The sequence below is a fragment of the Lithobates pipiens genome, unplaced genomic scaffold (genome assembly GCF_037356315.1).
Source record: "Lithobates pipiens isolate NorthernLeopardFrog02 unplaced genomic scaffold, aLitPip1_a1.2 Scaffold_18, whole genome shotgun sequence".
NCBI classification, from domain to species: domain Eukaryota; kingdom Metazoa; phylum Chordata; class Amphibia; order Anura; family Ranidae; genus Lithobates; species Lithobates pipiens.
Genome location: NW_027507758.1, coordinates 571,226,774 through 571,298,862, shown reverse-complemented (window position 1 = coordinate 571,298,862; position 72,089 = coordinate 571,226,774). Strand labels below are relative to the sequence as shown.

General features: G+C 44.0%; 2 long non-coding RNA genes across 2 annotated transcripts; both read left to right on the top strand.

The window, feature by feature from the left end:
- Positions 1 to 27,248: 27,248 nt before the first annotated feature.
- Positions 27,249 to 27,758, top strand: LOC143989026 (uncharacterized). The gene is made up of 2 exons (XR_013276960.1): positions 27,249 to 27,469; positions 27,560 to 27,758. It is a non-coding gene; the product is annotated as an uncharacterized LOC143989026 (long non-coding RNA).
- A 22,896-nt stretch (positions 27,759 to 50,654) lies between these two features.
- LOC143989027 (uncharacterized) lies at positions 50,655 to 65,875 on the top strand. Its single transcript, XR_013276961.1, has 2 exons — positions 50,655 to 50,826; positions 65,639 to 65,875. It is a non-coding gene; the product is annotated as an uncharacterized LOC143989027 (long non-coding RNA).
- Positions 65,876 to 72,089: the final 6,214 nt, after the last annotated feature.

The window sequence follows — 72,089 nt, the reverse complement described above, 5'->3', positions numbered from 1 at the left end:
ATTGTATGTTAGTGCAAATAAAAAAAGTATCACGGACAGTACTCAATGAATTTACAAAGAATGAATTAGTTTCCTTCAGTATAAGTTGCTCATCAATGGTGACCCCCCCCCCCCCCCCCCGATTTGTTGACAGTGAAGGATATAGATATACGTGCCAGAATAATGAAAGTGACAAAGTGACATCCATCCTGAATCAATAATTTGGGATTCCACAAAGTTGTTTTGGATGATCCCCTCAGCTCTCCGTCTTGTCCCTCTTCCGTCATGGCGGCACCATCCAGTTCCAGCATGTCAGCCTTGAGACTCCATGTCTGGGGCCAGCTAGGAGGCCGATGGAAGGAACCCAGTCTCCCTGTCATACTGAGCACTGAAGGGGGTGAGAGGGACAAGAAAACAGGAAAGTTTCTCAGTGATAAGGAAGAGCAGGAACCACAAGGAACAATGAGGAAGTGTCCCTGGAAATCCTGGATTGGTAGACTTTGATAGTAGAGTGTGAGAGACAGGCGACTGCAATTGTTCTGACTGACAAAATAACATACCAAACTCATAAATCAAGGTTATAAGGGACTTCAATTCTACTGCTTATTTTATTGCACACTTACCATTAACTGCCATTCTGCGGCATTTACGAATAAAGGCTTGCTGAGGTGGATTCATCCTTATTTCAAAAGATATATTTATTTTTAAAACTCTTAAACTTCTAGTTGTTCTTCTTAAGAGCAGATGTTGCCTACTTATTCTTTTATGAGCAAAAAAAGCTACTTCTGTGCTTCTCTCTTCACGTTGAAGTGTGAAGTCAAGGGATGAGACCCCAGAAAGAAAACTCTATGCACTGTCACCCCATGCCCTTGCTGGTAACTGATTCCCATTGGACAGTAGGTTGGCCCTTGGCAGTCTTTTGCCATCATAATATGGAAAATCTGGCCTCAGGAATAAAGCAAAATGAAATCATATATGGCTCAGAACGAGTTTTTGATAGATGTTTTTAGGCACTGTGCCCTAGTGCATGAGGCTTTGACACATGGAACCTGTGAAAGTCTGTGAGAGGCTGACAGCTGTTGCAGCAGGAGGGGGCTGGACAGTGCACCAATCAGTATTAATGTATAGGGCTGTATGCCCCCTGGAGCGAGTGCCCAGAACACAGACTGCTTGCTTCACGGGCATTCGTTCCGGCACACCCTAAATGTAAGTACAGCACAGTGCAGCAGCTGTCAGCCACTCACAGGCTTTTACAGGCTGCCAGCAGCAGGTCTGGATGGTGCATCTGTACCTTCCACTCACACCTAATTGTAGGAAACTCATGTATCGGGGGTAAATTATGCATTGGGCCTTATATGGTAGAAACTGATGACCCAGTGTATCATGTCTTAATGTGAACTGGAATTATTTCAGGTTCAACATAGTGTACAGGTGTCAGGAGCATATAATGTTTAGCATAATATAAAAGGTGCAGTAATGTACAGCCTAGCACAGAGCAGCCTTTCACAAATGTTGTACCCCAGAGGAACCCTTGAAAAAAACATTTCAGCCCTAGGGGACCCCATGCTAAACATGGTTATACCTGCGGCTCATGGTACATTACATAGTTAGTCAGGTTGAAAAAAAAAACACAAGTCCATCTAGTGCAACCTATAAAAGGGAAAAAGAAAAAAATGATCATACCATCCCATATACACAATCCAATACCCACAGTTGATCCAGAGGAAGGCGAAAAAAAACAGCAAAGCATGATCCAGCAGGGGAACAAATTCCTTCCTGACCCCCCAAAGGGCAATCGAATATTCCCTGGATCAACTTTACCTATAAATGTTAGCATTCAGTTATATTACAGTATGTACATTTAGGAACAAATCCAGGCCTTTTTTTAAAACAATCTACTGAGCTGGCCAGAACCACCTCTGGAGGGAGTCTATTAAACATTTTCACACGGAACATCACTTTAAATTTGATGGTGATCATTTGTGGACTGCTGTCTTCAGGTCATTCTACAGATTTTCAAAGGGGTTTAAGTCTGGGCTCTGACTAAGCCATGCAAGGACATTCACCTTTTTCTCCTTCAACCACTGTGTAGTCATTTTTGCTGTGTGTTTTAAATGCTGATGGATAGCACAAAAACTGTGTTTGTCTTCATTTCAGGGTGCAAAGCAACAAAATATGATTATTTTAAAGGGGAGGGATTCTTTTCTATACACACTGTATATAAGCATACTATTAAACTCACAAAAGTGTTATATGGCACCAAACCTTTCATCCAACCTCTATATTGTTTTTTATTTTATTTTGAAAAGCCAGTATAAAGAAAAAGTTGTGGTAAAAAGCCCTTTTGGGTTCAACCAATACGTTTTTACATACATGTTCCTAATGGACTGCATAACTTCCACGGCATGTGTCCTTTGCCTACATACTTAGCAATAAAGGGGCATCTTTCTTTCTCATCTCAGAAATTTAGAAGTTATAGCTGAGCACACGACATGCTGGCACTCTGCCATTTTGGTGGAATGTGAAGGCTTGTTATCCAGCAGGAGATTGTGGTGGGGTTCCTCAGGAATTTATTTCTACCAAGCACGTAGGATTTTCTCAGTGGATGGACCCAGCACTATCTCAGTGCCTGAATGGGGTTATCAGGCCTGTTATTTCTGTCAGTAAGTGGTGCCTTCCCCATCCCAGTGCCAGACACTATGGAGGGAGGTCTCCCTCGTCATCAGTACCGGGGTCTCCTGGACCTGAGATAACCTAGACTGTGCTGGAGACAGAGCTGACCCCAAGGTCACACGCTGGTCATGGAGTCAGATCATTCACAAACTGCTGATAACATGGTAACATGACTGAGAGGAAGAGTGAGATTAGTTACATTGTTCTACTAGTCCCATACTGAGGTCTGTAATCACATTGCTAGAAATGCTGTGATAACCCAATACATTGTATATATCCAGAGGTAGACCTACAGCTGGGGCACATTGCATGTAGCAATGACCTCCACACCAAAAAAAACATCAAATATTCAGCCACACTCTCAGATGACAAATAGATTACCATTCGGTAACAAGTAGATAAACCATTAGGGGACTATTATTGGGCTTGTTTTGGGGCCCCATCATACATAGATATAGTTGTGATTCTCACCCAAAAATACGCTAAAAATTCAGCTATGCTTTTGGGTGACAATTAGATTACCATTAGATACTATAACTAGTAAAGAAACCATTATGGGGCCCCCCTAATGGTTTTTCTATATGGTCCCATGATACATAGATATAGTCCTGGCTCTCACCCAAAACAATAGAAATTCACCCATGCTTTCAAATTAGATTACCAATAGATAAGAATTAGATAAACCATTAAGGGGCCTCTCATTGGTTTTGTTTTTGGGCCACATCATACATAGATATAGTCCTAGCTCTCACATGAATAAGTTATTAATATTCATGGCTGGAAAACCCTTCATGAACGGGGCTATTAGGGATCACTCTTACTGTTAAAGTGGGTCTATCATTATTACAATAGAATCATGTAGGCTGCCAGCGCTAACCTCTCCTATTGAGAATGTTAGTTACTTGACTGTCATGGTCCAATGCTTCTTTCTGTTTTCTTTAGGCCCCATTCACACATTTGCCACTTGTCATGCGACTTTGCACCCCAAAGTCGCATGACAAGTCACACCCCATGTTTCCCAATGAGTAGGCTCTGTGGCTTACGCATGCATTTGCAAATGTGTGCAGACTAAACCCCTGCTTTTAATGCATATTGTTAGATAGGTCATTTAGTTGTCTGGAGGCTGGTTGTAAGTTAAGCTTGTTTTTTTTCCTCAATTTATCCTTGGGTGTGTTTGTATATATCTGCATGACTTTGGTCTGACTTTCATGCAGATTTAGGGCCATAGACTTTAAAAGAAACCCTCAAAATTTTCACCTGCATGATATACATGTGACTTCTGTGCAACTTTGTAAAGCACAAGCAATCACATAGTCTGCTTTTTGACCCCTGCCCCAGCCCATCCCTTCTGCAGAGAAGCCCCCCCCCCCCCCCCCCCCAGCACGTTGTCCATCTATTTCTGTTCCTGGTGTCCCTTCTGCAAAAGAAATGAGCTCTAACCCTAACCATATACCTAGTCATAATCCTAACCCTAACCTAACCCTAGCCTAACCCTAGGCATAACCCTAACCCTAGCCTAACCCTAGTCATAACCATAACCCAACCCTAGGCATAACCCTAACCTAACCCTAGGCATAACCCTAACCCTAGCCATAACCCTAACCCTAGCCATAACCCTAACCCTAGCCTAACCCTAGGCATAACCATAACCTTAGTCATAACCCTAACCCTAGCCATAACCCTAACCCTAGCCATAACCCTAACCCTAAAGAGGAACAGGAAATCACTGTGGCAGGAAAAGGAATTGTGTCACACCATGTATGTTTTTATTTGTCAAAGCCAAAGTCGCATCAAGTCACACTGTAAAGTCGCAATGGAAATCACACAATTTTGAAGTCCCACAAGTGTGAATGGAGTCTTAGAGGGTCATTTACTAAAGGCAAATAGATAGTGCACTTTGCAGTTGCTCCAGAGCTTAGCAAGTGAGGCAAAGCTTCACTTTGCAAACAATACCCAATCACGTGCAAGGAAAATTACAAAACAGCATTTTTCCTTGCACTTGATTGGATGAAGGAAGTCAGCAGAACTTCTGCTCATTTACTATGCTCTGGAGCAACTGCTCTTGAAGTGTGCAACTGCACTTTGCAAAGTGCACAGTCTATTTGCCTTTAGTATATCAACCCCTTAAATTCTATGTAATGGTGAAATTATATATTTTTTTAAACTTTAGAAAAGGGTTAGACCCTTCAGTTTGAATGCTGTCTGGGGTGATATTCACCTCTCTGTTTGCTCTGATGACCATCATCACCGCACAGAAAGTGATGAGAAATGTCAAAATATTGGGTTGTCACTAGAGCCAGAGGTGAGGGAGAATACACCAATGGGGATATAGGTCAGGGGAATTCTGTACACTTTGGGGAGATTTTCTCTTATTTCCTGTTGCATCTTTAGTAAAGGAAGTGAAGGGAAATCTCCTCAGCATGCCATAGATGGCAAAATTCAAAAGCTTCCCTACTTCATATAAAACGTAATACTGTTGGCTTTACATTCATATTTAACATTAAAAAAAAACATTGCTCTTGTTTGTGCAACTCTCTAAACATGTAGAATTGTAGTACAGAATGGGAGCACGCATGTTGTAGAGACTCACACAGGACTTCATAGTTTCCGGTGCCACAGGGGGCACAGAGACAACAAGAATATAGCACAGTGGCCAGAGGACAACAGAAATAAAGAAGGAAATCATTTAAAAAAAAAAAATCAAATGCATATGAGCTATGTTATTTTTATCTGATTTAGGAAAAAAAATATCTGCATCTAAGCACCACAAACCAAAAACACGAATTAACTAATTATTAATACTTAAAGCGAACTCACCCATCCATCCATCCACGTCTTCATGCTTTATTTTGCTGAGAAATCACTTTGAAAAATACATTTCTGGCTGCAGCCATCTTGAGTAAGGGCAGATGACTCATGTAGCATTTACTTCCTGAAATCCATTTGCTCTTAGCTCAGACATGTAGGCCGGTGTTGTGTCAAATACTGTCCCCCGTCGGATAGTGTCTGCCCTGTACTGCGCTTGTGCAGTACGGAGGACAAGGTCTCCGAAGATGAACGGCGCCTGCGCACTGAGTCCAGGCTCAAGCCTCACCATCCAAGTAGACATAAAGTTAGAATAAAAAATTGTCGAGCGAAGCGAGGCCGCGCCCGAAGCATGGCGAGTGAAGTGAGCCCACGAGGGGCCCTGTTACTAAGTGCTACCGTATGTCCACTTGCATGGTGGGGCTTGAACCTGGACTCGGGGCAGAAGGTACTAGCAAATGCGCAGGCACCATTCATCTTCGGAGACTTTTGGAGTCTCCTTGTCCTCCGTACTGCGCAAGCGCTGCGGCTACGCAGTACGGGGCGGACACTATCCGATGGATGGACAGTTTTTGGTAGAACACTGGAAAGGTGTGCTTAGCTGAGAAAACATCTCCTTCTTTCCTGAAGACTCCTGGAATGTATGACATTATGATTATTTGCCTAGGCCTGGAAACTAGGAAGTAACTGAAGAAATGTAAAAAAAAAGTTTAAAACAAGTAAATATGATATAGTTTCCTATCTATTTACCCTACCTCCCAACTGTCCCTGATTTCGAGGGACTGTCCCTGATTTGGAGCAATGTCACTCTGTCCTTCTTCCCCCCGTATTTGTCCCTCATTTTGGCCTGATCTATATAGATGTATATAAAATGCACTTTTTATCTTTCAAAAAGTGTTTCCCAGTGCTAAACCTTCCATCCAATTTCTAAATTGGTAGATTTGTAAATTTTAAAAGCCAATATAAAGGAATAGTAGTGGTATAAATAAAAAAATAAAAAAACGTTGTAATCCTCTGTCCATTGGCTCCCACTGCTGTCAATCAAATCCAATGACGTGGCGACGAGTCCTGCATTCTGTGTGAATGAACACAGATGCGGGACTCAGTAACACGCACGCACTGGGGTCCACCAAGGAGCGCTTCTCCAACGTGGACACGTGATGTATGATATGTTTGTTATTTACAAAAAAAAAAAACAAAGGTTTACAACTCCTTTAAGAATTAAAAATAGTCAAAGTTCATTTAGAAAGTGTAGTTTAATTCTCAGCTTTAATATTGTTATGTTGTCAACTGTTGGTAGATAATTATAGTGTGTGGTTCTAAAATGTTCTTATTTTAGTTATTATTAGTGAAAGTTCACTGCTTTTATTTCAAATTCCATTTCCCTTTTATCATTTCCTATTATTGTACGAACATTGGCTTTTTTTTTTCTCCTCGTTATAATCTAAATGGATTCAATGGGCTCATAGCGCCACATTCTGGACCTGTGTGGTAGTACATTTTTAATATCTTTTTCAACAGAAATATACTTATCGCACTCTCTGAACATTTAAAGTTATCCTAAATTGGCTTAAAACTGAAAGAAAATATGTGATTGTTACACCAGCCAGTTTACAGTTGAATTTATAAAAAAAAAAAAAAAAACAATTTCTGCAACATTTATAACGTAATAAAAAGAATAAAAATATATAAATATAATTTAAATCTCAGCCTATAGCCAACTATAATTTTCCAAAATTGTTAAAACAATTGATGTTTTCTTTTTTTTAAAGTTTTCTTTGCGGTTTACTACCAATTTTTTTATGCTATTGCGATTAGGCATAGTTTTTCACACAGTTTCTCTAGTATTTTAGAGCTAGGAAATTTAATGAAATAATGATGTCTGCTTTAGTATTACTTTGGTAAAGCCCCCGTTTTGGCATGATGGACCATTTAAGATAAGGTATGCACGGCTGAAGAATCGTACTGTACTTTTTTTTCTGTAGGATCTGTGGAAATTCAACATCGCCCCACAATTCCAAGTCTGACCCCATTAACGCACGCAGTATAGCTAGATCTCACTCCTTTTCTTATAGCCCCGGTGCTGTGTTTAGAGTCCAGGGCCAGCAATGTGGAGCGGTTACACCAGACAGATAACATATAATGGAAGATGATGTTCAGGACATGATGATGAAGAGTCTGGCTGAATTCTACTTATGTAATCGGGTCAGACTGTGTCCTTATCATCTGGTACTGAGTGGAAGTGTCAGCCCCCAGGCCTCATTAATCTCTCCACAAGGTTTCAGCCCTCGCTTTGTGTGTCTGTCCAGAACAAAGTGCAGGTATTAACCAGTGACACCACTCATGTCACACTTAATAACTCACTCTGGAGTCTCCTCCGAATACAATACAACTTTATTTGTCTAATTACATGTCCTGATAGTGCCGAGGTCAGCTCTGATTGCTGACCCAACCTGGGGAAATTTTGCCAAAATTTTCTCAGTTGAAAAAGATAAAAATTACAGGACAGGTGTAAAATGAGCTGCACAGGCATACATTTTCTATGTGATACGAGGTTGGAATGAATGTTTTCATAGAACCGGTAGCATGTATGTAAATCTAGTCGCTTCAGTGGTTTTTGAAATTTTATTGCTAATAAAACTGGCCATGCACTATGCAAATTTCGTCCCATTCCAGATGAACCTGTCCAATTTGTTACATGAGTGACCCTGTGAGCCCCCTGCCACCCGAATTTTAAACTGGTAATCTGGTATTGTATGAGCAGTTACAATTAAGGTCTATGACTCTATAAGAGCTGTCACTTACTCTTTTATCTGCTTAGTTGAAATCTTCAATTACATCAGCTAATCAAATGACTAAGGTAAGCCAGATGTTCACCCCTTACGAACTATTATTTACCCATCACATTACACCATCTACCCAATAATAAGACTGACACCAATATGGAGAAAGCTTGGCCGCAATGGCCATTTATTAACAATAACAAAACAATTTAACATTCCTTTAAAGCAGAAAAAATAAGATTCATCATCAAGTAACCATAATTTATAAGGTAAATGGCGCTCCAGATGACATCTGAATGACGAAACGCGTAGAGCGTGGCCAAGCGACGTACACCTTTAGCATAGACGGCGAGGAAGCCGAACGGGACGCTTACAAGCTGCTTTAAAGCTACAGCAATAATTTAACAAACCGCTACCATTCTTACCTATATTTGTAAGTAGTTTTAATCTTTTTTAAATAAATCTGTTTCTTAAACGTTATCACACTATGGATGGTCCTCTCTTTTAACATACACATCGTGGTACACTTCACCCACGGGAAAACGAGGGATCCCCAGTATTACACCAGAAGCAAGCCAGAGAGCGACACAATAGCTAATATTGTGAAGGCTGATCCACCCCGGACGGGGTCTTTTTTCCGGTGAGAGCATAACTTAGAAGTGACCACTGTGCATGGAGAACAAAATTTGAAATCATCACTCCCCCTCCCCCACTCACGGGACAACTTTGTTATCCATCAGAGACTATCTATATATATATATATTTTTTTTTTCTATTTTTCTATTTTTGTTTTTATCTATTTATCATATTTTTCTATTTTTTCATTTTTTCATTTTTTCATTTTTTCATTTTTTCATTTTTCACGTCCTCACTTGATGTATTGGCATTGCGTTATTTATCACCTATTTATTGTGTTACCATACTTTTCGCATGAAATTTGTACAAACTTCACAGTCACTTTAATTCACTGGCAGTTTGAAGATAGCACAGCCTGCCTCATTTCATGTTTACACCTATCTGTTACTAAATATTAGCACATGTAGTTGCACCAGCACTTTACTAATAAGAGTAATTGCCACAATCCTTTTGGATTAACAGTTTTCACTATCTTTCACTTGATAGCCAGCACGCTGGAAATTATTTACTGTTTCAGTATATGCAATTTTTATCTCATTAATTTCCATCCTAATTGCCAGTATGTTGTACATTTTATATAATTGACCTGGATTAATAGTTTTCACCTTATGGTTTTTATTTTCTATGTAATAGCCAGCAAGCTGGAAATTATATATAATAAGTTTATATTGTTTCCATTGGTATAGCTAACCTCATTTCACCAACTAATTGCCAGTATGCTGAACATTTCATATAAATGAGCCCCTAGCGACACATTCTTTAGCAGAAAAAGGTATAGCGCCAGATCTATTCATTGTACCCCCCCTTTTAACCATAATTTATAGGCTACCGCTCTTGGGAGGCGACACAAATTAATCTGGTTTGTATCTGCATGACTAGTACAACTTCCCCAGCTGTACAACACCGGCTCGGGGACAACTCACCTTTCGCAGATATTCACTATTTACCACTTCCCAGTTATCCCATCATTAACTGATATACCACAGAGGACTCCATACCTTAGATGGGTCCCATACAATTAATTATGACTGATTGCCTCCTCTACTGATCCCCACCCAGTATACCCCCCACAGCTCTCCTACTCTCTTGAAACTGGCCAATCTTGCTGAGTTAACCCTATCCTATGTTGTACCACTGTCCCCTTGACATGCAGCCCTTCACTTATTTATTTTTTGCTTCGGGGTTCTCTTTCCAGATACATCAAAAACAAAGCATTTCCCAAGACCGGAAAAGACACTCAAACTTGGCTGAATTACCATCTCATCTTCTTACTAAACATAGATGTGAAAATACTGACCAAGAAGACTGACCACCAGATTAAATCACCTACTCGACCCTAAACCACAAAGACCAGGTCGGTTTTGTTTTCAGACTGCAAGCTTTGGATAATGTGCAACACACCATCCTCCTAAATTTCTATTCATTCCCACTTCGTATCACATAGAAAAATTATGCCTGTGCAGCTTATTTGAAACCTGTCCTGTAATTTTTATCTTTCTCAACTGAGAACATCTTGGCTGAATTTCCCCAGGGGGGTCAGGAATCAGAGGAAAGCCATGTCCCCGTGTACTTGGGCTAATAATACTGCCCCCGAAAAACCTGATCTGAAACCACAAAAACTGGGCCCCCAACAACTTAGTTGTTGAGAAAAGTGTTAACTCTATGTGCAAGCTGTAGTGTGTTAGACAAAGCATGAGCCGTGGGTTTCCAACCAGCCTTGCTGCATATAACTTCACGTAGGCCCCCAGCATGGGAATGGGTTTATCATCTGCTGCTAAGGGGCACTAATTTCAGTGACACTTTTCTTCACTTAATTGTGAGGAAAGGTTTTAACCTCATGTGTTGGCTGTGGAGTATGATCCAGAGCATGGGCTGTGTTTTTTCAACCAGTTATGCTGCAAATTACTTAAAGAGGAACTGCAGTTTGCTCACATAATTTGAAATAAAATCATTTTTGCCATTCTGAAGCTTCCCTCCAACCACTTTGCATATTATTTTATATATACTGTGAGTCTATACTTGCCAAATATGCTGCAGAAATCTGCCTCCACTGTGTCCAGCTGCAGCCATTTTAACTGTGGGCAGCTGAAGCTGCTGCCTGTTCACTTCCTAGATTTACACAGAAACACCTCTAACTCTGCAACCCTGCAGCTCTCATTGGCCCTCTTATGACTCACCCCCCCCCCTTCCTGGCAAACTCTCAGGAGTGTGAGAGAGAGCTGTGCATAATGTCATAAGCCTAGGCTTTTTACCAGACAAAAAACAGGAAGTGGGCTGTATAAGGTATTTACTGGCAGAAAAAAAAATGTTTTACTATGTTTACTTAAAACAACAAGGGCAGGAGATTTAATAGATGGAAGGCTGGAAAAATGACTGAAGAACCGCTTTAAAGCGGAGTTCCAACTAAAGAAAACAAAAATTTTAAGTCAGCTGCTACAAATACTTTAGCTGCTGACTTTTAATAATCGGTCACTTACCTGTCCCAGGGTCCAGTGATGCAGGGGAACAAAGCCCCGCTCGTCTCCCCCTCCTCTCTGCGGCACTGGCATTGTGGGCACCCGGCTATGGCTTCACAGCCGCTCATGCACTGCACATGTGCGAGCCGAGCTGTGCGCTGTGACTGGCCGGGCAATCATTTTGGACCTGTGATGTGTCGCAGATTATTGCCGAGAGGGAGGGGGGAGAGGTGAACTTACTTCCGGCGCTGTCCTGAAAGGAAGTGGGAGCTGGAACCCTCTAAAAAGAGGGTTTCCGCGCCCCTAAAAAAAAATGACATACCAAATGTGGCATGACAGGTGGTCACCTCCCCTTAAAGCGGAAGTTCCATTTTTGAGTGGAACTCCACTTTAATGTAAGCCCATAGTATGGGAGTGGGCTTATCAACTGCCACTAAGGGGCACTAATAGCGGTGACAGAATCACTATACAGGGCTAAAAAGGGTAACACAATGCTCACCTGCTTCCATGTTTTACTCCTTCACTGGCTGGAGGAGCATTATTAACATTCTGCAGCATTTTTGTCAATGAGGGAGTTATGTTTCACTCATCGAACCCGTGAGGGAGTGCCACGTGAAAGCCCTCTGTAGGGATTATTTTGCTAGCGAGTCATTGTCGCAGCAGGACTGCTAATTTGGCCTTTAGGAAAGTCCCCTGTTTAAAAGATGAGCAGCCTGTGGACAATAGGTCAACTGGACCTTGATAAAGCTCACAAGGTCCCAAAGGGGTGGTCTTTGCCCTCTACTCTCTATTCCCACTTACTACACACTAAGCAGGGTAGAGCCCCACATGCGGTTAAGGTTTAATAACTAATTGAAATACAGCCCTAAAATCCTTGACTTGGTAACCCTGTGAAGACACCATGTTTCCTTCTCTTGGAGGGGTTAATATTTGAAGTGATTGCTCATTATACAAAAACAAGGTCTTGCTCTTTATCTTCATCCGCATGATTGAAGTAGAGTATTTTTAGAGGCTATGATGAAATGTAGAGATGGCATGCACCATGAACTGTCCAGCATACTTGTACTGATAAGACTGACTCTCCTGTCAGCTCGGAGAGCCATGCAGAGTCATCTAGTCTCTTCCTCACTGTCTGTGGAGGAATGAAGAGGATATGGCAGATAAACACAACTGTCTGAACTCTTTATATCACTGCACCTGACAAAAGTACATGTCAGCATCATTTCTCTTCCAAGGTGTAAGTCATATAGAGATATTTAAGGTGAATCAGGTCTTATCCAGTTTTGTACTATACAATGCGCTTTTTTTTTTTGCGCCCAATGTGGCTGAGTGACATCACTGATTGCAAGGGAATTTGGAAAATCCTTCGGGACTTAGGTACTAGATTTTCTTATGCCCCGTATACACGATCGGACTTTCCGACAACAAAACCGTGGAATTTTGTTCGAAGGTTGTTGGTTCCAACTTGTCTTGCATACACACGGTCACACAAATGTTGGCCAGCAATTACAAACGTGGGGACGTGGTGACGTACGACGAGCCGAGAAAAATGAAGTTCAATAGCCAGTACAGCTCCTTCTGCTTGATTCCAAGCATGCGTGAACTTTTGTGCGTCGTACTTGTGTACACACGATCGGAAATTCCAACGACAACGTTTTGTTGCCGGAAAATTTGAGAACCTGCTAGCTAACATTTGTTGGAAAGTCCGACAACAAATGTTCAGTGGAGCATACACACATGGTCAGACTTTCAGCCAACAAGTTCACATCCAATATTTGTTGTCAGAAAATCCGATCTTGTGTACGCGACATTGGAATATCATTAAACTTAAAATTAATTTGTCTAATGCAGGCCATACATGGTCGAATTTCGAACGAATTTTCTTTTCAAAATCAGAAAATTCGTTTTTTTTGTGATCTGATGGGGCCACCATTGATTTTCAAAATTCGGCCGACCAAGCCTTTAATTTCACCTCATGTTGCTACAGAAAAAAAAATTTCTTGGCCGGGAATCTTCTTTTCTCTCCGTAAATTTTCTTTTATCTCAGTAAATTTTCTTTTCTTATTACATTTCTCGCACGATTCTCCCATCATTGATTAGAAAATCATTTGTTTTTCAAAAAAATTCCAACATGTCCGATTCCTCAAATTTTATTTCCACACGAAAATTGTCTGTTGCTGCAGCCCACTAATGGTGCGAAATTCATACGAAAATTCTTAGATACGATTTTCGAAAAGAAAATTCTTTCGAAATTCGAACCGTGTATGGCCGGCATAAGGCCTCGTTTACACGGGGCGGACTACAGCATACATTTGTGTGAGGCCCGTGTTTACCCATCGGGGGATGCACAAATGTCCCATGCATCCCCATGCAGACAGTCCCATTGATGTCATTTGGGACACAGCAGCCGAACAAACAGTCACTGCTTCCAATTTGACATGTGTGCGGGTGCAGGCGCACGGCACCATACGCACACCCACATGGATGTCAAATTGGGAGCAGCAGCTGCTGCATCCCAATCGACACGAATGGGACTGCCTGCACAGGGATGCAGTCTTAGCCCTTGTACACACGGTCGGACATTCCGACAACAAAATCCGTCGGATTTTGTCCGACGGATTTTGTCCGAAACTTGTGTTGCAAATCCGGTCGTAGGTAACGTGATGACGTTATTTCGTTACGACGGGACTACGTTCAGGCTAGTAGCCAATAGCTTTGGTCTAGGAATTTGATCTGAGCATGCGTGGCACTTTGTCTGATCGGAATTCTCTACACACAATCGGACAAAGTCTGATCGGATCATGTTGTCGGAAAGTTTTATAGCCCAGCTCTAAAACTTTGTCCGTCAATTATTCCGACGGAAACAGTCCGATGGAGCCCACACACAGTTGGATTATCCGACAACACGGTCTGACCGTGTGTACAAGGGCTAACATGTGTCTAACACATGTGCATCCTCGATCGGGAAAACACTGGCCTCACACGGGCATATGCTGTAGTATGCCCCAAGGGAATGAGGCCTATTGTGTCTTTTTCTTTTTTCTTATTATATGCTTGCTGTTCAATTACAAATGCGCCAAATGTTTTAGTATCACAAATCCTTATATACAGTATATAAACATAGCTCCCAACTATCTCTCTTTGGGAACAAAATCCTTCTGTCTTGCTTTCCTCTTCAGATATCCCTTTTATGGTCTGAAGTATATGCAAACAAATAATAACTACTTTTTGCGATTCGGCACTGCGCCGCTTTAACTGCCAATTGCGCAGTCGTGCAACGTTGCACGCAAACAAAATTGACGTCTTTTTTCCCCACAAATAGAGCTTTTCTTTTGGTGGTATTTGATTGCCTCTGTGTTTTTATTTTTTTTGCGCTATAAACGAAAAAAGCGACAATTTTGAAAAAAACACAATATTTTGTACTTTTTAAAAAAAGCAAATTTTTTCTCAGTTTAGGCCAATATATATTCGACATATTTTTGGTATAAAAAAAAAATCACAATAAGCGTATATTGATTGGTTTGCACAAAAGTTATAGCATCTACAAAATAGCGGATAGATTTATAGCATTTTTATTATTATTATTATTATTATTTTTACTAGTAATGGCAGCGATCTGCGATTTTTATCGTGACTGTGACATTATGGCAGACACATCGGACAATTTTTACAAATTTTTGGGACCATTGGCATTAATGCAGCGATCAGTGCTATAAAAATGCATTGATTACTATAAAAATTTCACTGGCACTGACGGGGTTAACACTAGGGGCGATCTAGGGGTTAACTGTGTTCCCTGGGAGGTGACTCTAACTGAAGGGAGAGGTGACTAGAGGAAGTGACAGATCGTGTGTTCCTATTGGCTAGGATCAAGGCTAGGCTCAATCCTGTCAGAACAGGACAGGGAAGTTTGTGTTTAAACACACACTCGTCCCTGTTTTGTGTCTCCTGCTCACGATCGCTCATGGTCGGTGGTCATTGTGACCGTCGACCACGAGCATCAGCACCCCCGTTGTGCAGCAATGTGCGCGCCTGCTATCCCGACCCCGCGAGCCGACAGAAGCGGTTAAAGTGCATCTACATTGCCTTGAAAAAGTATTCATACCCCATTTTCCCCAATTTGTCATGTTACAACCAAAAACGTAAGTGTATTTTATTGGGATTTTATGTGATAAACCAACACAAGCTGGCACATAATTGGGAAGTGGAATGAAAATGATAAATGGTTTTCCAAATTTTTTACAAATAAATATCTGAAAAGTGTGGCGTGCATTTGTATTCAGGCCCCTTTACTCTGATACCCCTAACTAAAATCTAGTGGAACCAATTGCTTTCAGGAGTCACATAATTAGTAAATAGAGTCCACCTGTGTGTAATTTAATCTCAGTATAAATACAGGCATTCTGTGAAGCCTTCATAGGTTTGTTAGAGAACCTTAATGAACAAACGGCATTATGAAGGCCAAGAAATACACCAGACAAGTCAGGGATAAAGTTGTGGAGAAGTTTAAAGCAGGGTTAGGTTATATAAACTATCCCAAGCTTTGAACATCTCACGGAGCACTGTTCAATCCATCATCCAAAAATTGAAAGAGTATGGCACAACTGAAAACCTATGAAGAAATGACTATCCACCTAAACTGACAGGCTGGACAAGGAGAGCATTAATCAGACAAGCAGCCAAGAGGCCCATGGTAACACTGGAGGAGCTGCAGAGATCCACAGCTCAGGTGGGAGAATCTGTCCACAGCACAACTATCAGTTGTGCACTCCACAAATCTGGTCTTTATGGAAGAGTGGCCAGAAGAAAGCCATTGTTGAAAGAAAGCCATAATAAGTCCTGTCTGCAGTTTGCAAGAAGCCATGTGGGGGACACAGCAAACATGTGGAAGAAGGTTTGGCCTAAAAGCAAAATGCTATTTGTGGTTGAAAACAAATACAGTACTGCACATCACCCTGAACACACCATACCCACCGTGAAACATGGTGATGACAGCATCAAGTTGTGGGGATGCTTTTCTTCAGCAGGGACAGGAAAGCCGATCAGAGTTGAAAGGAAGATGGATGGAGGACAGGAGGGGGTCAGAGACTGTGCGGACATGGTACAGGAGGGGGTCAGAGGGTGTGCGGACATGGTACAGGAGGGGGTCAGAGACTGTGCGGACATGGTACATGAGGGGGCCAGAGGCTGTGCAGACATGGTACAGGGGGTCAGAGACTGTGCGGACATGGTACAGGAGGAGGTCTGTCTGTGGATGGCTCTGCTCCTGCTTAGTCACTCTATCTATCTGTCCTCCCTCCTCCATACTTTGCTCAGTATAGGTAGGTCAGCACAATACACATCTGAGGTCTGACTGACCTGGATGGATGGTCAGTCAGTGCTCCATTCCAGAATCCTATCCTATCCAGGCCAGGCACAGTCGTCATCAACCTTCCGAACCCCTGCTGTGGCGAGGTGCTGCCGAGAACGAGAGGCAGACATTCAAATATGGCACCAGGCAGTGACATTACATCACTGCGCATGTGCCCGCCCATGGCGCCCGACCGAGCGTGTATGAGTTCTCCCGAGCCTGGCAGGCTCAGCAACGGCGCATGCACCGTTGCGCTGTTGGCCTGCAGCCATCTTTTTTATGGGCACCACTGCCTGTAACGGACATTTACGGGCAACCCGAAAATGGAGTGAAATTTGTGGCTGCCAGTAAATTAACGGGCCTCTATAAGAGGTATGTTTGGTTCCGCTCCGCTTCCCCAGCGATTTGGGGGCAATCCAGTCCAATGCAGAGGGTTTCTCAACCAGGTTGAAATATAAATTGAGATGCTGCCCCAGGCATATCTCACAGACAGAAGCAAAGTAGGTTTTGTGATATCTTTGCTTTCTGAGAGAGCCTTGGCCTGGGCAAACCCTCTATGGGAGACGCAAAAACCTGTTGTCTTGAGTTACCCTGAGTTTGTAGCTTCTTTTAAAAGGGTATTTGACGTTCCCACGTGCTCCGCTTCTGCTGCCAAGTGCCTCATGTCCATCAAACAGAGTACGAGAACTGTTGCCAATTACGCCATTGAATTCCATACTCTGGCAGCAGAGGTTGCTTGGAACAATGCTTTTTCTCATGGGCTCTCGGATACCATCAAGGATGAGATAGCAGCCCGAGATATACCCACTGAGCTGGAGAAGTTGATCACGTTTGCCATCCTCATTGACTCCAGACTCAGAGAAAGATTCTTTTAAGGAGTGCTTGCGGAAGCCTCCTGTACATTTGTTTCCAAGCTTTGCAGTCCCACCCATGCCTCCCTCACCTCCCATGCCTCCTGGTTCCTAGTTGGTCAGTGAAGGTGAACCCATGCACTTGGGCTCTCTGCGGATGAGAGAACCCTTAAGAGGAGGGAGAGATTGTGCCTTTATTGTGGCCAGGCAGGTTACTTTTTAAAGTCTTGTCCTACCCGTCCAGGGAACGCCCGAACCTTGAGGTCCTGTCATGGATTGCGTTGTTTAGTCCCCAGTTATCCAGAAGGATAAGCCCCTGGTTTCAGTTACCCTTTCTTGGGTTGAGTCATCCATCGAGATACAGGCTGTAATCAACTTTGGGGCTGCAGGCCTGTTCATTGATGCTGCATGACACTCCACTTGCCATTGAGGCTCTTGACGGGAGACCTCTACAGCCTGCCCATGTGACTCATGAGACTGTTCCGTTGTCCATGGGCGTAGGGGCTCTTCACCATGAGATAATCCAATTCCAAGTTATTTTCTCACCTGTTTCCGATGGTTATTGGTTATTCTTGGTTACAGAGGCACAACCCCTCTTTTGATTGACTCTGTGCTGAGGTTCTCTCCTGGTAGCCACAATGCAGTGAGACATGCTTCCAGAAGGTAGCCAAGGTCCTGTGCACCTTTTCATTCTCCTCCCCGCCGGAGGAGTACCACGATTTTAGCCATGTCTTTGATAAAGGTCAAGCCGATAGTTTGCCTCCACACCAGTCATATGATTGTGCAATTGACCTTCAACCTGGTGCCATACCCCCTCATTTTCAAGAATGTACAGCTATTCAGCACGTCACAGCAGAACCTTTCCCAGCTACCTAGATCGTGCGAGGAGCCTGTGTAACGCAGTAGCTATTTTTAGCTCTGATCGCTGTATAAATGTCAGTAGTCTCAAAATAGTGTCAAAAGTCTGATCTGTCCACCGCAATGTTGTAGTCCTGATAAAAATTGCAGATCCCGCCATTACTAGTAAAAAAAAAATATAATAATAAAAATGACATCTATCTATCCCCTATTTTGTAAATGCTATAACGTTTGCACAAGCCAATCAATATACGCTTATTGCAATTTTTTTACCAAAAATATGTAGAATACATATTGGCCTAAACTGATGAAGAAATTAGTATTTTTTTTTTTCATTTCTTTTTTGGATCTTTATTATAGCAAAAAGTACAAAATATTGTGTTTTTTTCAAATTTGCGCTCTTTTTATTTATAGCACAAAAAAATAAAAAACGCAGAGGTGATCAAATACCACCAAAAAAAGCCTCTATTTGTGGGGGAAAAATGAACATACATTTTGTTTTGGGTACAACGTCGCACGATTGCGCAATTGTCGGTGAAAGAGACGCAGTGCTGTATCACAAAAAATGGCCTGGTCAGGAAGGGGGCAAATCCTTCCAGGGCTGAAGTGGTTAAAACCTTAGATGTTCCTAGAAAATCATAACAAAGGTATTTATGGGGAGGATCGCTGCCTTTTTGGCAGCCATTTTGTTTTATCTATTGCTTTGGAGTCATATACAGTTTCTTGCTGTATAAAAGGAGAGAATTATGGATATTGGTGAGATAATGTAAAGCCCTGACCCTGGATGTCCTATCAGTATCAATGCACAGAGCTATAGAGAGCTGCTGCCTCCACCTCACCTATCTCCCAGAATGCTCTGCTTCACCGCGCTCCGTGAGTACATGGAAAATGACCTCATGGTTGCCTTGTATCCAACGTGTGGGAAGCTCTGATAACAGATCTGCTAGAGGAAGAGTCTGCCATATACATTCCGGCTTAAACTACTCTTTATATAAAATACTTTCGCTACTGAACAGAGTGCAGGCATGTCACTCCAAGCCGTTCAGTTTGCTAAGTGTTAATTTTTTCATCAGAAATGATATTTTTAGGCACAAGGTTTACATTTCACCAATGGTGTTGTTTTATTATATTAAAGCTGAACTCCAGGCACAAAAGCTTTCATTTAATTATATACCTCAATCGCCAAAAGGAATTTAAATCAACTTTGCCTGCACCAAATGCCTTTGCAAACTCAGATATTAATTTGTAAAGTAGCAGTGACATAATCACTGTCAAAAAAAATCAAAAAATATATTGCGCGATAAGTTGAACGAAAGCAGAAACTCCACCATGAGAAACACAGTAATGTCGCGAACACACGACCGGACTTTTCAACAGTAAAGGTCCAACCAAACAAATCCATCAGACAATTTGATCGTGTGTGGGCTCCATCGGACCTTTGCTGTCCAAAAATCTGACGGACTTTAGAAATAGAAAATTTTTCAAATTTTTCAGCCGAAACACCGCTGGACCCAGTTCCTATCGAGAAATCCATTTGTGTGTATGCTAGTCCGACGGACAAAAACCGACGCTAGGGCAGCTATTGGCTACTGGCTATGAACTTCCTTATTCTAGTCCGGTCGTACGTCATCACGTTCAAATCCGTCGGACTTTGGTGTGATTGTGTGTGGCCAAGTCCGTTCATTTGGAAAGTCCGTCGGAACTCCACGGAAAGTCCGTCAAAAAGTCGTGTGTACGCGGCATTAGACTTCAATTGCACCAAAAGGAATCACGCTGCAAGAAAGTGCCAAGTGACGTACAATATATACAGTGTATATATAATACAAACAAAAATAAAATATTTTTAGTGACAAAAAATACAAAAAAAGTTCTCTTTTCATGTATTCATATATTCTTATACATGTATTAAGCATCCATCACCCATAAAAGAAATGTTGAATCATGAAGCTACCACCCCTTATGGGAAGAGTACACACTTATCGACTAAATATGACCCCCTAATTATAGAGAAGTCAACAGAGCTTGCAATCGAGCACCCAGCTTTAGATCACCATAGAGCGACTCCTCAGTCTCTCCCCGCTGACGGATGATTATAAGTTGGTTCTCAATCGAGCATCACCCCATTAAGTTTATCTCACAAGAATATATAAAAAGAAATGTTCCGATAATGTAAAACCTTTTAGGTACATTTATTGAAAATTTAAAAAACACTTTCATTAAAAATGAGATCATAGCGCTATATTCACATCCTTGCTTGCCACATACAAAAAGCGCCCGCACGACGCAGAACATGCGATGATGTCAGCACTTCCCTCTGCCCACGGAGCCCATGGCTAGAATAATGATCGGTCATTACACATACAGAAAAAATGGATCCCTATAATGGAATCACATAAATCGTCGAGTGACCTGTAATCCTTTAATTAGAGGGACTACAGGTCCTTTATTGGGACTTAACATGTAAACACGTCAGTGGCGTGACATTGTACATAGCTCAGATAGAATAGGATTGGAAATTGTGCAATACAATTTTTTAAAGTTTACTATGCCAGGATTACTAGAGGTAAAAACAATCATGTGATATCATATTCCCATCTTGTGGTAATAAATTGTTACTTCTATAAAGCATCAACTCCTCTGCTTTGACCTCTCCCCTGCTCTCCCCTCCATCCTTTCCTCTCTTCTCATCTCTACACTCCTCTCCTTTCTCTCTTTTCCCCTCTCATTTCTTTTTCTCTCCTCTCTCCTACTCTTATACATTGTAAATGCTGTGTAAACTGTTGGTGCTATATAAATCATGTATAATAATAATAATACTCTCTTTTCATCTATACCGGTGATCAGCAACCAGTAGATCACAGACAGGTGACTGGTAGATCATGGTCTGTGCTTGTTGACCGCCATCCCAGACCATCAGAGTGCAATGCAGGGACTACTTGTAAAGTTGGAGGTGTCATAGGGATCAAGAGCCACATAAGCCGATGCCTCCTCTGTAGTGCCGACTCCTGTCCCAATGCGGATTGATACCAACCTCCCTCCACCTCCTATCCCAGCTATCGGTCTCCAGGGTGGTACCAGTAGCAGGAAAGAAGAGATCTTCAGGTCAGTGTGATGCAATACACTGGTCACAAAACATTAGAATAACACTCCTAAGGCCACATCCGTATGGGGTTAAATTTAGAGAAAAAATGGAGAGCCAAACGGCTCTAAATTGGACTTTCCAGGCAAAATGGACGAGAGTATAATAAAATTTATATTTTATTCAAAAAATCATTACAGACAAGTCAAGTAGAAAAAAAGATTTTTTTGGGAGTTAAGGGAGTAGACAATAAGCTAGTTGGGGGAGGGGGGTAAGGTAAAAATAAAAAAGGAGAAATCACATGAAATAAAAGCATAAATTAAAAGTATTATAAGTTATAATTATGTAGTATGCATTGAGAAGATACCATAAGATTGTAATGAATTACATTGTGAAATCTATGAAGAAAATAAAGGATTTATAAAAAAAAAAAGTAGAAAAAAGTTTTAAAAACATACAATTCACACATAATAATCTTTAAAATATGGCGCGAACAAGAGGTTGACACTAAATAGACAGCAGTGAGCCCCTGTGCGTCAACGCGTTTTGCTGTTTTGTTTCCTCAGGACACACTCGGGGGTTGTTGAAAAGAACAGGTCTCACTATCGACAATAAAATACATTAATCAGACATTGTGTAACAGTAATGCCGCATACACACGATCGGATTTTCCGACGGGAAATGTTGGATGTGAGCTTGTTGACTGAAAGTCCGACCGTGTGTATGCTCCATCGAACATTTGTTGGCGGACTTTCCGCCAACAAATGTTGGCTAGCAGGTTCTCAAATTTTCCACCAACAAAACTTTGTTGTCGGACTTTCCGATCGCGTGTACACAAGTCCGTTGCACAAAAGTTCACGCATGCTCGGAATCAAGTACAACCCGGAAGCGATCGGTCTTTTAAAGCTAGCGTTCGTAATGGAGATATCACATGACTATTGAACTTCCCTTTTATTGGCTTGCCGTACGTCTTGTACGTCACTACGTTCATAATTGTGGGCCAATTGTGGGCCAACATTTGTGTGACCGTGTTTATGCAAGACAAGTTGGAGCCAACAAAATTCCATGGTTTTGTTGTTGAAATGTCTGATCGTGTGCACAGGGCATAACAAATAATAAAAGCTTCAGCCGCTGCCATATCCAGAAGACATACATACAGCACACACAACTACCATGTCAGTATAAAGTTATCCCCACAAAGAAGCAATACACTGGTCATAATAGTACAGGGGTGCTGTCACACTGATGTACAGCGGCAGTGCGAATTCAGTGCAAATTTAAAAAGAGTCCTGTGCGTTTCCTGAGCACTGCGGTATGGGTTCATTGCCTCCTATGGGAATGCATCTGATTTGCACATCGGATCAGAATTGAACACAAATTTGATTTTGGGTCTGGTATGGATTTTGAGGGGAAACCCCACGCCCAAGTTTTTTTTTTTAAATGCCGTGGGGTCCCTCCCAAAATCCATACTAGACCCTCACCCAAAGGTCCAGGCCGGGAAAGAGGGATGATCAAAAGGCCCCCCCCCCCCGAACCATACAAGGCCAGGCACAAGCCCTTTACATGGGTGGTTGCTTTGGGGCAGGGGGGCACCTTGTCCCCATGTGGATGGAAACAAGGGCTTCTTGCCCACAACCCTTTCCAGTGCAGGTAGCTTATCAGAATCTGGAAGCCCCCTTTAACAAGGGGGGGCCCCCAGTTCCTGCCTCCCTCATGTGAATAATTATGGGGAACATTGTACCCCTACTTTTTTACCAAAAAAAGTGCCAAAAGGAAATAAAAACACAGACACAGTTGACAGTTTTGACAATTCCTTTATTGAAAAAACAAAAACAATGCCCCCCGGTGGAGATCCACTCCCCCTTGTGACGTAACCTACCCAACATGCACCCAAAATGTCCTGGTATTGATTGGGGGGGACCCCCACACCGCTTTTTCACAAATTTGTTCATTGCCGGCAATGTTATTGTTTACATTCAGTTGTCAGAGGTGAACCCCACCAACAGTTGATGAGTCATCTGTTGTTAAGGACGCAGTGGCCTGCTTCCTGGCTCCAAAAATTTGCATCTGAACCACATCAAATTCACAGCTGAACCGCTGAACAGCCGATTAGGAAATTTGCAGTGAAAACGGAGGGGAAATTCACACCGGACATGTGTGAACCTAGCCTAAGGGCTGTGCTCAGCTATTCATATGCGACTAGCTTTGTAGACAATACTGTCCTGGGGACTGGCCGCTTCTCTTCCTGTCCCGTTCAGCTCCATACAAGCTGGCAATAGGAGAGAGAGTCTGAAAACAAACAACTCCTGTTGCGCTCTCTCTATAAAAAAATCTATAATGTTTTGTAACACCAGCATATAAAATGTTTCAATGTTTTCTTTTTTTCTATAACTAGTAAAAATGTAATCTAAAACAAAAGTTTTAAAACAATATAATGTAAATAAATACAATAAAAACAATCTTTCTGCCACAGTTTTCCTTTAAAGAGCTACTGTTGTGTGTAGGAGACAGGTCACACTCTGTTTCCATAATTCTTACACAGCGTCACTGTCATTCTGCTACGTGTAGCCACGTCTGTGCCACAGATAAGGTTCAGGGCGGCCTACACGTAAAAGACGTGCCCTGACAATGGCGCCAGAATGGGCATGGCAGCCTGTCCACACCACGCTTCGAGCTTTGTCCTCATCAGCACTGAAAACAGATGACATCATGGGTGACCTCAGCTTCCTGCTGGAACAGTGAGAGGCGAAGGGAAGAACCTGGTTATTTTGGCATCAACACAAACTCCTGCAGAACTTCACAGAGTGGACATCAAACATGCACAAAGTGGAGGCACATTCTACTGTCTGGACTTATCAGTGACAGCTGCCTCTGGACTGACATAGTGAAGCCTTTGTGGCTGGCAGCATGGCTGACCTCTGGCTAACTTTGCTCTGCTCCTGTGTAACTATAATACTATGATTAACCTTCTCTGAACACAGCCCATCTCTAGAGAGCATTTCTTAGTAAAATAAAAGACTCCGAGCAAGGGTTCTGTTAAGAAAATGTATTTAAGCAACAGGCCAAGACAAATGTACCAATATGATTTAGCTTATTTTTCATTGTAGAGTCAGAATCCTTATACTGATCACTAGGGATGAGCTCGATGTTTGAGGCGAGCATAAGTTTTACTGGAACATCGGGTGTTTGCCCCTTGGCCGAATACCAAACATTATGGGGCGCTCGCAGGAAATTTGAGCGCCCACGTAACGCCCCATAATGAATGGCGAGACCGTTAATGCACTGTTGATTGGCCAAAGCATGCACCTGACCTGCATGCTTTGGCCAATCACAGCACTCTCTGTTGTGAGAGCCATAATTCGCCAAAGGCAGGGTGCTTGTGATGTTACGTGACGTCACATGACGTCAAAAGGGGGCAGAGTTAACCATTTACTGTCTACTGTCATTTTTACCATTTTGACACTTTTTCTGGTGAATGTGTAGGGGTACAATGTACCGATACCCATTCACATGGGGGGGCAGGATCTGGAGGCCCCCCACCCACAGACCCCCACAAAAACCAGGCAAGGGTTGAGGGGAAGAGCCCTTGTTCCCATCAACATGGGGGCAAGGTGCTACAGAAAAAATTTGGCAGAATACACGAACACCTTTAAAGTCTATGGGACACGAACATGAATAATCAAAAGTGCTAATTTTAAAGGCTTATATGCAAATTATTGCCATAAAAAGTGTTTGGGGACCCAGGTCCTGCCCCAGGAGACATGTATCAATGCAATTTTTTCTTTTTTAAAACTGCCATTTTCAGGAGCAGTGATTTTTTTAATGCTTAAAGTGAAACAAAAAAAATGAAATATTCCTTTAAATATCGTGTCTTGGGGTGTCTATAGTATGCCTGTACATTGGCACATTTTTCCTGTGTTTAGAACAGTACCACAGCAAAATGATATTACTAAAGGAAAAATTGTCATTTAAAACTGATCGCGGCTGTAATGAATTGTCGGCTCTCGGCAATATAGATAAAATTCATTGAAAAAAAGAGCATGGGATCCCCCCAGTCTATTACCAGGCCCTTTGGGAATGGTATGAATATTAAGGGGAACCCCGAACCAATTTTTTTTTTTTTAAAGTGCGTGGCAGTCCCCGTAACATCCATACCAGGCCCTTCAGGTCTGATATGGAAATTAAGGGGAACCCTGCACCAAATGTAAAAAAAAATGGCTTAGGGGTCCCCCCAAAATCCATACCAGACCCTTATCCAAGCACGCAACCTGGCAGGTCACAGGAAAAAGAGGGTGGATAAGAGAGCGCCCCTCCCCCTTAATTTCCATATCAGACCTGAAGGGCCTGGTATGGATTTTAGTGGGACCCCCACGCAATTTTTTTTAAATTTTGGTTCGGTGTTCCCCTTAATACTCATGCCAGACCCAAAGGGTCTGGTAATGGACTGGGGGGGGGGGGGGGGATCCTATGCTTTTTTTTTCAATGAGTTTTATCTATATTGCCAAGATCCGACAATTCATTACAGACGCGATCCATTTTAAATGACAATTTTTCCTTTCGAAATGTCATTTTGCTGTAGTACTGTTCTAAACACGAGAAAAATGCGCCAATTTACAGGCATACTATAGACACCCCCAGTCAGATATTTAAAGGAATATTTCATTTTTATTGTTTCACGTTAAGCCTTCAAAAAAATCACTGCTCCCAAAAAAACTTCAGTTTTTAAAAAATTATTTTCCATTGATGCATGTCCCCTGGGGCAGGACCCGGGTCCCCAAACACTTTTTATAACAATAACTTGCCATATAAGTCCCATAGATTTTAACAGTGTTCCAGCGGCTTTCGAATTTGCCCCAAACACCGCATATTGTACACATCCGGCGAACGGGCAAACACCAGATGTTCAAGTCAAACTTACATTCGACTCGAACATCATGCTCAGCCCTAATGGTGACAAATGAAACAAGAGATGTAATCACAGACTGCGTGGAATAAAACAAGAGATGTAATCACAGACTGCGTGGAATACTAAGTGCAAATTATTATAGCCATGCCCCTTAGTAGTACTTTTGGAGATATCAGATATGTTATGCAGACAATTTTCTGGCAGTTGAAGCTCTTCTAAGAAAACAATATAACCTATCCTGTGTTGGTCAGGCTTACTATTGAAAATGTGAGACTGGTGAGGATAGATCGCCATCTTGTGGTGTTTGCTAAATCTACAAAGAATATATCTTGCTAATTTTCCTTTTCTTTGTTTTTTTTTTGTTCTATTCAATTACCTTTTTCCACAATCATGTGAGTATATTATACATTTAATATGCTGTTTCCTAAGAGAGCACTTTTATAGGTCTTTGTCACACTCGTTTGTGCATTAAAGCACTGTAGTAGCCTCTAGGTAGGTGCTAGAGGTAGGAGATTTGTTAGGACAGGTACATTTAGGCAGGCCTGTTTGTTTTGATCTGGGCCTACGGGGGTACGCTACAGCACATTAAAGGCATAGTCCACCTTTTTTTTAAATATTATTCATATTTAAAAAAAAAAAAATTGCACTGAAATCTGGTGAGTTGCACAGGCTCCTGTATTGTTTATGAAGGTGAGGATTTGATTTTTTGTTATATGGCTTAAAGCAAGACTACAAATACAGTGTAGTGTTGCTTTTTATCCACTTAAAATGGCTTGGCGCTTAGGTAGGTCCTTTTTGACGCAGTTCCCTTCTTCCTCTATTGATATACTAGCTTTATTAGCTAGTCTATTTAATGATGTGTCTTTAGTTTCAGGTCTCTTATATTGTGGACACACAGGCGCTGTACCTGGGCTCAGAATACAGCACTTTTTTCAACATTATTTTTGGAATATCTGCCTTTTGGCGTTCCTTCCGCTGGCCCGGGAAACTCTAAGCAGACCCTTGAGTGGACGTACGTGGGAAGCCAGGCAAGAAGTTGCATAAAACTTATTTTTAACCTTGTGGATACTAATGTAGTGTCAATCAACTATAAGTAAGTGAACTACATCTGTGGTCATTTTGAAGGTTTGCTATGGTGGTGATATTAATTACTAACCTTTTTTTGCATTCTGTAATTTATCAGATGTAATTTTCTCTGTACGAACTTTGATGAAGGAAAGAACTTCTAAAACGCGCCGGATCAGGGAAAGCTTACCACATTTCATTTTAACTGTATTCATAATTGTCTATCTTGTACAAGCATTGTATGTATTTATATATATATATATATATTCTTTTGATATGCCAGTCTTTCTGCAATAAAATTATATATTTTTTTCATATACATTTTCTATTTTATTGTAGTAGTGCCTTAAAAGTCCCACTTTAGGGGTATCCCCCTTCTCTCTTAAAATGGCTATAATCACCACTGTGCATAAAGCGAGACACGCTCCCCTCTTGTCACTGCACTCATCACATTATATTGCCTCTCCTTTTACAGATCAGATACAGATTTTACAGATTTGTAAACTCACAAATCCCTGTTCTTTTCTCAGAGGAGATGCAGATTGTTTAGTTCCTAATAGCTAGGAACCACGATCTCTCATCTCCTATAGTCAGTGCCCTCCCCCTACAGTTAGAACACACAGTCAGGTAACACAGTTAACCCCCTTGATCGCCCCTAGTGTTATCCCCTTCCCTACCTACCCTTTTTATTGTACTGATCGCTGTATAATTGTCAAACGTCCCAAAAGTGTCCGATGTGTCCGCCATGTCGCTGTTATGATAAAAAAACAGATCGCCGCCATTACAAGTAAAAAAATAATAACAATAAAAATGCCATAAATCTTTGTAGACGCTATAACTTTTGTGCAAACCAATTAACATACACTTATTGCAATTTTTAATACCAAAAATATGTAGAAGAACACATATTGGCCTAAACTGAGAAAAAAATTGGCTTTTTTAAAAAAAAATTGGGGATATTTATTCTAGCAAAAAGTACAAAATATTGTGTTTATTTCAAAATTGGTGCTCTTTTTTTTCTTTATAGCGCAAAAAATAAAAAACGCAAAGATGATCAAATACCATGAAAAGAAAGCTCTATTGTGGGAACAAAAAGGACCTCAATTTTGTTTGGGTATAGCATAGCACAACCGCGCAATTTTCAGTTAAAGCAACGCAATGCTGTATCGCAAAAAATGCTCTGGTCATTGAACAGCCAAATCCTCCGGGGCTGAAGTGGTTAAAAAGTACCTGTCATATGCCCAATGAAATCATCTAGCATTTCAATAATGCTTTTTGATAGCAGTAAACTTAGAGTGGATTACCACCCAAAAGTGGAACATCTGCTTATACGCATCCCCGCACCCACCCCACGGTGACACATTTGGTTTTGTAAAGCCTAGCTGAAAAAGTCCACCCCCCCTTTATGAAAATATCAATTAAATGTATTAAAATACACTAAACTTATTATTAGTGGACAAAAATAAAACAATTTTAAAATCTAAAACTGTATTAACCACTTCAGCCCCGGAAGAATTTACCCCCTTCCTGACCAGAGCACTTTTTGCAATATAGCACTGCGCCACTTTAACTGACAATTGCGCGGGCGTGCGAAGTTGCACCCAAACACAATTTACCTCCTTTTTTTCCTACAAATAGAGCTTTCTTTTGGTGGTATTTGATCACCTGTGTGGTTTTTATTTTTTGAAAAAAAAAATATAGCGACAATTTTGAAAAAAAAGCTATATTTTTTACATTTTGTTATAATAAATATACACAAAAAAAAAATATAAAAAATAAAAATGTTCTCAGTTTAGGCCGATATGTATTCTTCTACATATTTTTGGTAAAAAAAATTGCAACAAGCATATATTGATTGGTTTTGCGCAAAAGTTATAGTGTCTACAAAATAGAGGATAGATTTATGTCATTTTTATTCTTAATTTTTTTTTTATTAGTAATGGTGGTGATCTGCGATTTTTATTGTGACTGCGACATTATGACGGACACATCGGACACTTTTGACACTATTTTGGGACCATTGTCATTTATAGTGATCAGTGCTATAAAAATGCACTCTATACTGTGTAAATTACACTGGCAGGGAAGGGGTTAAACACTAGGGGGCGATCAAGGGGTTAAGTGTGTCCTAGGAAGTGATTCTAACTGTGGGAGGGGGGGTGGGCTACCTGATGACAGGTAGGAATCTACCCGTTCTGCCACTCCGTGACACGATCGCGGGACACCGTCAGACATCGAGACCGTGGGTTCCGCAGGCACGGTCACGGAGCACGCGGCGGGCGTGTGCCACACCAGCAGCGCGCGTACCCAAAATACAGCTTCTTAAAGGGGACATACCTGTATGCCCATTTGCGCAGCCGTGCCATTGTACCAACGTATATCGTTGTGCGCTGGTCGGCAAGCGGTTGAGTTAATAAAGCTCTGTGTGGAGAAGGTCTTGGGGCTCATTCACAAGGGTGCTGTGGCCTGTACAGTGTGAACCAGTGGTTTCTTTATGTGACTGGAGTTGGGTACAGATACTGCCACATAAAGAAACATGAAGCTTCGCAGCAATGGAAGAAATTATAAACCCATCGAACAAGACCCATTCTAGTGAATAGAGCTGCTTTGCAAGTGCCCCACAGCCACTTGTGTCACAGGCAGATCCCCAGGATCGCAGCTCATCACTGTTTCATAAACGGACACCATAGCCATCTTCCGAAATTCAAATTTAAAATAGAATGAATTCCAATTTCAAACAGAATGAATTCTAATTGGAATAGAAAAGATTATAATAGAATTTAAAAGAATAGAATAGAAAATAAGAGAATAAAATAGAAAAGAATACAATAGAAAAGAATAGAATAAAATATCATATTCAAAATTCGAATTTCGGAAGATAATTATATATGTATTATATTTAGTGATGGACGAACTTCCGACGGGACGTTTCGCAAAGTGGCCAAAAGTTCGCGAATCTTGCGGTTCGCGGCGGACCCCATTCACTTTAATGGCAGGCGAACCTTAAAAACCTCCAGGTCATATTTTCAGCCACAAAATACTTACTAGCTGTGCACACATAGTCCCACAACATAGACACTGACATAACAAAAGTATTAAGTGAATCTGGGATCCACAACGGCAAGCATTCTTTTTTTATCTGTGAAATTTTGACAATTCAGGAGCGCATGAAGGCCATGGAGGAGAGGCAAGGTCAGGCCAGGCTATGAAGGGGGTGCAGGAGATGATCAGTGCCACAGTCAGGGCAGCGCAGACCTGTGCCAGTTTCCCAGTGTGCCAACCTGTGCTTGAGCCCCTCCCTCTGCCTGGCCCTTACCTCCACCTATGCAGGGCTCCACTGCGGTGGTCCGGAGGTGCCAGTCCAGTGCTGATCATCAGCCATTGTGTTGGCACTGCCTGCTGATTGGCTTCTCCACTGCTATCTCCCTCACTGTCTGAAACCAGCACCGCGATAGAGACTGAGCACTGACACCAGCACCGTGATAGAGAGCACTGACACCAGCACCGAGATAGAGAGCACTGACACCACACCAGCACCGAGATAGAGAGCACTGATACCACATCAGCACCGAGATAGAGAGAGAGAACTGACACCAGCACCGAGATAGAGAGAGAGCACTGACACCAGCACCGTGATAGAGAGCACTGACACCAGCACCGAGATAGAGAGCACTGACACCAGCACCATGATAGAGAGCACTGACACCAGCACCGAGATAGAGAGCACTGACACCACACCAGCACCGAGATAGAGAGAGAGCACTGACACCAGCACCGTGATAGAGAGCACTGACACCAGCACCAAGATAGAGAGCACTGACACCAGCACCGAGATAGAGAGCACTGACACCAGCACCGAGATAGAGAGCACTGACACCAGCACCATGATAGAGAGCACTGACACCAGCATAATTAGATATCTCGGAGTAGGCAGGAACAGCGGGGACCAACCTCCTTGGGCTGATCTGGTTACTGTCATCAGACTGCTGGCGGCTGTTGCTACCTCCTCTTCCTGATCCAATGCCAAGAATGGCTGCGCATTGGCAATGTCTTGTGATGGATCGGAAAATAATTCCTGTCACTCAAGCAGAGGGTATATGGTGGTGGTGGTGTTGGTGGTAGTGTCTTTGGGGGTGCACACAGCAGAGATTGAAGAGGGTGCAGATCAAGAGGATGAGGAGGGTGCAGAAGAGTAAGGCTGAGTGAGCCACTCAACCAAGTCTGGTGCGTCCTTTGACATAATCGAACACACCTTCTGCAATTTGCCACTTTGGCTCAAGCCTGTTGCTCCTTCCCTACCCCTACCACCCCTGCAGAAGGGCCTGCTTCTTCCTCTGCCTGTCATTTTTTTAATGACCCTGTGACAAAAGTCTCTAGAGAAGTGCAGTATATGTGGAAGAAGGTATATAACACCCCGCTTCAATCTGTTGTTTTGGGGGGCCACTGGTCTATCACACCAGTTATAATACTTTTTTCTATTTGCGTTTGTCACTCTTTGTAGTATCGCTGCAGAACGGCTCAGCAGTCACAATGCTGCACAGTGTAAATGCACTATACTATGCTTTCTATATTTGAAAGTATTTCATACGTGTATTACACCCTTATATACTGCACACCAAATAGTACACCTATACCAGTCCTTAAAAGGACCTTTGTGGACCTAATAGTAGCTAGCTAGTAGCTAGTGAATTGCAGACTGTCCCTGCTCCAAACACCAAACAGCCCCTACACTGAGAAACGTCAGCTGCAGAATCGGTCAGCAGCACTGCATGCAGTGCACTATAATGTGCTTTCTATATTTGAAAGAAAGTATATTATATGTGTATTACAACCCTATATACTGTACACCTATACCAGTCCTTAAAGGGACCTTTGTGGACCTAGTAGCTAGTGAATTGCAGACTGTCCCTGCTCCAAACACCAAACTGTCCCTCCCTACACTGAGAAACGACAGATGCAGAATCGGTCAGCACTCAGCAGCACTGCAGTGCACTATAATATGCTTTCTATATTTGAAAGAAAGTATATTATAAGTGTATTACAACCCTATATACTGTACACCTATACCAGTCCTTAAAAGGACTTTTGTGGACCTAATAGTAACAGCTAGTGATTAGACTAAATGTCCCTGCTCCACACAGCTTCCTTTCCCTACACTGACAAAAGACAGAATGTAAAATGGCCGCCAGATCAGGTCTATTTATAAGGTAGGGGGTATGTCCATGTGCTGAAATGTCTCAATTGGCTGTCCTGTACCCCATGATGGATGTGTCATGGGTCAAAGTTCTTCACAATGTAAACGACTATGTCCTCTGCGAACAGCGCTAGAAGTCCGACAGTTTGGTGAATCGCAAATGAGCGAAGTTCGCCGCAAACCGGCCGCCGGGCGAACCGCAAGGCCATCTCTAATTATATGCTTTCTATTTTATTGTATTGTTTTTCTATTCTATTATTTTCTATTCTATTGTATTCTCATATTTTAAATTCTTTTCTATTCTATTTTCATCTTTTCTATTAGAATTCAAATTCATTCTATTCGAAATTCTAATTTTAGAAGATGATTATATATTTTTTATATTTTTATTCTTTTCTGTTCTATTGTTTTTCTATTTTATTATTTTCTATTATATTCTTTTCTATTTTTTTCTGTTCAAATTCGAATACATTCTATTTGAAATTCGAATTTTGGAAGACAGTCATATTCTTTCTATTCTATTCTATTCTAATGCTTTTCTATTCTATTATCTATCTATCTTTTCTACTATTTTGGTTTTCATTGTTTTGGATTTTATTCCAATGTATCCAATTCAAATTAGAATTTTGGAAGACGGTCATATTCTATTTTATTTTATTATATTCTATTAAATCCTATTCTATTATTTACTATTCTTTTATTTTTATTCTATTGATTGCTTTATTATTTTACAATCTATTTTATTGTATTCTTTTCATGAAAATCGATTTCTATTTTTTTCTAATTCGATTTACATTTTTAACCCGAATCAAATTGTTTTCGAATTCCGTTCAGCTTGATTAAGAATTAGATGCAAATTTGTTTTTTGAATTTGATTCAAATTTTGTTTTGTTTTTTCCTGATTTGAATCGTTATTTCGAATCCGTTTAAATTAGTTTTGTAATGAAAAATTTGTCCGAATTTCTATTTGGAGCGGAACGAACTGCACATGTCTTACCTTCACCTTTTTCTATGAATCGTTTGGGAGCACTATCAACAGGGCCGTCTTTAGCGCAGGGCAAACGGGGCACCTGCCCTGGGCCCAATGTTTGTAGGGGGGCCCGCATTGCTACCCGCGAATTGGGGCCCCAATGAAGGTTTTGCAGAGTGCGCAGAGGACACGGGACGGGAGGCTGTATTCCCATGCTAGCCAGCTGAGAGGGGCGGGGCCGGGAGCTCCACTGACGCTCTGACCCCGCCTCCGTGCAGCCTGTATGCTCTGAACAGAGCGGCTGAAGTGAGAGCCAGTGATCGGAGTGGGAGCGTCAGTGGAGCTCCCGGCCCCGCCCCCGGACCTCTGTATTCCCCAGCCAGTATAGAGGGGGCGGGGCCGGGAGCTCCACTGATGCTCCCACTCCGATCACTAGCTCTCACTACAGCCGCTCTGTTCCGAGCATACAGGCTGCACGGGGGCAGGGTCAGAGCGTCAGAGGAGCTCCTGGCCCCGCCCCCTCTCAGCTGGCTTGCGCGGGAATACAGCCTCCCGTGTCCACTGTGCACTCTGCAAAACCTTCATTTGGGGGCCCAATTCATGGGTAATGGGGCCCCCCTACAAAGCATCAGTGGAGCTCCCGGCTGTTGTAGTGAGATCAGAGAATGGAAGCCCCGCCCACACACCTCTAAATGTATGTAGTGAGTTTGGCTGCTCAGGTATGTTCTTACACCCATAAAAATGCCTGACTGCTTAAACCCTGAGCTGTGTTATTCAACTGTCAAGCTGTGCGTTGCTAAAAGTTCTCTGATCATCACCTGCAGTATGTCCGCAGTCTCTGATTGTCTCCTGCAGTATGTCCGCAGTCTCTGATTGTCTCCTGCAGTATGTCCGCAGTCTCTGATTGTCTCCTGCAGTATGTCCCCAGTCTCTGATTGTCTCCTGCAGTATGTCCGCAGTCTCTGATTGTATCCTGCAGTATGTCCGCAGTCTTTGATTGTCTCCTGCAGTATGTCTGCAGTCTCTGATTGTCTCCTGCAGTATGTCCGCAGTCTCTGATTGTCTCCTGCAGTATGTCCGCAGTCTCTGATTGTCTCCTGCAGTATGTTTGCAGTCTCTGATTGTCTCCTGCAGTATGTTCGCAGTCTCTGATTGTCTCCTGCAGTATGTTCGCAGTCTCTGATTGTCTCCTGTAGTATGTCCCCAGTCTCTGTCTCCTGCAGTATGTCGCCAGTCTCTGATTGTCTCCTGCAGTATGTCCGCAGTCTTTAATTGTATCCTGCAGTATGTCCGCAGTCTCGGATTGTCTCCTGCAGTATGTCTGCAGTCTCAGATTGTCTCCTGCAGTATGTCCGCAGTCTCGGATTGTCTCCTGCAGTATGTTCGCAGTCTCTGATTGTCTCCTGCAGTATGTCCGCAGTCTCTGATTGTCTCCTGCAGTATGTGCGCAGTCTCTGATTGTCTTCTGCAGTATGTTCGCAGTCTCTGTCTCCTGCAGTATGTTCGCAGTCTCTGATTGTCTCCTGTAATATGTCCCCAGTCTCTGTCTCCTGCAGTATGTCGCCAGTCTCTGATTGTCTCCTGCAGTATGTCGCCAGTCTCTGATTGTCTCCTGCCATATGTCCGCAGTCTCTGATTGTCTCCTGCCGTATGTCCGCAGTCTCTGATTGTCTCCTGCCGTATGTCCGCAGTCTCTGATTGTCTCCTGCAGTATGTCTGCAGTCTCTGAACCTCTCCTGTAGTATGTCCCCAGTTTCTGTCTCCTGCAGTATGTCGCCAGTCTCTGATTGTCTCCTGCAGTATGTCCGCAGTCTTTAATTGTGTCCTGCAGTATGTCCGCAGTCTCGGATTGTCTCCTGCAGTAGGTCCGCTGTCTCAGATTGTCTCCTGCAGTATGTCCGCAGTCTCGAATTGCCTCCTGCAGTATGTTCGCAGTCTCTGATTGTCTCCTGCAGTATGTCCGCAGTCTCTGATTGTCTCCTGCAGTATGTGCGCAGTCTCTGATTGTCTTCTGCAGTATGTTCGCAGTCTCTGTCTCCTGCAGTATGTTCGCAGTCTGATTGTCTCCTGTAATATGTCCCCAGTCTCTGTCTCCTGCAGTATGTCGCCAGTCTCTGATTGTCTCCTGCAGTATGTCGCCAGTCTCTGATTGTCTCCTGCCATATGTCCGCAGTCTCTGATTGTCTCCTGCCGTATGTCCGCAGTCTCTGATTGTCTCCTGCCGTATGTCCGCAGTCTCTGATTGTCTCCTGCCGTATGTCCGCAATCTCTGATTGTCTCCTGCAGTATGTCTGCAGTCTCTGAACCTCTCCTGTAGTATGTCTGCACTCTCTGACACTCTCCTGTAGTATGTGTATTAATGTGCCCCTTTACTTGCTCAATTATTTAGGATTGCTCCACTGCTCAGTGAGAGGTAATGATGTGTATTAGCCTGTAGCAACCAATCAGCGAACAGTAGTGATCTGCTTTAATCTCTAGCAGCCAATCAGTAAGTGGTAATGATGTGCATTAACCTTTAGCAACCAATCAGCAAGCAGAAATTATGTGTTGTAACCTCTAGCAACCAGCCAGCGAGCAGTAAGGATAGGCTGTAACCTCTGGCAAACAATTGCAATTACTGTGTGATCTGCTGCAGTAAACTGATTTTGAGTCTACCTGCTATTTTTTGTATGTCTCAGAATGGAGGGGGGGCCCCAAGAAAATGTTTGCCCAGGGCCCAATCAAAATTAAAGACGACCCTGACTATCAACATTTGTTCACTATTGTATGACATTTCTACAAAGAGCACGGTTATATCTGAATGAGGAGATCATCTAATTCATTATCACTGCACTTTACTTGCACTTATTTATCTATTTATTTATTTATTAAGGTCACTGACAGTTTTTTATTCACTATGAATTAATATATTGGTCCATTGCCCCAATTTTTCAAACAGGGAGCCAATACCTGCAACTATCGGTCTCCCCTGTACAGGAGTAACATTCTTATGTAGTTTGGGCATGTGGTGAAAAATGGGAATCTTGGGAAAGTCAACCATCAGAAACTCTGCTACCTTGGTGTTTAACACTCCCATCTTCACACCCGTGTCAAGCAGGTGGGATAACTGTTGCTTGAAAAAAAAGGTGTGGGATCGGCATCAAGGACCCGATATGTGGTGTTATCCTGCAGTTGACGGCATCAAGGACGTGATATGTGGTGTTAGCCTGCAGTTGATGGCATCAAGGACGCGATATATGGTGTTATCCTGAAGTTGACAGGCCAGAATCAAGGACGCGATATATGGTGTTATCCTGCAGTTGATGGGCCGGCATCAAGGACGCGATATATGGTGTTATCCTGCAGTTGACAGGCCAGCATCAAGGACGCGATATATGGTGTTATCCTGCAGTTGACGGGCCGGCATCAAGGATGCGATATGTGGTGTTATCCTGCAGTTGACGGCATCAAGGACGCGATATATGGTGTTATCCTGCAGTTGACGAGCCGGCATCAAGGATGCGATATGTGGTGTTATCCTGCAGTTGACGGCATCAAGGACGCGATATATGGTGTTATCCTGCAGTTGACAGGCCAGCATCAAGGACGCGATATATGGTGTTATCCTGCAGTTGACGGGCCGGCATCAAGGATGCGATATGTGATGTTATCCTGCAGTTGACGGCATCAAGGACGCGATATATGGTGTTATCCTGCAGTTGACGGGCCGGCATCAAGGATGCGATATGTGGTGTTATCCTGCAGTTGACGGCATCAAGGACGCGATATATGGTGTTATCCTGCAGTTGACGGCATCAAGGACGCGATATATGGTGTTATCCTGCAGTTGACGGCATCAAGGATGCGATATGTGGTGTTATCCTGCAGTTGACGTATTGCCTCTGCTCTATAGTCACTGACATTCTGAACCACGACCGAGCCACCCTTGTCAGCTGCCCATATAGTCAAATCAGTACATGATTTAAGACTATCAATGGCAGATCTTTCTAAAGGAGTTAAATTATCTCTGCTGCCAGTTGATGTGGTCGTGGTTCCATCTGCAAGTTTAACCAGCTCTTGCTCCACTAAAGCCTTAAACGTTTCTATGGCTGAGTTTCTGCTGTTAACTGGATAAAAATGACTATCTCCTCTACAGAGTCTTTCACTATTCCTTACATACTCCCTGTGGATTCAGATTGAAGCCTCCCTAGATCAGATCTACCAATATGATCTTGAAAGTTAAATGTAACATTTGACATCTCCTGTGGTGCGTCTTCCTGAAAGGCTACAAGTGAATCCACAGGGAAAGAAAAATGTTTTCTCAAAGTTACATTCCGTATAAATCTATTCACATCCAGTAAGGTACTAAAAATGTCAAAATGAGTCTGCAGAGCAAAAGATAAACCCTTAGAGAGTAGAGAAATGTCTGCAGATGTTAAAGACACATGTGAAACATTAATAACATTGGTAACAGAGTCTGTTGTATTAATCACCTGTCTCAGTCTCTTTTGCTTCTCGTTTGTCAGGAGTAGGTTGTGTTTTGTGGAGACATGTCTTCCCCTTATGCCGCGTACACACAACCGGACTTAGGTCCGATAGACTTTCGACGGAGTTCTGACAGAGTTCTGACAGAGTTCTGATGGACTTTCCGAATGAACGGACTTGGCCAAACACAATCACACCAAAGTCCGACGGATTCGAACGTGATGACGTACGACCGGACTAGAATAAGGAAGTTCATAGCCAGTAGCCAATAGCTGCCCTAGCGGCAGTTTTTGTCCGTCGGACTAGCATACACACGAGCGGATTTCTCGGTAGGAACTGGGTCCGGCGGAGTTCTGGCAGAAAAATTTGAAACATGTTCCATTTCTAAAGTCTGTCAGACTTTTGCAAATCAAAAGTCCGCTGCAGCCCACACACGATCGAATGGTCTGCCGGAATTGTTCCGTCGGACCTTTGATGTTGAAAAGTCCGGTCGTGTGTACGGGGCATTAGAGTTTCCACAAAAACATCAAGCCAAACCTGAACGCTTTTGTGGAGGCGTGCCTCCCCCTCCTTGTTTTTCTTTTCCCTTTTGGTTTTGTTTGTTTTGTTTTGTTGTTTTTTTGATCCCTGGAGTACCTGTTTTTTTTTTTTTATGATTCTTTAGCAAAAACGGATGACACAGAGGTCCTAGAATCAAATGAAAGACCATCTCCCATGGTGTCCGAGTGCTCTGATTGGGAATCTGACAGCTCCGGTGAATGGAAGCTAACATGCCTCGGGTCCCTTCGCTGATGTTTCCTTCGAATTTGAGGATAGAATTGTCAGGGCTAGACTCAGCCCTTCCTTCTCTAAGCTGGCCGCTCAGCTGTTAGCTAATTGCCAACTCCCATCTCTCTCCATAATTACTCAGCTGTTGATAATCCTGCTCGTCGGTCCTGCTACTTAAGCCGTCCAGTCAAGAGGATCTCTGCCTTCATCTTGGTCAACATCACAATAAACATCTCCTGCGTTCCTGTTTAAAGATTGGCTTTGCTGACATCCCTTCTGGCTCCTGATCCTGCTTGCTGTTCCACTACATTAATCCCTGACTTCTGGCTTGGCTGACTATCTGTTATGGTTACTGAACTTTGGCTATGTTTTGACTACGTTTGTTCTTTTTATTTTTATTATTAAGCAAGTGTGATTTAACTGTACTTCTGTCTCAGTCTCATTTCGATGGTTTCTGACAAGAATGTGGTCTGTCAGCCCTACTACGAACATACACATTGCCTGTTTAAAGTGGTTGTAAACCCTTACAACCAACTTTGACCTACATGTAAGCCTAGATTAAGGCTTACCTGTATGTCCAAGAAATATCTCCTAAACCTACACGGTTTAGGAGATATTTGCCGAAAGACAGGCACCGCTGTCTACAGCGCATGTGCATGCGCATGTGATGCATAGTAGTCCATTATGCTTTACCTTTGCAGGGAATGAAAGAGGAAGTAAACCCATCAGGGTTTACTTCCTCTTTAATAGTCCTGTAGATCTCTCGAGTACTTTTGTCTTTTTTTATGCATAATCTCCTGCTCCAAAGTGTTTACAGTTGTACAGAGATCTTCATTGAGAGAGAGATAAATTGTCAGTGACTGGGAGTGTATTAAATCTTTAATGAGTTTCAATCTCTTCACTAATTGCACACAGCAGATTTTCTTCATGAGCTTCTAAGGAGCATTTGGATAACATGTTGTTCCAATCGACCATAAATTCCTCTGTGTATGTGGTGCAGTGGAATTTCTTGATTCTTAATCCTTGTGGGATCATCTTTTCCCCTATGTACTGTTTCAAGCCAGTCGCCTCCCACCACAGTCGAATTTCCTTCATAGGAGCCATTTTTTGGCTGTTAACCACTTCAGCCCCGGACCATTTGGCTGCCCAAAGACCAGAGCACTTTTTTGCGATTTGGCACTGCGTCGCTTTAACTGACAATTGCGTTGTGCGACATGGCTCCCAGACAAAATTGACGTCCTTTTTTTCCCACAAATAGAGCTTTCTTTTGGTGGTATTTGATCACCTCTGTGTTTTTTTATTTGTTGCGCTATAAACAAAAAAGCGTCAATTTTGAAAAAAAGCTATATTTTTTACTTTTTCTATAATAAATATACCCCAAAAATATATATAAAAAAAGTTTTTTTTCCTCAGTTTAGGCTGATATGTATTCTTCTACATATTTATGGTAAAAAAATTGCAAAAAGCCTATGTTGATTGGTTTGCGCAAAAGTTATAGCAACTACAAAATAGGGGATAGTTTTATGGCTTTTTTTAACATTATTATTATTTTTTTTTTAGCAATAGCGCCGATCTGCAATTTTTATCAGGACTGCGACATTATTGTTGAAGTGTCTGACAATTTTGACACATTTTTGGGACCATTGTAATTTTTACAGCAATCAGTGCTATAAAATTGCATTGATTACTGTAAAAATGTCACTGGCAGTGAAGGGGTTAACCATTAGGGGGCAGTGAAGGGGTTAAGTGTGTCCTATTGTGTGTTCTAGGGTGGATGGGACTGTGCAGGGGAGATGACAGATCGCTTGTTCATACTCTGTATGAACAGACGATCTGTCTGTTCTCCCCTCAGAGAACTGGAAACTGTGTGTTTACACACACAGATCCCAATTTTCCGTGTGCCCTGAGCGATCGCGGGAGCCCGGCGTTGATCTTGGGCACTTGCATGGGCTCTGTGGGCAAGCAGGGGGCACGTGCGCCTCCTAGTGCCTGTCTATGGTACCGATGTACCATGACAGCGATTCGCACAGCCAAGCCATGTTGCCACAGTATAACTGCAGTGGCTGGTCGACATGCGGTTAAACAGAGTAGTACATACAGTGTCTTCTGATATAAGAATGTGATCTTTAGTATACACTTGTGAGATCTTGGATTGCTGATCCATTTTAGAATCCCACAAACCGTGTTGTACACCAACGTATAAAATATTCAAATACTAATAGGTACTCACTGGTGCAGATATGCAGTAAAATCGGCGAGGAATGTCAACTTCCATACAGTCTGATAAGAAAGAAAATTCTTACTTCCACAGGGCATGTTGCATGAGAAACTCAATGATTGAAACAAAAATACTCACTGGTATGGCAAAATAAAATACTTGAAGACTACGTCTTTTCTCGATGACTGTCTTGTCTCCTTGATGGTAATGTGTTTGGATCAAACCCTCCAGGAAGCCATCACTGCCCACGGCCAATCATAGGTAGTGAGGCATTTCCCGACTGACAGCTGCACATACACACGCTGCCTATGATTGGGGGTGTGCAGTGGCGACTTCCTGGCGGATTTGATCCGCACACGCCCGAACCCAATCTTACCCCTTGAGCTGTCTGCTGATAAATTAGTCTCTTGCTTCAGGTATTCTCCATCAGGAACAGGAAATGCCAAAAGGACTCCATGGAACCTGGGGTTAGGCCCCTCTTCCTTGGCTGATCTGCAGATTCATAAAGGGCACTTTCCTCTCACTGTCCCCATTCAAGCAAATATTCTTCACTGTACTAATAGGTCTCTTTGTTCTTGTTTCACACATGCGGCTGCTTTGTTGGATTTGGAGCATGCTTATGCTAGCCATACACACATAGGTTTGATAGGACGCATCCACTGTTAAGCTGACAGTCTTCCACCTGGCTCCTTTGAAGTTTCTTGAGCTCTGTATGACCACTATAAGTCATGTGACAATTACAATCAAGGCACATTATAATGGTCCCTAAGTTGATAACCAGTTGGCACATCCTAGTTCTGAACACATAATACAGTTTTTAAAAAAGCTGACACCCCGCAAAGAAAATTATTTTGGTGAAACTTCAGTGTCACTTACAACTCCACTTCTTCCTCTCCAGCTCAGGCATGTACTGGCCATCGAAACTACCGGGAGATTCCCGGTGGGCCGATGGCTCAGTGGGCCAGTCAGGTGCAGTCCTGGAGCTGCTCCTCTCTGACAGTGAGTGATCGCGATTTCACTCCTGTCAGGAGGAGCAGCTTCCGTCATATGCTGGAGAGAGCATTAGGCTTTCTGCTCCCTCCAGCCTGCAGGGGGAGATAGACAGCCGGTGTCTAATCATATAAGGTCCCCCATCAGATAGCGTCCGCTGTGTACTGCGCATGCGCAGTACACAGCAACACAGATTCCAAAAATAGCCGAGGATGAACGGCGCCTGCGCACTGAGGCCAGGTTCTAGCCCCACCATCCAAGTGGGCATAGAGTAGGAATAAAAAAGAGCCGAGCGCAGCGAGGCCGAGCCCGAAGCGTGGCGAGCAAAGCTCGCCCGCGAGGGTCCGTCTAATTTTCACAACCCTACAACCCTTGGATGGTGGGGCTACCACCTCCACTCACAGCGCAGGCACTGTTCAGCTTCGGAAACTTTACGAAGCTTCTTCTGCCCCATACTGCGCATGCTCAGTACGGGGCGGACGCTATATGATGGCCGGACTGAATATGCCAGAACACCGGCAGACTTTGCTTTCTCTCTCCCCTATCACTTGTTATCACATGACTGGAGAGAGGAAGAAGAGAAGCTGCCTTCAGAACTGTGAGTAAAGGTGGGAGGGAGACACTCTGATCTAAGGAGGCTGCTGATGGGACTCTGATGTAAGGAGGCTGGTGATGGGACTCTGATGTAAGGGGCTGGTGATGGGACTCTGATGTAAGGGGCTGGTGATGGGACTCTGATGTAAGGAGGCTGGTGATGGGACTCTGATGTAAGGAGGCTGCTGATGGGACTCTGATGTAAGGAGGCTGCTGATGGGACTCTGATGTAAGGAGGCTGGTGATGGGACTCTGATGTAAGGGGCTGGTGATGGGACTCTGATGTAAGGGGGCTGGTGATGGGACTCTGATATAAGGGGGCTGCTGATGGGACTCTCATGTAAGGGGCTGGTGATGGGACTCTGATGTAAGGGGGCTGGTGATGGGACTCTGATGTAAGGGGCTGGTGATGGGACTCTCATATATGGGGGCTGGTGATGGGACTCTGATGTAAGGGGCTGGTGATGGGACTCTCATATATGGGGGCTGGTGATGGGACTCTGATGTAAGGGGCTGCTGATGGGAATCTCATATAGGGGGACTGGTGATGGGACTCTGATGTAAGGGGCTGCTGATGGGAATCTCATATAGGGGGACTGGTGATGGGACTCTGATGTAAGGGGCTGCTGATGGGAATCTGATGTAAGGGGGCTGGTGATGGGACTCTGATGTAAGGGGGCTGCTGGTGGGACTCTGATGTAAGGGGGTGCTGATGGGACTCTGATGTAAGGGGCTGCTGATGGGACTCTGATGTAAGGGGGCTGCTGATGGGACTCTGATGTAAGGAGGTGCTGATGGGACTCTGATGTAAGGGGGCTGCTGATGGGACTCTGATGTAAGGGGCTGCTGATGGGACTCTGATGTAAGGGGGCTGCTGATGGGACTCTGATGTAAGGAGGTGCTGATGGGACTCTGATGTAAGGGGGCTGCTGATGGGACTCTGATGTAAGGGGGAGCTGAAGGGACTCTGATGTAAGGGGGTGCTTATGGGACTCTGATGTAAGGGGGCTGGTGATGGGACTCTGATATAAGGGGGTGCTGAAGGGACTCTGATGTAAGGGGGTGCTGATGGGACACTCAAAATGTAAGTGGGCCGGTCAGGATGAAGTCCAAGGCCAAATTTCTGTCCCAGTCCAGCCCTGCTGCAACTCTTACCATTGGGGTCCCTCGAGGTTCTGTCTTTGGACCTCTATTATTCTCGAGCTACACATCCTCCCTGGGTCAGCTGATAGCCTCCCATAGCTTCAACTACCATTTATATGCTGATGACACCAAAATGTATCTCTCTACCCCTCAGCTCACCCCATCAGTCTCCGACAATCATTGATTTACTAACAGACATATCAGCCTTGATGTCCTACCATATCCTCAAACTGAATCTATCTAAAACTGAGCTCTTAAGCTACTTGCACACTAGGGCATTGTGGGCGCTTTAGCATCGCTTTACCGTCGTTTTAGCAGCGCTATGTGGTTAAAACTGCCCCACTAGCAGCCAAAAAAAGGGTTAAAATCGCCCGCAAACCGCAACTGCATTGTTTTCTATGGGAAGGGGCGCTTTAGGAGCGGTAAATACACCGCTCCTACAGCGCTCCAAAGATGCGGCTTGCAGGACTTTTTTGACCATCCTGCAAGCGCACCGCTCCAGTGTGAATTACCTCGGCTCCAATGTGAAAGAGACAGCAGCGACTGTTTCATGGCACTTTGCAGGCACTATTTTTAGCGTCCGTCCCCACATGCCAGGATGCTAGGGGTAACCTTAGACTCTGAACTGTCCTTTCAGGCCCACATACAATCCTTGTCCAAATCATGCCTCCTTAGCCTCCGCAACATTTCTAGAATACGCCCCTTTTTAACTAATGACACCACCAAGCTTCTAATTCACTCCTTGGTTATCTCTCGCCTGGAATACTGCAACCCCCTCCTCATTGGATTACCTTTATATAGACTATCACCCCTTCAGTCCATAATGAATGCCTCTGCAAGACTCATCCACTGTACCAACCATTCAGTGTCCTCCACCCCTCTCTGCCAATCCCTCCACTGGCTTCCACTCACCCAACGAATAAAATTCAAAGTACTAACAATAATTTACAAAGCCATCCATAATTCTGTCCCCAGCTATTATCACTAGTCCCAAAATACCAACCAAGCCACTCTTTTCGGTCCTCCCAAGACCTCCTGCGCTCTAGCTCTCTTGTCACCTCCTCCTGTATAATAATAATAATAAAAATGTAACAATTTTATTACAGCATCATTAAAAATAAAGCATTAGAAATGTGTGATTACATGTGTTACACAGTTTTTGCTTTATTTTGCCAAGCTACATTTTGGTTGCGTACATCATGCAGTACTGTGCAAAGATTTTAGGCAGGTATGAAGGAATGCCGTAAAGTAAGAATGTTTTCAAAAATATATATACCGTATTTATCGGCATATAACACGTACTTTTTCCCCCTTAAAATCGTGGGGAAAATCGTGGGTGCATGTTATACGCCGATCTCCACTGTCTGTGAGCCGAAAAAGAGTGAGTGGTGCCGAAAAAGAGCGAGCACTGCCTGAAAAATACAGAGCGCCACTGAAAAAGACAGAGCGCCGCCGAAAAAGACAGAGCCGAGTGCTCGGCTCCACTCGCAGTTATGCCGTGCCGCCTCCCTGCTGTCTCTGGAGCGAGTGCTGCCGAAAAAGAGTGGGCGGGACTGCGAGACGAGCCGAGACGAGTACAGCTGAGTACACAGGCTCTATCTCGGCGGCGGGAAATTTAAAAGTGTCACAAATGACACTGGGCAAGGCTGCAAACAGCGCTGGGCAAGGCTATTTAAATGCCCCAAACGGCGCTGGGCAAGGCTGCAAATGGCACTGGGCAAGGCTGCAAATGGACACTGATCATTCTGCAATGATGGGCAAGGCTGCAGATGGACACTGATAGGGCTGCATGGATGGGCATTTAAATGTAAGGTTTTTTTCCTTAAACTTCCCTCCTAAAAGTTTATTTCCTTAAAATGCCCTCCTAAACTTAGGGTGCGTGTTATACGCCAATAAATACGGTGTGTGTATATGTATATATATATATATATATATATATATATATATATATAATATATATATATATAATTTTTTTTTTTTTTATCAATTTACAAAATGCAAAGTAAGCAAACAGAAGAAAAGTTTAAATCAATTCAATATTTGGTATGACTTCCCTTTGGCTTCAAACTAGAATCAATTCTTCTAGATACACTTGCACACAATTTTTTTAAGAATTCACCAGGTAGGTTGTTCCAAATATCTTGGAGAACAAACCACAGATGTAGGCTGCCTCATATCCTTGTCTCTTCGTGTAATCCCAGACAGACTTGATGATGAGATCAGGGCTCTGTGGGGGCCAAATCATCACTTCCAGGACTCTTTGTTCTTCTTTACACTGAAGATAGTTCTTATTGACATTGGCTTTATGTTTGTGGACGTTGTCCGCTGCAGAATAAATTTGGGGTCAATCACGTCTCCCTGAAATCAAATCTTTCTAAACTGAGCTAATAATATTTCAGTGCATATTAGCTCAATTCGGACATGGATATTGATATACTGAAGTAAACAAGAACATGGAACTAATACTTTCTGCACTGTTTGCTTGCAAAACGCGTGGCTGTGTTTGCCCAGTACTGTGTAATAAAGAAGCTTTATTAAAAACACCCTGTGTCTATTTATCTGCAGTAATCATGTCTGCAGCTTGTTACAGTGTGCCAAGTCTCCATGTACATTTTAGCATGTGGAGAAGTCAGCAGGGGATTTTTAACCACTTACCAACCAGAAGGTAGGTAGTGCCATGGTTGGGATTCAAACCAGCAACCCTTTCTGCTGCTAGGCAAACATGCTAGCCACTACACCACTGTACTGGCCAAATAGAGCTTTCTTTTGGTGGTATTTGATCCCCACTGGATTTTTTACTTTTTCTTATATAAATGAAAAAAGACTGAAAATTTAGAGAAAAAAAAACAACATTTTATACTTTCTGTTATAAATCAATCAATAGAAAAATAAAAAAAAATCAAGGTGTTAACTGTGTGCCTAACAAGTGTAATGTGTGCTGCTTTTACTTACTGACCTGGCTGTTTTTCTCCCTGCTTTTCCATTAGACGAAACAGCCAGATCGCTGTTCTCAGAACTCTGGGCTGTGATTGGACACAGCCGATCAGCATGCTTCAACTGAAATCATTGGCTGATATCTGTTGCCAAACTCATGCTGTGTCCAATCACAGCACAGGTCAACAACGGGCATGTGCATGTGTGCCGCCAAGCCAGGAAGTGCACTGCAACATGCCCGTACAGCCTGGCTGTGCTGCCCACTCACAGAAGATTTACCATGGGCAGGTCGGAAAGCATTTTAAAATCTGTCTTTCATTTTATTAATGAATATAACATTGCTGGCCTCTACAACTAAACCCCACATGAGTGAAACACATTAAAGGATCTCTCTATGAATGGGGTGTAAGTAGTCTAGCAATACACACCAGACCCAGGGAAAGGCTACCCAGCCAGGAACATTCACGAGTTGTACAGAGATGGAACAGTGGATTGAAAACTCAGAGGTGCTAACAGCATCTGTCTTGAGAAGCAGAATGCCACCTAGTCGCTCCAAACACAAATGGGGAGGCTTCCAGGAAGTTTGGCATGTCCTGCTCCTGAACCTTTCCCTAATGCTAAGCGCTTTCCCTAACAGATGAGTATCCTGTCCCTAAAATGAGAGCCATATACAGAAGCCAGGGTCTTAAATAGACTCTGCCTGAGCCAAGATGGCCAAAGTCACATGGGGTGCCTGCAACCAATCAGATAGCAGCCTCTCTTTTCCTCACGACATCCTCCCCATCTGTATTGGACTGCCTGAGGATAAGCACCATTTTCTTGTAGACCAATCAGAGCTTGATGAGCCAATGTATTTCCCATCCATCAACAGCCATCGTTGTAGCCAGTTTGGTGGAGAGACTACTCTGTGAGGCTTGAGACCGGTATCCTTTATTTTTTATTTTTTGACTGCTTATTGCTTGCATCAGGTTTCATTGTAAACGTGTTCTTCAGTGGTTATTGATGGGGTCTGCTACAAGTGAGGTCCATTTTCTGTGCTTGATATAAAGGCTTCACATAGATATTTTTAAGTAGCACATCCAGTGCTTTTCCTGCCCTGCTTGTCCAGGATTTACAATCTCCAGAGCCCTGCAGAAACTGTAATGGGGTACTAGAGGGTGTTATAGAAGGAGAAGGCTAGTCAGTTCACATAAGTGAAGGCAGAAAAAGAGCAAGTGGTCCATCGAGTCAGCCCCATTTTGTTTTTACTTTTTTTTTCTTAGTACAGATCTACGGTATGTTATTTCGTACCATGTACTGTTGATTGATTCCTTACCACTGCTGGAAGTCTATTCCAAGCAAGCATCTGATGAGTGAACACAGATAAAGTAAAATAGAATAGGGCACTGAACAGCACAGTGTTCTTTGAGTTTGGAGTGGAGCTCAACTTTACATGACGTGGCAAAGATAGGGACTTTGTTAAAGGATTCTATTGTGCTGGTTTAGTACTTTATTATCCTGAGCCAGCCGCTTACTCCCCCTCCACTGCCAGTGAGCGCTGAAGGGGCAGAGCAGAGAGCCTTTGACTGACAGTTACCAGCATACCCACGGTTGATCCAGAGGAAAGCAAAAAACTCCAGCTAAGCATGATCCAATTTGCCTCAGTAGGGGAAAATACTCCTTCCTGATCCCCCGAGAGGCAATCAGATATTCCCTGGATCAACTTTACCTATAAATGTTAGATCCCAGTTATATTATGTACATTTAGAAAATGCCCTTTTTTAAAGCAATCTATTGAGCTGACCAGAACCAGTTCTTGAAGGAGTCTATGCCAAATTTCACAGCTCTTACTGTGAAGAAACCTTTCCATGTTTTAAATCTCTTTTCCTCTAGATGCAAAGAGTGCCCCCTTGTCCTCTGTGATGACTTTAAAATGAGTAACTCTACACCAAGTTCACTATATGGATCAGTTACTGTATGTTCCGTATTTATTGGCGTATAACACACACTTTTTTCCCCTTAAAATCAGGCGAAAATCCTGGGTGCATGTTATGCGCCGTTCCCCACTGTCTGTGAGGGCAAGAGGAGTGCCACCGACATTGACCAATCCCAGCCGAGTGTACTGTGTACTCAGCTAGGCTCCACTTGGCTCCGCTCGCAGTCACGCTCAGTCCCACCTCCTAGCCTTTACGTCCTGCCACTGGACCGGTGTTGTGTCCATCATAGGAGCCGGGCCAAGGGGCGGAACGGAGGCGTGACTGGGAGCGGAGCCAAGTAGCTGAGTACACGAGTACACAGAACACTTGGCTTAGCTCGGTCTATGTCGGTGGTGCTCTTCTTGCCCTCAGAGACACTGGGGCGAGCCAAGAGGAGCCGAATATCTTGGCTATGACGCTAAATTAAAAAAACAAACATGCTGCAAATTTGGGTAAGTCTGCAGATGGACACTGGGGAAGGCTGCAGATGAACACTGGGGAAGGCTGCAGATGGACACTGCAAGGCTGCAGATGGACACTGGGGAAGGCTGCAGATGGATGCTGTGCAAGGCTGCATTGATGGGCATTTAAAATGTATGTTTCTTTCCTTAAACTTCCCTCCTAAAAGTTTTTTTCTTTAAACTTCCCTCCTAAACTTGGGGTGGGTGTTATACACCGGCGTATATTATACGCCGATAAATACAGTATTTATACATGTTGATCATATCCCCCCTTGATCTCCTCTTCTCAAGAGAGAATAAATTCAGTTCCTCTAATCTTTCCTCATAGCTGAGTTCCTCCATGCCTTTTATCAGTTTGGTTGCCCTTCTCTGTACTTTCTCCAGTTCCCTGATATCCTTTTTTAGAACTGGTGCCCAAAACTTAACTGTATATTCCAGATGAGGTCTTACTATTTTGTAAGCTTATTAGTGAAAGATGACCAGCTTATCCACATAAGAACAGAGAAAATGGCCGAAGGTATGTGGACTTCATTACAAAAACTGCATGAGCGTTCAAGCCTCAACAGTAAGTTGTTTCTACTAAGAAATCTTTATAAGATGATATTAGAAGAAGGCCAGCAAATGTGTGACCCTGTGAAAGCTATGCTAGAGATCATAGAGCAGCTACGCACCTTTGGAGAGGACATCAAAGATAACCATATTGTTACCCTCCTCTGCAGCCTTCCAGAGACATATACTGCTCTTATTCATGTTTTAGAAACCAGGCCCGAGCAGGAGCTGACACTGGAATATGTCAAAGGCAAATTAATTGATGAATAGGACAGAAGGAAAGAAAATACGCACCATGATGACAAAGCTTTTAAGATGCACAAAGCACAACAAATAAAGCAGAGCCTGTTTTTTCTGTAAAAGGACCGGTCACTTAAAAAGGATTGTTCTATCTGGAAAGCCAAGCAGCGAAAGCTAGAGCTATCCCCTACAAGAGTCAAAGCAGCCACAAAGGAAACTGCAGTCACATCATGGAGTGGCACCTTTAAAGTAACACAGAGCGGCAAGCCATGCTGCTGGTGCATAGACTCAGGTGTGACAAGCCATATGACTAGCGATGAGATCTTCTTTACAAACATTGATTACAGTGCAAAAGACAAAGTTTTCTTAGCAAACGTGGTGGGTTCAGCTGGCTATAGAGCATTTTTCCAGGGGAAATGGAGTGCGGAAGGGTGGCCAGAGAGTAGCATTCAGCCGGCTTTCTCAAAAACCTGGTACTGTTGGAGCAGTTTCCAATTGTCTTGGTGGTTGAGATATGGGGGGAAGGCTTTTCACAATAAAAAGGTTCGCTTTCACTGTGACAATATGTACATGGTGTCAGCGATTAATTCTACATCGGCATCTTCTCCACTAGTGGTGCGCCTTTTGTGACATTTGGTTTTGCTTTGTCTCCGCCTAAATGCTTTCATTTATGCTGTACATATTCTGGGAGTTTGCAACAAAATGACAGATGCTTTATCTCGATTTCAGTGGGACGAGGTTCTCATGTTGACACCGGAAGTGGAGCAGCGTGGGATGCTTTGTCCCTGGCGGCTTTGGAGGATCGCTTTGGAGCCACTGCTGGATTGATTCAGGATTCATTGAGTACTGCAACCTGGAAGACTTACTCAAGGGCCTGATAGGAATGTATTTCTTTGTTGTATGAGGTAGGCGATGGAAGGGTGGACGTTTGCTTTGTTGATCCTTTATTTTGCGAGTCGCAATTTTGGGCGGGGTGTGTCAGTTTCTGCGGTAGATAGAAAATTAGCCAGCCTGGCCTTTTCAAATTGCTGGGGATGCAGGATTGTACTAAGGCGTTTGTGGTACAACAGGCCATGAGAGGGTATCGAAAGGGTCACCAAGCAATCAATTTATGGCATCCAGTGTCGTTTTCTGTTCTAGGTACTATCTTAGGACAGTTACGCAAGGTCTGTTTGTTCTCTTATGAACAAACATTGTTCAGGGCGGCCTTTTTGGTGGCCTTTTTCGGTGCTCTTTGCATTAGCAAGCTGGTCAGTCCTTCTAAACTGGGGGTTTGATGGTAGGGGACGTTGCTTGTTCTGCTTCCTCAGTCAGGATTTTGATTCAATCCAAGACGGACCAGAGTGGCAAGGGGATGTTGGTGCAGCTTTTTTGGGGTAATGGTCCCCGTTTTTGTCCGGTGTTTGCCTTGGAACAGTCATTCTGGTGTGACCGCGGACCAGTGGTGCCCTGTTCCTGCACTCGGATGGCTTGTGCCTAAGTTTCAATTTATAGCAGTCTTTCGTAAATGCCTGGCAGCCGCTGTGTTTAGCCCACTTGAGTACACTTCTAAGTCCTTTCGTATTGAGGTGGCCACAGAGGCATCCCGGTGGGGATTGGATGAGCATACTGTTAGGCGCATTGGTAGGTGGGAGTCCAACCGGTTACGCTCGTATGTTAGACGCATTTACTCTAGATATTTTTATGCGGGTGGGTTTTTTCCTTCTACTGTACTACAGTTTTGTGTTGTTGTTCCTGGTTCCTGTTGGGATGCACTGTTACTTTCTTTTCTTTTCAGGTGTTCCATGATGCCCCATCTGGATTCTGGGACATTCTTTTCTGTTTGGGGTGCCAGGAGGGCATAGGTTAGGCACAATGGCAGGCAGTTAGGGCTACCTCCTGATTTGGGTAACGTCCATCACTCACTTTGCCAGGTTGGACAGGGCCCCTGATATTCTGATTCTTCATGTGGAGGGCAATGATTTGGGCTTCCGCTTTAGTAGGGAGCTCATCAGAGACGGGAAGTTTCATTTTCTTAGACTTCGAACTGCGTTCCCTGACATGCTCATACTTTGGTCAGACATCATGGTTCGTACATCTTGGCAGGTGGCCAGATCGGTCTAAAAAATGAATAAGACAAGGGGTCAAGGTGAACAAGGAGGTGGGGAGGTTTATTGTTATGAATGGAGGTTTGGTTATTCGCCACTTGGATTTGAAGACTGATACTTGGCAGTTTCTTAAGGGTGATGGTGTCCATCTTAATGCAGTGGGTACGGATCTGTGGCTTTTGGGTTTGGAGGATAGGCTACAACAAGCTTTTTGGCTTGTTAGTGTTAAGACCAGTGGGTGTCTGAGGTCAGCTGGTTTAGGCTCCAAGCCGGTGTTTGCAGCTGGGGTCGCAGCTCAGCTATCTGGTGGCTCAGACACAAAAATTTGGCAATGTGGCACCGTCAGGGACCTTGAATCTTGATAGCTGGATAAGTTATGTATGGTTATGTTATGTTTTTATATAGAAAGTGTATGTTTAATAAAAGGCTGTGTTCGGCCATTTTAATTCCACTTATGTTTTGCATGGTCATTCCTGATAAGTAAGGGGGGGAGGGGGTAAGTGGGGCAGACATAGGTAGGGCAGTCTCAGATGAGCTCTTACCTACCTAGTCAAGATATGCCTGGAGCAGAGAAGGAACGGCATCAGTAAAGGGCATACATGACAGGGTGAAAAGGGGAACCGGTTGGCAGGGGTTAATCTGTTATAATTTTAGCAAGGTCAGTCCTTGCACTTAGCTTATTGGCTCAGAGGACGGTTTGACAGGGAGGGGCCGGGAGTTCCGTTGTCCTGAAGGGGAGGTCCCAGCTCACTTGCTGAGAGGAAATCGCCGTAAAGAGCATCCCTTCCACCCACCCTTCTTAGTACTGATTTTACCATTGTAATGTTTTTTCTTAATTTGTTTGATGGTTGCTGTCCTTGACAGAGGTCTATTTATGGTTATTGGGAAAACGGTGGGGATCCATCTGAGGTATGGAGTCCTCGAGTGTGTACGGTACAATGCATATTAGTGTTAAGACTGGTGGATGTCTGAGGGCAGTTGGCTTAGGCTTTGAGCCGGTGTTTGCGGCTGGGGTCACAGCACATCTATCTACTGCCCTAGACACATAAATTTGGCAATGTGGCCCATCGGGGACATCGAATCTTGATAGCTGGATAAGTTATGTATGGTTATGTTATGTTTTTATATAGAAAGTGTATGTTTAATAAAAGGCCATGTTCGGCCATTTTAACTCCACTGATATTATGTGTGGTCATGCCTGATAAGTAGAGGGGGCGGGGGGAGGGGGTAAGTGGGGCAGTCTCAAGTGAGCTCTTACCTACCCTAGTCACGCTTTTGCAGTTCTTACCTGCAAACCCTGACATTGTCACTGTGTGTGTGTGTGTGTGTGTATACTCTGTATATTTCTCAGAAACCTAAAGAAATCAGGTGCGCTGTACCCATGCAAGGACCTCCATTAACTTCAATATCCATCTGCAAGGTATGGTCACATTCTAGCCTACAGATTTCAGTTGTGAAATTCTTACCTCCTTGCTGCAGATCTGTGACTCCATTTCACATGTGGTGTTTGGCTTCTCTGTTCACCTTTGGGCGTTTCCTGCTCCACTGTGGGTTTATATCCTTTCCCCTTCTATAACTTCAGTGCAATGCTGCTTGCCTGAGCAACTTTCCAGTTCTCTGAGCACCCGTTCACTTGTCTCTTGTGTATCCTGTATTAGACTACCCGTGTACAGTCCTGACTTTGTTTACTGTCTATGCTTGTTCGCTACCTCGGACCTCCCTTAAAGCGGGAGTCCACCGGGACTCCGCGTTTTTTTTTTTTTTAAAAGCCAGCAGCTACAAATACTGCAGCTGCTGACTTTTAAAATAGTGACACTTACCTGTCCAGCGCACCCGCGATGTCGGCACCCGAAGCCGATCTCTAGGTCGTCTGTCGGGTCCTGCCGCCGCCATCTTGGGTATGGGAATCAGGAAATGGAGCCTTTCGGCTTCATTTCCCGGTTCCCTACTGCGCATGCGCGAATCGCGCTGCGCAATAAGGACGCTCCCCGCTGCCTCTGGGATCTATGTGTTTCCCAGCAGGCAGCGGGGCACTTGCGGGAAGGGGCGGGCACTTGCGGAAAGGGGCGTAAGTTACGCCCCTTTCCGCAGAGAGCTATCCCGGAAGTAGGTGCAGTTACCTGGATTATCCAGGTAACTGCACCCCCCTCCCCCCTGAAAGGTGCCGATTGTGGCACCGGAGGGGGGGAGGGTTCCGATGAGCGGAAGGTCCACTTTAGGGTGGACCTCCGCTTTAACCTCAGCTTTTCTCTTGCTGCTTGTACTCTGCACAAGTGTTTGGTCTCCGCATCCACAGCTGGGCCTACCTGGGTGCCACAACCTGGTTCCAGCTTACTGCAAGTCCATCCCCACCATCAGGGGCTTTGGTAAAGAAGCAGGCTGGGGCTTAAACTCTGCATCCTGGGGAACCCTGAGCTAGCGATCTACAAAGGGCTCACTATTACAGACTCTTGACACCTGTAATCTGTAACATATAGGTTTTCTGTGAGTGGTTGCTGGTATGACCAAGTCGAAACTGGGATGTCATTATGCCATGACACAAGGGTCTGCACTATAAGATTTTATACAAGTTTGGAACCACAGTTTATTTGTAGAAAAATTAATCAGGCAAATGCTGTAAAATTGTACTTTATTCATAAGACTTAAAAGCAACAAGCTTGCACCTCCTCAGTCCTCTGTTTGGTTGGGTCTCTGCTCTCTCTTCATGTGTTCCTGCTCCTCTCTGGTCAGTCTGCAGCCGCTCTGATAGTCAACATGTCCAGGCTGTGTTGTGGTCCGTAGGGTCCACTGCGTATTTCAGCTGCAGCCTCCTCTATCTCATCACATACTCCTGCAACTGATCGGCTTAAGGCGGGCAGTTGTGATCACAATTAGCTGGCCACATCCCCTCACTAATACTAACCAATCATGTAAAGAGGCAGGCACCACCTGACCTGGAGGTGGAGGAGGGATCTGTCAATATGTCTGTTATGATCTGTGTTACCTGGAACTGCACTATGTGTTTTGCCATAGTGACTGAACCAGAAACAATCAGTTGTCTGTGATAGATCATAATTTTCAGGATTCTGCCCAAGATAAGGTCTAAGCAGGACATGGGTCGGATTTTCGGGACTGTCCCGGTCATTTCAGGACTGTTGGCAACTATGTTAATGGGGTGCTGCAGAAGAAAAGAATAGTATACTGAAAGTTTTAGATCCCCCTCTCATGGAAGTTGTGAATACAGGTTTTGTATCTTGTACCACGAACTAAACGAAAATAAAATTAGAATTGAGTCAATTGAGGAAAAAACACCTAGCCTGCCACTACCACCTAGCCTGCCACCACCACTTAACCTGGCACTACTGTATAACACCTGACTTGGCTCTATATGACCTAACCTGGCTTTATATCACCCTAACCTGGCACTATATCACCCTAACTTGGCACTAGCCTATCCTAACCTGGCACTATATCACTTAACCTGGTACTATATCATCTGCCAGTATACTACCCTAACAGCACTTGACGGTGCGCTACCTGTCTGCCTGGGGGGGGGGGGGGGGGGCGGGGCAGATATAGGATCCGCCCTGGGTGCCAATTTTGACGCCAATTTGCCCAGCCATGCCGTTGTGCCGACATACATCGTCTTGCGCTGATTGGCTAGTGGTTGATATTGCATGCATCCTCTTTACCTTGTTTATGTGACTTGTTAATTAGTTAATGTTAATATAGATTATTGTCGGCTATTAGTTGCTAGATGTGGATTAGCATGCTGTTTATGTTGGCTGTTCCTTAGATGTGCTGTTTACAGTTTGCATTGTGTGCACCAGTAAGGTTCAATTCCAATTCCAGTTTTTTCTTACATATTTCATATGGATGAGGTACTTTTCAATAGTCCTAATTCATTTTGTACAGTTTGCATTGTTACGATTACAGGTTGCATTGCTAGGATAATGTGATTAAATTATTATCTGATCTTACACGGTATATATTCTGCGTGAATTTACAATAAAGAGTTTGAGTAGTGTCGTAGCGTCGTATAGATCTTGGGGGGTCAACGAAAAATAGGATTTTTTAAATAAAGCTTACCTATAAAATCCTTTTCTTGGGACCACATCACAGGACACAGAGGCTTGGTAATTACTTAGTGTGTTAGATAGTACCTTCAGGTGATTGGACACTGGTAACCCTAATTACAAGGTGAGTTCCTCCCCTATATAACCCCTCCCATATGGAGAGTACCTCAGTTTTGTAGCAAAGCAATAAGTACCCCACGTATAATCCTTAAGAGGGGCGGGAGCTCTGTGTCCCGTGATGTATTCCCAAGAAAAGGATTTTACAGGAAAGCTGTATTTAAAAATCCTATTTTCTTGTTCATACATCACGGGACACAGAGCTTGGTAATTACTTAGTGGGATGTTCTCAGTGGCCCTTTCAGCTTTCATACTTAGGGGGGGCACATGGGGGGACAAGGGCAAAAGTAGAGGGGCCAACTATAAAATGCAATTATATATATCCTGGGGCCATTTACTTCTGTTGTGGGGCCCTTTAGTACGATCCTGCAATGAGACCCTTTCACGTTTTGCAGTGAGCCCCCTTCCTATTGTATTGGGGCCCTCCAGGGTGGCAGAAAACAAGAGGTATGTCACCAGCACATCAGGAAAATATAAGGGTCCAAAGCAGTGGGATAACTACCATGGTTGCAGAGGTGGCACTTTCGACCGGGCCCTGGTGTTCTGCCACTGTGGGGTTTCCCAGCCTCCTCTTGCTGTCCTGCCCCTACTATTGACAGCGCTGGCCTGGCACCTGTCTCTTTGGCAGTGTCAGCAGTCTATTAGGACTTCGTGCTGGTGACATTATGGGTGCATGCAGGAGAAGGCCGACACTATTGGTTGTAGGGAGCTAAGCCCCCAGCTGGTCACCTAGTGGCAAGAATGCTGCCAAACCTTCTCTGTTGTTCTCTGTTGCCGATTAGGATGTGATCCCGGTGATGCTCCCAGTCAGATCTAATAAACACAGTATTTATTAGAATCAACAGTATATATATATATATATATATATATATATATATATATATATATATATATATATATATATATATATATATATATATAAAAGCAACTGTATGTTCAGCTGCCATGTGGGCTCCATGCCTGTAAGGTGTAGGCTTTGATCAATAAAATAACTCTCATATTTAATGTAGCGCTAACCCCCGAAGGAGCTGCTGGTTTGATTGGGCTTACCGTTACCTTCTTCTCCTCGATTTGTGTCTAGGGGTTTCCCCGTGGTAGATGGCCCAGTAACTTGAGAGACTGACGACAAAGCCGTATAAAAGGATTTTTATTTGCAAAAACGTAGACAACGAACAGTCTCTTAAAATAGGATCAGAGGGTTAGGAAGAAAGTTCAGGTACTCTTAATGTCAAAGTCAATAATGAAGGACTTGCTTACTTTGACTAAATCCAGAGAATAGCCATTCACAACTGGATGTTCACTCAAGTTGGATAGTCCCTCTCTCACAAGGCCTAGCAGCCAACAAGGTGCTTTACTCAGGAACAAGTCTCTGCCACAGACGTTTTTGTAGAACATACAGGAACAAGTCTCTGCCACAGACGTTGTTGTAGTGCGATACCCACAAGACTGTATTCACTCAGGCCGCGTACACACGCGGGGACTGTTCGCTCAACTTTGTCCGTCAAACAGTTTCAGCGGACAGTCCGCTCAAAATTAGCATGGACGGACTTGCCCACACACGACGAACGAACAGTCCGCTGAAACCGTGCGCGATGACGTGAACGGCACGTACGACGGGACTAGAAAACGACGTCCTATACACTGCAATGCAAACTTCGGTGTGTAAATCCTTTCTGAGCATGCGCGGAACTTAGTTTGACGAACAAGCCTACACACGAGGGGACTGTTCGCTGAAACAAAGTTTCAGCGGACAGTTTTTCGGAATTTCCGAAAAACTTTGTTCAGCAGACTGTCCGCTGAAACTGTCCGCTGAAAGCCCACACACGAGCGGACTGTCCGCCGAAACACTGTTCAGCGGACAAAGTTGAGCGAACAGTCCCCGCGTGTGTACGCGGCCTTAGGTACTTCAGCCCCACCAGGCTCTTGCTAAGAAGCCAACCCGTACGTGGCCTTCTTCTGAAGAGTCCTCCCTCCCCTGGATATCTACGAAGTTACTGGGCCTCTCCAACTACCGGAAACGGCACCGGACCACCTCGGAATCCTTCTTTAGTTTCCTTGCCTCGGCTAGCCAGCCCCGAGACAATAAATCGGGTGGATCCATACCCCAGGCCATAGCCTTCCTGGGGGCTGGTCAGGAGGACTAGGACCATGAAGTCAGAACATACTTCTGGGTGGAAACCCCGAACCACGTGACATCTGCATCTTAAATACCCTCTCCCAGAAAGCACAGCAAGAGTGACACTCCCACTGGGCAGGCTCCAAGAGAAGGTAAACTTAAAGCACCCAACCAGACTGTGGTTCCATGTCTGCCAGAAGAGACAGTGCCTCCTTTGGCCAGGTTGAACCTCCTATAGTCCAGTCAGACTGATGCTGAGGTCCAAATTTGAAACAATTGTACCCAAACCAAACTGCAGTTCAGGTGTAACTTTAACTTTCAAAACATACAGCGAATGCGCTTCAGGAGCCGGCGCTACATTAATATTAGATTTGACTAAGAGCATCACCTGGATTGCATCCCGATCGGCATGTCAGAGAAGGCTCCACTGCTGCTAAGCAGCCTGCAGGGAGCTCAACTGTCTACAACAATTAGAGATGGGCTTGGGTGTGCTTGAAATCCCACATACCTGATCCCGCCAGGAAGCTGACACTCCACACGGTTTATCACAGGCAGGGAGACATTTCCTAATCTGTGCAGCTGCGAACCGGGAAATGTCTCCCAGCCTGTGATTATCCATGTGCATTGTCTGCTTCCTGGCGGGATCAGCCAAGTGGGATTTCAAACACTCCTAAGTCCATTTCTAACAACCAATTGTGCTGGCACTCCTGTGCATGAGCCCATCAGCCCCATAAAGTAACCAGCACTGGGTCCTAATGTGCTGCTGCCATGGAGACAGAGACCCGCGTTGCCAATAGCCGGGACAGGACAGCAACCCCGATAGTTCTACCAATGGTCCACAGTGGGAGGATTCCTCCATCCACCTGTAATGTGTAGATGGGGGAAATGGAACATTCTTTTTTTCATTGAACCAAATAGTTGAATGAAAAAAAGTGATCAATGTATGGTCTGCTTAAGACCCCTTTCACACTGAGGCAATCTGAAGGCGCTATAGTGCTAAAAATAGCGCCTTCAAAGAGTGTCTCCTTTCAATTCAGTGTGAAAGTCAGAGGCCTTTCACACTGGAGCGGTGCAAAGGCAGGATGGTAAAAAAACATCTTGCCAGACACATCTTTGAGGCGCTGTAGGAGCGGTGAATGCACAGCTCCTACAGTGCCTCTGCCCATTGAAATCAATGGGCATCACCGGCGAACCGCCGGCATAGCTAGTGGCCAAAAAAGGTTTTAACCAGGAAACATATGCCTTCCAGATTCTGTAGTAGATGAGCCTGGAGGCCGGCTTCCTAGCATTAACCAGAGTGAAAAGGACTGATTCCAAGAGCCCACAGCTTTTCAGAATGTGGGTCTCAGCAGCCAAACCGTCAAATTCAGACTTCGTAAGGCAGGATGGAATATTGGACCTTGTGAGAGTAGATCTGGGCGCAGCGGAAGAACCCAAGGTCTTCTCACTGCCATCTTTACGATCTCTGCATACCAATGTTGCCTGAGCCAAGTCGGGGCCACCAGAATGACCGACTTTGCTTCCCTTTTGACCCTCCGAAGGAATCACGGAAGAAGTGGAATTGGAGGGAAGGCATAAATCGGAGAGTATCGATCCCATGGAATCATTAAGGCATCTGACCTTTGTGCTAGCAGATCCTTTGTTCTTGACACAAAGCTGTCCAGTTTTCTGTTGAACCTGGATGCAAACAGGTCTACATCCGGGGTACCCCAATTTTGACATATGGTCTGAAATATGTCGGGGTGTAGAGGACATTTACCTGGACACAGCTGCTGGCGGCTAAGAAAATCCGCCTGCCAATATTCTACCCCTGGAATAAAGACCGCAGATTCCCCTCCTTTTGGGCATCCAGGTTCCTGGTGCCTCCTTGGTGATTGATATAAGTCATAGCCGCGGCATTGTTGGACTGTATCCGGACAGGATGATCCTGTAGTCTGAAAGTCCAGACCTTGAGGGCTAGATGAATTGCCTGAATTTCCAGAATGTTGATGGGCAAGAACCTTTCAGATCTGGACCATCTTCCCTGGGTGGAAGCTTATTTCAGAACTGCTCCCCAGCCTAATAGGCTAGCATCTGTGGTTACAAGTTTCCAAGTAACTGGGACAAAGGACTCTCCTTTTAGAAGATTCTTGGTCAGTAACCACCAAGTGAGGCTCTGGCGCACCCCTGGGGATAGGCACATTGGAAGATCCAAGGCTTTAACCCTCTTGTTCCAGGCAGAAAGGATGCTGCTTTGTAAAGGCCTTGAGTGAAACTGGGCGTAAGGGACAGCCTCGAAAGAGGTAACCATTTTCCCCAATAGTCTCATACATAGCCGGATGGAGGGATTTCTCCTTGCAGAGACTAGCCGGACCAAATCTTTTATGGCCCTGGCCTTTGATCTGGGTAAGAACACTCTGCTTTGGACTGTGTCTATGACCATGCCCAAATACTCCAGCCTTTTTAGGGGCTGCAAGGAGGATTTCTCTAGATTGAGGACCCAGCCTAGGTACTCTAAGTACTTTACCGTACAGAGCACATTGTGGCTTAGGCGTGTTACGGACTGTTCTATGAGTAGCAAATCATCCAGATAAGCTGTCACAGTTATGCCTAGAGCCCTTAGATTTGCCAGGGGCAGGGCTACAACTTTTGTGAATACTCGAGGAGCGGTAGCAAGACCAAAAGGAAGGGCCATAAATTGAAAGTGGAGCCGATCCACTGCAAACCTTAGGAATATTTGGTGAGCAGGAAATAGTAGCACATGCAAATATGCATCTTTGATGTCTATTGATGCCAGGAATTCTCCCCCCTGAAGGGTGGAGACTACTGAGCAGATAGACTCCATGTGGAAAGGACGAATGTCTAGAAATTGATTCAAGTCTTTTAGATCCAGAATAGGTCTGACATCTCTGTTTGGTTTTGTACCCGTAAAGAGGTTTGAGTAGAACCCTGAGCTTTGCTCCTCCAGGGGCTACCTCTATAATTACCCCTTGAGATAATAGACATTCTAAGGCCAGAAGTAAGAGCCTTCTTTTTTCTGGATCTCTGGAAACGAGATGGCGGAAGCTCCTGGAACTCTAGCTTGTAGCCTAGAGACACCGTGGAGGCTACCCATCTGTCCTGAATCTCTTCCTGACAGGCACCTGCAAACTACAGCAGCCTTCCCTCCACTTAGCCGAGTGAGTTTGATTGGGGAGGCCATCGCCACTGCCTGAAGGATGAGGCTCCAGGAGTTGGGGACAGAGAATGTCTAAATGAAGGACGTTTACTCTTCCTTTTGACCAGTAACAACATGTTTTTTCACCCGGTAATCTTCTGGATATTTTTGTTCAGATCATCCCCAAACAGTGCGTTCTCCATGAAAACAGGAACCCAGTTAAATACTTTTTGCATGAAGCCTCCGCTGCCCAATGTTTAAGCCCACGAGACTTGCGCATGTGTACCAGCAGGAGAGTGAGGCGAGATGCTTGCTGAGCAGAATCCATAATGGCATCAACCATAAAACACAAGGCTTTAGGAAGGTCTGCATTGATCTCGGCCTCCTCAGTGGAAAGGAGGCTAAGCACCTGCTTCATTTGTTCCTTGAGGAACTGGCACATGCCAATTGCTGCAACCTTAGGCTGGACCACAGCACCCACCACAGAGAAAGAGGCTTTAAATAAAGTTTCCAACTTTTTGTCAGTTGGATCCTTAAACCCTTGAGCATTGTCCTCAGGACAGGTCAGGCTCTTATTCACTCAAGAAACAACTACATCTATGGCTGGGACTCCCCATTTCTTGGTGAAACTTTCCTCCACCGAATAAAGCATAGAAAACATTTTAGGAGGAGAAAATAGTTTATCTGGGTGACCCCAGGCCTCACATAACAATTCATCCAGTAAAGGATGAGTTAGGAAGGCATACGCAGCCAGGGAGGAAACAGGAAATTGCAGCCTCAGGAGAGGGCAATCTATATGTGGTATGCACCAACTCAGTATAGTATTGCACCTGCGCTTTGAGGGCCTAGGAGGTAGAAGGGAGCTTCTTCTCTTCCCCTGATTCGTCCAACTGCACCTGATCCCTATCCTCAGATAGGGATATATCCTCATGATCAGAATGCTCATCCAGCAACCCAAAGCAGATGGAGGGGATCTACCCCTTTTTCTGCTATTTTTTAAGGAAGCTGTGACAAAGGTAGTAATCCTTCCTTCTAAACCATCCAATGCAGCATTTAAAGCATCTTCTGTGACATAAACAGGGACAGAAACATTTGGAGAGGCTGCAAAACCTGACGGGGTACAGACTCATCCTGTGAGACTGCCACCAGTCTTGATAGTCCCCTAGATGTAGGCGGCAATTTTCTGGTGCCTCTTTTACCTCCCCCTGAAGCCCTCTTACGAGGACACATAGTCCTAAGCAGCAAAGCAGAGGTACTAGTGTAAAATGCATGTGCTATAGTCTTATAATATAAACATTAGCTACAAACTGCACAACCTGATGCCAAATAAGTGTCTTAGGTTTGCCAGGATCCGATCCACTGAGATGCTTACTGCCCACAGCTCTGTGTCCCACCGTTTACAGGAGCTCTGGTGGCTTGGGCTTTGAAAAAATTCACCTGCGCACTATCGCGCTGTGTACGCCATACTTCCCCACCGACCCCACCGTAAAAGGTAAGTGAAGACAATCCTAAAGTTTATACATTATGGATTATCTTCTGTGAGCAGTTTGTATGTCCTACCTGGTTTCCGCCACTAGAGGGAGTAAGAGACATACCTGGTGTATACCTACATGCCTTCCAGGGTACACGCTTAGTGAAGTTGGTTTGTAAAGCCGCTCACCTCCTCCGCTACAGGCTTTGCCACATAAACCGGAAGGATGGGATCCCACGCAGTCTGGGGGTCCCACGCAGTCCTCAAGTGGTCTCCTTTCTCCCCCTTGCCCCGGCCACCGCCATGATGGTACTTTCACACTGGGGCGTTGAGGACGTCGGCAGTAAAGTGACGCTATTTTTAGCGACGCTCTACCCTTATTTTTTTGGGCTGAAAAAGGGTTAAAACCACCCGCAAATCGCCGCTGATTTCAATGGGCAGGGCTGCTTAAGGAGCGGTGTATGCACCGCTCCTACAGTGCTGTAAAGATGCAGCTTGCAGGACTTTTTTTGGTGTCCTGCCGGCACACTGCTCCAGTGTGAAAGCACTCGGGCTTTCACACAGGAGAGAGAGGAGAGGCTCTTTACAGACGCTATTTTTAGCGCTATAGTGCCTGTAAAGCGCCTTAGTGTGAAAGCAGCTTGAGTGCTTTCACACTGGGGTGGTGCACTTGCGGGACATTAGGAAAAGTCTTGCAAGCAGCATCTTTGGGGTGGTTTGGGAGAGCTGTATACAGCGCTCCCAAAACGCCCCTGCCCATTGAAATGAATGGGCAGCGCTTTCAAAGCTTTTGAAAAGCGTTTCGGAAACCCCGCATTTGGGTGCTTTTAACCCCTTCTTTGAGGTTAAAAGGACCCCACTAGCAGCCGAAAAGTGCCTCACTTAAGGACCGAGCCTCTTTCTGAGATTTGTTGTTTACAAGTTAAAAACATTTTTTTTATGCTAGAAAATTACTTAGAACCCCCAAACATTATATATATATTTTTTCTAACACTTTAGAGAATAAAATGGCGGTCATTGCAATACTTTCTGTCATATTTGCACAGCGGTCTTACAAGCGCATTTTTTGGGGAAAAAATACACTTTTTAAATTAAATTTAAAAATAAGACAACAGTAAAGTTAGCCCATTTTTTTTTATATTGTGAAAAATGTTATGCCAAGTAAATTGATACCCAACATGTCATGCTTCAAAATTGCACCCGCTCGTGGAATGGCGACAAACTTTTACCCTTAAAAATCTCCATTTAAAAAATTCTACAGGTTGCATGTTTTGAGTTACAGAGGATCATGACGATACTTCACATGTGTGGTTTGAATACCGTTTACATATGTGGGTGCTACTCACGTATGCGTTCGTTTTTGCACATGAGCTCGGCGGGACGGGGCGTGTTTAAAAAAAAAATGTATTCTTATTTATTTTACCTTTTATTTTTACACTGTTTAAGAAAAAAAATGTTCACTTTTATTCCTATTGCAAGGAATGTAAACATCCCTTGTAATAGAAAGAAATTATGACAGGACCTCTAAAATATAAGATCTGGGGTCAAAAAGACCTCATACCTCATATTTACACTAAAATGCAATAAAAAAAAAAAATTATCATTTTAATAAATGAAAAAAAGAAAATTGCCCTTTAAGAACTATGGGCGGAAGTGACGTTTTGATGTTTCTTCCATTTTGCAATGATATGCAGATGGGTGGGGGCCATCTTCCCCTCACTCATCTCCATGTCAAGCCAGGAAAAGGATCTGATCGCCTCCGTTGCTACGGGCGGCTCTGGTAAGTGGCAGAGGGCACCGGAGTGTGGCGGGAGGGGAGCCCCCCTCCCGCGACCGATAAAAGTATAAACAGAAACAGTTTCTGGACAGCTGCACTCTTAAAAAATAGCCTTCTTTTATTGATAAAAATTCACATAAAAAATCAAAAAGATGGAAAAAAAGCTGACGTTTCGCACTAGCGGTAGCGCTTATTCACCTGTTTATTGCTATTAGCAATTGCCAGCACCTACGACTTCCGAAGCAAGAGAATGATTCATTGTCTGTTTGTTTTGCTGGAGCGGTGATATCTCCCTTTTCCTATTTCAAATTTCTGGACGTTGCTAAGCCGATAAAAGGGATTTTCGTGGTGAATCCAGCACAGAGACCTCTTTTATCTGAAAGCGGACCGCCCGCTGAAGAAGAGGATACCGAGGTTATGGCAGCTAGCTGCTGCCATAACAACTACTTCCTTTTCAAAGTACCGACATAAAACTGCGGCGGCGGTCCGTATGTGGTTAAACAGCGGTAAAGAGCTGCATCACTAATGCACGGGTGGCCCCAGTGTGAAAGGGGCCTAAAACAGGGAGACTCTCAAGGAGACCAAACCATAACTTAGTTCCTATTGGACACTGATTATTCCTACTAGCTAAGGTCAGTGCCATGGCATTTAATCACTATCGTGGCAATTAGACAGTTCAGTATGGCAGCCACTTAAGGAAAGGTTCTGAATATACTGTATGTAATATATGTAAGTATTTCTTTATTCATCTATTATTGTACTGGGCTGGGGAATCACTGTAACAAAAAAAAATTATAAATCACACTTTTTAAGCTTTATTTAACGCATGCAGCATATATAGTTCAAGCTAGCAGATTTACTGTTCCACGGTCATTCTATTTGCGATCTATTTTTTATCAAAATAGCCTCTGTAGTGAACAGGTCTTCTGTTAATTGCTTGTTGTCTCATTTTTTGTAGGTCCATACAGCAATGAAACATTTGGGCTCGGCAGCCTCCAATGCGTTGAATGCCAGGGGAGCAGATTTCATACTGGCACTTACCACCCATCATACCACACCTGAATGAATCCGCCTGGAAATCTGAATAACACAGACAGACATCATTAATAACAATGCTCCACAGAACTATTACAAGCTAGAACAGTGTTTTTCAAACTTTAAAGGAGTTGTAAAGCCTAAAATTTTTTTACCTTAATGCATTCCTTGTCTTTAAAATTATTGACAATCTTAAAGTGGTTGTAAACCCGTTACAACCACTTTTACCTACAGTTAAGCCTAGATTAAGGCTTACCTGTAGGTGCTCGAAATATTTTCCAAACCTCCATTGTTTAGGAGATATTTACAAAAAAGTTTGATCGCCGATGTCTACGGCGCATGTGCCGCAGACAACGGCGCAGGCGCACTTTAGACTCCTTTAGAAACGGCGAGCATTTCTAACTAGTAATTCCGGCAATCTGCGATTTTTATTGTGACTGCAACATTATGGTGGACACATCGTACAATTTTTAGCTAATAGGAACACACAATCTGTCACTCCTCTCAGAACAGTACAGGGAAGTGTGTGTTTAATACACTCGTCCCTGTTCTGTCTCTTCTGCACACAATCGCTTGTGGCCGGTGGTCATCACAACCATTGGCCACGAGCATCGGCACCCCCTGCTGTGCAGCGGGTGCGCACGCACGCCTGCTATCCCGACTCCCGCAAGCCAACGTATAGCTACGGCGGCTTGCACAGGGGAGCCAGCCTGGCACAGTATTACTGCGGCGGTTGGTCGGGAAGCCGTCAAAATTATAGACAATCTTAAGGCGTCCTTTAAAATTATAAACAATCTTAAGGCGTCCTTTAAAATTATAGACAATCTTAAGGCATCCTTTAAAATTATAGACACTGTTAAGGCATCCTTTAAAATTATAGACACTGTTAAGGCATCCTTTAAAATTACAGACAATGTTAAGGCATCCTTTAAAATTACAGACAATCTTAAGTCATCCTTCAAAATTGTGGAAAGTCTTGAGGCACCCACTTCCAAAATGTGAAAAACTATTTTAATAGCTTTACATAATGCATCCAAAGGTAGGACACCCAACGTTAGAGGTGATTTATTCTTCCAAAGCAATTACACTTTTGCACACTGGTATTGACTAGTATTCCTATGTTTCTCTTCTCCCTCAATTTTTCTCCATCAGTCAGATAATGTGACCCCAGTGCTGATGGAGAGGGGCACAGCAGGGCCAAACAAGGATGCTGCGGAGGCAACAGACATCCTTCTTATTAACTGATGACATCATTGGTTGTTAGGATGCCGGTGTCTGGAAAGTCATAATGTGGCATAATGAAAACCCATGGCTTTATGTAACTAAAAGGCAGGCTTGATCCACCTGCTGGCTTATATACAATTTGTGATCCATTTTTAGGTATTTTGCCAATACACCCCTGAAGAAACCTCAAGGCACCCTGGTTGAAAAAGGCTGAGCTAGAAACATGGGCAAACAAAATGAAGCCATTATTAAAAAAATCCATTCTTTCAGGCAGGCAGAGATAGCGGTTGGGGTAGGAAAGCAGAAGAAACCTACCATGGACTTATTAAAATTAGTTTCCACAATGCTCTGAACCTTTGTCAACTGACCCAAGACCAGCAAAATGACTTATGATTGTTCACGCAAATTTTCCAACTTGTTACAAAATCTCAGTGTGACCTGCCTGAAGCTCTTCTGAATTTGAAGGAGGAAGGTTTTGGGGTCTACTGTTCACTAGGCAAGTTGCATGAGAAACAGCAGATGCCATCCATCATCGCCAGTTTATAGTGAACATGTAGTCTAATCTAATCACCCATTTTATTCCCTCAATTTTTAATATATCCCCAACATTTCAGCTTTCAGTCCTGGTTGTTCCTAACAGCTCTGGTCCTCATTGACAACTAGAAATTAATCAGAGTGGTTACGAGTCATGTGACCATTAGGTCAGCTATGGCATAATTATGTCACGTGGGCTGGAGAAAAAAAACTAGAAAAAAACTTTTTTTCTATTTTTGTGTATTTATCAGCCTTTAACCAACAAAACTGAACACTTTTTCCTTATTAACACAGTGTACCAAATAAAAGCCTCATATGTCCTTCAAAAAATATTTTAAAAAATGATTTAGCTATGCAAATTAGTCATAGTGTTTTTGTCCCATACATACCAGCAGGGGCATTACTAGGTGGCAAAAAGAACAGGGGCTTCAGCCCGAAGCCCGAGTCCGGCACTGGGGGGGGTGTGATACCTACCTGTTGCGCACTGACCTACCTGACCTACACTGACCTACCTGACATAAATGCGCGCCCATCACAGTAGAGTAGACAGCAGGCCCCCCCAGGTAGCCGCAGCCAGAGCCATGACAGGACACAGGACAGGAGGGCAGGAGAGGAGGGCAGGACAGGATACAGGTCAGGAGAGCCATGCTCGTGACAGGGCAGAAGGGCAGAAGAGGAGAGGAGAGGAGGACAAGAGAGCCGAGCCGCCCGTCCGCCCGCCCGCCCGCCCGCCTGAGTGGGATCTTCTCAAAGTGACGCGGCGCAGCGGGAGCATTGTAATTCCCTCCTCCTGGACATGGCAGCACCTATGATGGACGTCTCACTGGTCCAATGCCAGGATCGCAGGCGGGACCGCGTGATGTCCAACAGACTTGGGAGTTAGGCACCACCGCCCACGTGGCCGGACTTTGTGCTTGCTGCTCGGATCGATTCCCCGCTCATGCGCAGTGTGGCGCCGCACTCTCTCGGGTGACTCTGGGCTAATAATTGTTTTATAAATGGCGAGACTTATAGGAATTATAGGGGTCACCAAGATCTTCATGGCGACCGGGTTTCTTGCTGCAAGGGGCCCTTGAGGGCCCCCTGTACTCTTCCATAGGAGGGGAGGCTGAGAGGAGCTCCCCGATCATCAGCTGAACTGAAATCGGCACTGTGCGGTAGCTCCTCACATTAGAGTAAAGTGTGTGTGCTCTTTGACCCCATTCACACCTGAGCGTTTTGTAGCTTGACGCCTGAAGCTACAAAACGCTGGAGGGGAAAAAATCCATTATTCTCAATGGAGATGGTTCACACCTCCACTCCAAGTCGCCTGAAGCCCTACGCCTGAAGCTCAAACAAGTTCCGGACCCTTTTTTGTCGCGCTGATTTGGGCGTTTTTCTTCTTTTAACATTGGTGACCTTTTGCCCTGCACAAATTCGCGGCAAATCGCGGTTAAAAAAACGCTGCAAATCGTGGTAAAAAACGCTGCAAAAAACGCTTGAAAACGCTACGCTCAGGTGTGAATGCAGCCTAATGCAGGCCATACACGGTCGAATATCGAACAAATTTTCTTTTCAAAATCAGAAAATACGTTTTTTTTTTTGTGATCCAATGATGCCACCATTGATTTTCGAAATTTGGCCGACCAAGCCTTCAATTTCACCTTATGTTGCTACAGAAAAGAATTTTCTTGGCTGGGAATCTTCTTTTCTCTCCGTACATTTTCTTTTATCTCCGTACATTTTCTTTTATCTCCGTACATTTTCTTTTCTTATTACGTTTCTTGCACAATTCTCCCATTATTGATTAGAAAATCGTTAGTTTTTCTAAAAATTTCCAACATGTCCGATTCCTCAAATTTTATTTCCGCACGAAAATCGGCTGTTGCTGCAGCCCACCAATGGTGCGAAATTCATCCGAAAATTCTTAGATACGATTTTCTAAAGAAAATTCTTTCGAAATTCGAACCGTGTATGGCTGGCATAAGTCTCCCCCTACAGTGCAGTACCCGGTAGGAAGAGCCAAGGTAAATGTCTGCTGTTTTTTTTTATAAGACTAGCTACTGTATGTGTTTATATGTGTGTGTGTGAGCATGCTTGTATGTGTGCATGTATGAGCATGCTTGTATGTGTGCGTGTGTGAGCATGCTCGTATGTGTGTGTGTGAGCATGCTTGTATGTGCGTGTGTGTGAGAGCATGTTTGTATGTGCGTGTGTGTGTGTGAGCATGCATGTATGTGTGTGTGTGTGTGTGTGAGCATGCTTGTATGTGCATGTGTGTGTGAGCATGCTTGTATGTGTGCATGTGAGCATGCTTGTATGTGTGTGTGTGTGAGCATGCTTGTATGTGTGTGTGTGAGCATGCTTGTATGTGCGTGTGTGTGTGAGCATGCATGTATGTGTGTGTGTGAGCATGCATGTATGTGTGTGTGTGTGAGAGCATGCTTATATGTGTGTGAGCATTCTTGTATGTGCGTGTGTGTGTGTGAGCATGCTTGTGTGTATGAGCATGCTTGTATGTGTGTGTGAGCATGCTTGTATGTGTGTGTGTGTGTGAGCCTGCTTGTATGTGTGTGTAAGAACGCTTGTATGTGCGTGTGTGTGTGAGCATGCATGTATGTGTGTGTGAGCATGCATGTGTGTGTGTGAGCATGCATGTGTGTGTGAGCATGCTTGTATGTCTGTGTGTGTTCATATATGTATATGTATGTGAATGTATGCATGTGTGTGTGCGCATATATGTGAGTGTGCATGTATGCATGTGTATGTATGTGAATGTGCATGCGTTTATCAGTGGCGGTGCATCCAAAAGGGTGCACAAGTGCCGCCCCCTCTCTCCAGCCACCCCCTCTATGACCAATGGATAGATTCATGCATAGCATAGCATGAATCTATCCATGGCCACCGCTGCCACCCCCATATTTAGGTGTTTGGTCCCTTTTGGGGTGCCGGGCGCCTGAACTATGGCGGGGTGTGTTTTTGCAGCACCTGATTAGAGCCATGGGCTCTAATAGGCTTCAAAATAGGTGAACTGCGAGCGACGAGTGACGCTCACAGTCTACCCAGGTGTGTTAGAAAAGTGAATTAATATTCACTTTCCTAACACTGAACCACCTCTCCACCAATCAGGTGTGCAGGTCTGTTACCCATCACCTGATTGGTTGAAACGATAGGCGCAGCTATTGGACGCCTATCAGGAGGAGAGGACGGGAGATGAGGATGGCAGGAGATGCATGGAGGACCCCGCTCATGGCCGTTACCCACTGCCCCACCAAGACAGGGTAAGTGGCGGGCAGACAGCGAGCGGGTGGTGGGGATTCACAGTGGCAGCATTTGATGGGCACACCAACAGCATTTGATGTGCACAGTGGCGGCATTTGATGGGTACACTGGCAGCATTTGATGAACACAGCGGTGGCATTTGATGGGCACAGCGGCAGAGTTTGATGGGCACAGTGGTGACATTTGATGGTACAGTGGTGGCGTTTAAAGGTACAGTGGTGGCGTTTGATGGTACAGTGGTGGCGTTTGATGGTACAGTGGTGGCGTTTGATGGGCACAGTGGCTGTAATTGATGTTTTTTAAATCGGTTCCTTTATATGCGGCCACCCACTGTCAGGAGGTCGGGGGGGGGCCTCCAAGGTTTCCTGCATCGGGGCCCTGAAGGTTCTAGTTACGCCACTGCCTCTGGTGCCTCCCCCTGGTGTCTGGAAGGTTTAAAATGGGCATCCTATGATAGTTCCATTATCCAGTTTAAACCTCTGTTTATAAACTCCACAACAGTAATAGTTTTCTATATACAGTACAGTATATTACATACATTGAGTTCCTTGCAACATATATTCTCCAATATAAATTATTATATGTTTTTATTATATGATATGACTATGTGGTTTATTGTAACACCATTGATATCAATATGTCTCATATTTGCATAAAAATATGGAACAAGGACTCAATGGCCGCAACAGGTCTCTATAGATTGTGGCCGCTGTTTCGTCAGATTAGGCGATCCGTCAGAATTTGTAACGGAAGTGACGTGCGGACATATTTGTACACCAACCGGAGTTTTGCATTTCACAGTTATATTTACCAGTAAACTGAGCTTATATAGTGAAATAAAGTATTTAGCAATCCGTCTGACTGTGTTCCGTCAGATTAGTAAACCTGTGAGATCAGCAGGCTTGCCGCTGCTTTTACAATTCAACATCAAAGCAGTCAGACGGATTTCTAAATACTGTATTTCACTATATAAGCTGTTTACTGGTAAATATAACTATGAAATGCAAGACTCCGGTGGGTGTACAAATATGTCTGCTTGCAACCTTCTCAGTGTATCATTACTGCAGCCGAGTGTGGGGTGTACCAAGATGGCCACGAAGTAACGTCACTTCCATTACAAATTCTGACAGGTCGCCTAATCTGACGAAACACCACAGTTCTTGCTCTTATAAGCCCATTCCCAAGATGACAGTGTCATGGCCTGTAGAAGGAGCCCATGCTCCGCAAATGTGTCACCTACGTCTACACATTACATCCATGAAGTGACATCACGGCAGCCCCGCAGTGCGTTCCACTTACTCAGGAAGCAGAATCAACCGATGCAACAAAATTGTGGGAACCCAGATCTTCACACC